At 39.0% G+C, this 72,089-nt stretch overlaps 1 protein-coding gene across 1 annotated transcript; it reads left to right on the top strand.

Annotated features, from left to right (window-relative positions):
* Positions 1-62,769: 62,769 nt before the first annotated feature.
* On the top strand, positions 62,770-71,367 carry LOC139709213 (uncharacterized). Its single transcript, XM_071621163.1, has 3 exons — positions 62,770-62,896; positions 66,471-66,576; positions 70,419-71,367. The coding sequence occupies exons 1-3, from the start codon at positions 62,770-62,772 to the stop codon at positions 71,365-71,367; spliced, it is 1,182 nt and encodes a 393-aa protein (XP_071477264.1).
* The last annotated feature ends 722 nt before the right edge of the window (positions 71,368-72,089 follow it).

The raw sequence follows: 72,089 nt of genomic DNA, 5'->3' as shown, positions 1-72,089 counted from the left end.
GGAACAATGCATATTTACTTTGTGGGCATGCGGAAAATAAATTCGATTATGGAAAATAGTGGTCCACTAAAAAGCAAAGCTTGTGGGACGTGGATCGCTAGATAATTAATGGGTAAACAATATATTATTCAAGATTCTTTATAATTGTTGTATCTAATATAGATTATTTAAGTCATCTGTAGAGATATACATATAGGTATTTTAAGATACGCAGGTCGGGAAAAATACAATAATAATGATAATAATAACAATAAAGTATCAATGCTAATGCCCGGACACTGTTCATTGAACCGCGTGTACCGGGAAAATATGACAAGGACAACACACTCGTACACACATTCAATTACCCACACACATATAAGACGCGAGACAGTACCATTTACTTTCTATCCAAGCTGATAAACTTTAAATATGATTTCATACGATTTTAGATTCAAACCCTGAGAAGCATAATCATCACCGACATGCCTATTCACATTCAGGAATAACTTATACACACAGCTATATCAAGTATGTACTGTAAATATTAATAATAATTCACCTTACATGTATTACATGAAATTCTCCGGCAGTTTAGCTACCTCTTATGACACGCATGTACACCGGTTCTTTATGGCATCGTATAAACATACCGACGGTTTGTCTGTTTGTTTGTTTTATTGTTCCATATTCCACATTTCAACAAATACATAAACCGTAAACATAACAATACAAAAGCATGGATGAATTGTCAAGTACATCTTTTAAGACAATATAACATGTGAAATATGAGTAATCTACATAGAAGCATCGCTTGTAGGGTGTAGATTCCCAGATGCGGATGTGAGATTAATTCTTACTTGCTACACACGGGTAATCCGTGATTTCATTTACACAATCTAAATTGTGTTATCGTATGTTTCTTTTTTTATATGTGCTGCTGAAAACTAAATGAAGTGAAACTAAATTGAATCTTGATCGCGTAGTTGAAAAAAAAATAGAGAAGACGAATGACAAATTTACTAACATACCTTTATAAATTCCATGATGTATTTCTTTAAATACGGTATTATACACAAAGGTTGAATGACACCGTTTTATCCTGGAGGCCGTGATGAAATATAAAATGTCTTAAAGAGTATCCTTACCATGACAACATGAAATACTTCACACGGCTCATGTTGCAAACATGATGCGCTTCGTGCCATTACACAGCTAACCTGGATACGTTAATTAACCGCGATTCGTAGAATTCCTTACATTTTCGTCTAGTTACCCATCAGAAGACATTCAGAAGCATGGAGAAGTAGCCAATTAAAGTCACCCCCGTACACATCGCAGGTAACTGGAGGGAAGGTGTATCAATTCCCCACCCGTGGCCACATCCAGGTATCCATGCTCAGGTGCTGATAAGGCTCTCAATCGAGTAAGTGGTATCCGTGGGTGTCGAGCAAGGGGGCCATGTTTGACCCCGCGGTGATACCCGGCTAAAGTTGGTTTCTCCTCTACCTCCGTGGTTTCGCACTGTGCACATAACTTTCCACGTGTTATGCTCCGAGCGCGCGGTGTCCTCGGCGCGCGCTGCGTCAACGAATCGCCTGAGTGACGAATCTATTTGTGCGCCTTAATGTCGCGGCACTATTAAATGAAAATGGAAACAAAAAGACTTACATTTGGATTCATCAGTGTGTTGACCCTTTGTATGCCGCAGGAAACACTATCATGTTGCCGAAGAGTTATGGGGCAAGAAATGCCGCATTTTCAAATTCGCGTTTATGTTGCCCTTATACTCTTATTTGTTCTTTTGCTGGTATTTCTCTGAACTTATCATCGACGAAAAGATGAGCGACATATTCGTTGTGGTTATGATTCGACGAAAATTGAAGGTTATCAGCATTTATCGCCGTAACTTGTCTTTGGTAGCTGAAGGGCCTGTGGTTTGGAGTAATGGTGCAAGCATTTCGTACATCAGGTTGTTGGCCTCTAAAGCAAAGCCTTTCCTTTTTTTTCTATTCCTTAGTCTTTCCGAATTTAAGTGATGTTTTGTCGCCAGATATCGATTAACACTAGAAGAAGTTATCAGATGTAGATCAGACTGTCTTTACTGAACTGGAAAAAAGAGACATCGTAAAACAACAAGTGATTTTTCCCTGGACCTTTCTTGACATTTTAAAAGGGTTCGAATGGTTAACTGCAATCAATTTTTTTTTTTTTCAGAGTGATGCTGTCATCAAATTAACACATTTGCATAACCAAGATGACGTCCGATTAAGGATGTGTTTGCTTATAAGATTCTTCTGACATTGCCTTGAAATGACGGGAGAAAACTGTACCATTTTTATGCATTCATTTCCAAAGGCTTCAACTGCACTAAAAATCGTCATTATCGTTATGTTTTCATTGTAATTACTGTTGTTCTGGTCGTTATTGTCTCTAATCAAACATGTTTCGGAAAAAAAGTAAATGTCATTGAATCATAAAGTAGAACAGAAGATGTTCTTGATTCTTTTTTACAGTGTTTAAGACTCTTTCGAAATTGGCTTTTAGAGATTAGAGAAAAATCATAATTATTGTAGTGACATTTTCATCATAGAGGTGATGATTTTCATATTGCGGTATGTATTTTTTTTCTTTTTAAACCTAAGGACCTGTGGCAAGAGTACATAAGTTATCGGCCGATTTGGAATCTAAATTTATGCGGTTGACGACCTTTCGTCTTACCGAAATCTTTTCGTTCTGTTTGAGATACCTTTCAATTCTGGTACCCTTTGGGTGAAATTAGTGCGGCATCCGTGTTGCCCTTTTCGCTAGGAGCGGATCAATCTGTCCGTGCTCTCCTCACTCACATTCTACCTTTCAACACTCTTGTTGTCTCGTTGATTAACCTCCTTATTTCTGTTCTTTATTATTTCTTTGTATATTATTCCTCTTTTTTCTTTACATTTGAAAATTGAGAGCTCTGGAAACCCCTCCCCAGTATCTATTACGATCGATATTTAGAAACATTAGGAACGTGATACCCAGTGTATAGGGTGCAGGCCATGCGATGACTTGGAGATATTGTGGTGCCTGTTTGTGACAAGCCCCCTCTTATTCCTCCAAGAAATATCATCAGCGATTGATTTCGTTACGATTATGATATAGCAACAGTACAGATGCAGATACGAAGAAACATATCACTATATATACGCGATTTGTTTACGTACGTGTTCCACGCACATTATGACTTCTACAAATGCCTTCTCCAGAGAGTAACATGAAAAAGGAAAAGTTAATAACAGATCATACAATTATATAATGATGATTAGTGTTAGTATCTGGCTACTCCTTCTCATAACCGTACTATGCTTGTCGACAATCACACAGTGATTGAATCGAATGAATGAATCGATGTGTAGGAAAACGTTGGATGGTTCTTACGTTTTTTTGTTTTTTTGTTTTGGTGGTGTAAGCAACATACCTGTGTTGTTGGCTATATAGGCCTGAATATCATCCATCATTCGAAGATTCAGCGGCCAGTGGTCACTCCGTGAAAAGCTACCGAAGTGGTGTGGAACGGAAGTGACGTGGCATTCCGAGGTTCTTTTATCAGTCGCAGCGAAGCAAAAAAAGATCAACGCTAAATCATAATCCAAGGTTCAACCCTGCCCGCAGGTTGCTTGTTTGCTCCGCAAGGTTTGAATGTCCCTTCCGTCTCGTCTACGTTATTAATACTTTTTTTTTTCATTTTCTTCCATATCTCCAGCTGCTTGCAAACAACTGCGGCCTATTTCTGTGCCAAAACGTAATGGAGAAAACTAGGCCAGCACAAATTATGTGGGCCATAACGGATGCTCTTATGCGAAGACGGAGGGAGAGAACCGCGTTTTCTGAATCTAAGACTCATTCAACATCACCGGATAATGTTAAAGGAAAGATTCAGTAATTCATAACCACAGATGGTAAAATGTGAACATCTTCAGAAGAAAAGTCATTTCATGTGAGACACTAATTAGGTGTGATACAGTCACAACAATGATTGCATTGTTTTCCCTGTTTATCTAATATGTTTCATTCATATTAACTATACCAACACATAGAGTCTGATGTTGGGATGTATGACATTTAGAGTTGCTGTGGTTCTATCTAGCCTGAACGTCTATGTCAGAAGAAATATTGTGCTATAGCCTTTGCAAATCAACAATCTAAAAATGAACAATGACAGGAAAATGCCATCATCAATTTTGTTCAATCAGATAGAAATGTATTTTCCTTTTTCTATTGAAGTGAATGATGTAGACAGCTGGTGGTCTAATTACATCTATTTGTCTCCCTTTTTGAGCCAAACCTCGTCAGAGTTGTAACATGTTCAGATAGTTTTCAGTTTGAAAGCTATAGTAAAAATCGACTAACCTGCGGCTGCTGCGTGTGTGTGTCTTTTTTTCCAACCATTTATCGATCTGTCTTTCTATTCTCCGTGCTGTTGATAGCTACCGTACAGACGTGAAAGAAATTTTGATGTATTAGGAAAACACAAGCGATGAAAAAAAAAATCACAAAAAAAATCATCTTTATATACATTGAAAAAGAAGACCTCAGTGACGCATATATCTTTCATCTCGGTGGTGAATGATGAAAACGGGCATATTTTGCCATTAAGCTGCCGAGACTTGCCAAGCGATATAGCTTCCAGCTTAAATTGGCTCAAACCCGTAGCGGGAAAAGGCGAGCAAGTGTGTTTCCGGTTATCTTTCATCGTCTAGAGCAGTATTAGTTCTGACGATCCCTCCCCACACCCCCCGAAATATTACCAACATCTTGTGCCTTTCCAGCAGAGCCTTGAACAGAGAACATGGGAGGGTGGTGGGTATGAACGATACGAGAAACAGGGTGCCTGCACGAAATGTAATTATGGCAACTACAAGCTGAATCTTTGAGAGGTGAAGAAGATAAAGACGGAAGGGGGGGGGGTACAACAAGAGAAAGAGTAAGAGTGGGAAAGTGTAGGAGATAATCTATTTGACCCTTACTGTGCCATTGAGTTAAAGGGATCGTATAGTTTTGGTTGAGACCTGATTTCAGGTTTCTAACATTTTTCTTTTGTGAGATAATGAGAAACCTCTTATGAAATATATGATAGAGCATGTAATTCTATAAGGAATTAAACGGTTATTTGATGAAAATTCGTTTTGAAATGGCCGAGATACCAAGATGAGTGACTCTAATAAAGTGTGGGACCCAAACTTTATCACGATCGCTTTGTTTTACTTTGTTTTGGGATGTTTCAGTCATTTCAAACCCGATTTTTATCAAATAAACTTTGAATTCCTCCTAAAATGGTATGCTCTGTACTATATCATCAGTGTTTTCTTAAAATCTCGCAAAAAGATTAAAGCCCAATTCTCATCTCCACCAATACTGTACCATCCATTTAAGTGTGCTCAAATTTCACACAAATGCGTATGAATAAATAAATGTGGCACACAGTGGGTCAAAAGCAACAAAAACAACAAGAGCAACAACCAAAACGAAATCAAGGAAGTTATACTATTCGTCAAAATTCACCGGAATCACAAAGAACCATGCATGGTATTTTGTACGATCTCCATTTATTCTGAACCAAATACAAGGGTTATAAAGTATTTCATAAACAGTCCCCCTCCCCCACATACAATTTTCTTAAAAAAATGTTAAGACTGACTGTTGCGTACCAGAACAGTCACTTACAGTGTGAATCATCTGTTTGGCATATCAGTCCAACAAAGTACTTCAAGACATACACGCGGTTGCCAAGTATATTCCCCAGCCAGGTTGAAAGTCATGGGGATAAATATACATTTGTATGATGCAGCAATAGCCAACCATAATTTATCGGCTGTTGACAATGTTCACCAATGTTGTCGAGCTTCCCGCCAAAAGGCCATTGTTGTCAAAGTTAAACCGAGACATTGTTGGGAACTCGTGGGAAGCTGACGAGTATGGAATGCCGATTCATACTTAAAGTGCATCTTAACACAACTTACAAGCTAGTGTATCTAAGCGTGAAAAATACCGAAAACAATAACAAAACAAAACTATCAGTTAAGCTAAGAACATGGTAGAAGTTTCATGAAAAGAAAAGAACCTTAAAGGAAAAACCTAGACCAATTAAATGGTAAGTGTGGAAAAGTGAAAATTTTACCAGCATAACAGTGATAATTTGATTAAACTAAAAATCTATGAATAGGAATGTTACCAAATTGTGAAGATTTGCTAGAATTCTAACAAAAAAATCTTAAACAGTCAATATTGATAAACAAATGATTACGGGTATAATGATGGTGCCCTCGCCTCACAACTTGCTGTAAAACTTGTACATGAAACTTTTGTTTCTTTCCTTTCTATGTTTAAATGCAATGATGCTCCAGTCTAAAATCTTCATACATCTGACTGATCATAATGTTACAGTTATTCAGTAAGGAATAACGTTTTAACAACGGAAGAGTTGATTTACCGTCAATTTTTTTTTTTTACCGCACGATCAATGGAAGATTGGAGGTGATAACGTCATCCTACTCATTTGAACATTCATAGTGAATGTTTGAGAACTGTTTTGTTAAAAAAAAGAAAATATCGAATCTTTACGTTTTGTAACTTAGTTTTTTTGTTATTTTTATCGTTGTGCTCAGAAATTGTTTGTATTTTTTTAGTAAGTAAGTATGTAAGTAAGTAAGTAAGTTATTTCTGGTTCAAATTGAACTTTAATAATGAGAAAGCTATATAATTTCCAAGTAACTTTCTCCCATTTTTAAACTTTTTTTTTTTAAGCCAGAAACAAGCGCACACTCATATTGGTGATGAGGATGACTTTATACCCTCAGTCTTTCTTGACCTGTACATAAACCCCATGTCATTCATTTTTGAAATGATATCATTAGGAATATAACGTTATGACATTCGCATCAAATTATTGCAGTTGTGTAACCTATAAAGACAATTAATCTTAGGGTGTAAAGGGGTGTAGATACTGATTCATACTGTAAAAGTAGAATGTTATTAATAAGCCAATGACAGACGTCTGAGGTGATGGAGTTATCACTGTTTTAGTTTGAGAGAGAGACAAACACAGAGAGAGAGAGAGAGAGAGAGAGAGATGGGGAAGTGAGATGATTTTCTTGATATTTTTTCTCTAATCTATATCATGGCTGATATGTTTAATCAAATGCTGTATCTCTTCTTTATTACATTGTAGTAATGGATAAGTTTATTTTTGAATCATGCGTGTAAAAATCAGATATCTTTTATTTTTGTTTCGAAATTAAAATTACCCTCCCCCCAGGCTATGGGTTTTAATTTGTTTGGAAGGGAAGTTTGAAAGTTTGGAAGGGTAGAGTGAGTCAAAGAGACTTACACAAGTTAAATTATAACTTCTTCTAGTAAACACATAGAAGTATGATATTATGCCACAAGGGTACACATGAAATTGAATTTTCCTGTAGAGGAATGTTGACTTTTTAATTTTTTTCAAATATTTGAAAACGTAACATATTCCAACCGTGATGAATTGTTAATAATATATATATGTTTATTTATGTCTATAGACAATAAACGAAAATAACTTATCTGCCTTCGCGATTTATTGCTTGAAAGGAATATAAGTGCAAGGACGCAAAAAAGTTACTGTTTAATTATCTATAGAAACAAAATAACAGTAAACACTAGGGTTCAAAAGAATAAATGAATGGTGCGAGACAACAATCGCAAAACATTATCTAGACTCTAACCCAGCAGCGTCGTCTAGACTGAACGGTGTGGGTGCCATGCGATTATGTCAGAAAAACCGCTGTATTAGTCAGTTCGAGTCAACTTGCCTCCCCCCCCCCAAAAAAAAAAAAAAAGCCAGAGAGAGGGAAAAATGAAATCTAATAATGAGATGTAGACATGATAGTAGATGAGGATGGGTCAAAATGATGTGATTACGCCGTTGAGTCATAAGCAATTAATGCCCAGGCCTCAGATACATTATACATGTATATATCTTTTGGGGGAAAAAGGGCTGCAGGCGTATCGCTCGACCGTGTCCCACTGTCTTCCCGTACCGACGGGCCTTCCGCCCGTGGTACGCCAAACTCCCCGTTTAATTCCCCCAAGCTCGCGCTGCTCACTTCTATTGACTGATTACTTGCTCACCCCCCCCCCCCCCCCCCCATGTCCGGGTCCATTAATGGTCAATACAAGTTGATAATACAGGTCAGTACATGCTAACTTTACCTGGAGAAAGAGCCCACCCCAAAACAACAACAACAACAACAACGACAAACGCACCAACCAACCAACAAGCAAAATACAAACAAAACACAACAAAACACACATAGATAAACGTCATCTAAGTGAGCAATCAGAATTGTTTCTGAAATTCTCTGCAGCTTTAGCAGTGTGTTGTGTGCAACCAACCGACTCAAATGAATGAAAACACGACCGTATATTTTGTGTTCAAGAGGTAAATGCACTGTAACAACATAAAAACTATAAGAAACTATTACTACTGCTACTACTACTACTACTCCCTTCTGCTACAACAACAACAACAACAACAACAACAACAACAACAACAACAACAACAACTACTACTACTACTACTACTACTACTACTACCACTACTACTACTACCACTACTACTACTACTACTACTACTACTACTACTACCACTACTACTACTACCACTACTACTACTACTACTACTACCATTACCACTACTACTACTACTACTACTACTACTGAGTGTAAAGTAATGGCTGGATTAATTATAGAGCACATTTTCACCACATCGTTGTAATAAAAAGAGTGTCTATAATCATAGACATTATCAATACACCGGGTTACTGGAATGAGGGCGGCACTTCAAATGCACTCGCCTCGATCCCTTGGGAGCATTCCAAACAGACGAGCCCTTTGAAATGCGTACACCTGCTCAATCAAAGTGCAGCAATCTTTGGGCAACTACCTGGTGCCCCTTTCGGGGAGGAGGTAACAGGCGAGTAGTACCCCGAGTAGAAATGAACATTCATCAGAAGTGCAAACCAACCGCACATGGTTTGAGGGCCACTGAGTTTGCGAACCTTGGACCCTCATACTCAAGATCATGCAGTGCGCAAACCACTAGACCTCGGCCCCTGCACGCTCTTTCCAGATCAGCAGCTGACTTGATTTGGCCATAGACCATAGCACATTTGTGGTAGGGTCCATGATTTGGCAACGTTTCTGATTGTCCGTTTCAGCCGCTAACTCCCAAAGATAGGTATTTGACACGTAGGTGTCACGTGATAAACAGACAGCCGTCACCCTCCTTCCCTTACACTCCCCCTTGTTTTTGACAGGCAAGGTACCCGGATGGCGTGCCCCTCCTGGGAGGAGGAGGGGTGAGGGGGGGGGGGGAAGGGGGAAGGGGGAGAATCGTTGACAACATACACAAAGGACGAGAGAAAAGGGTACATGCTCAAGCTTTGTTGTGCCCAGAGATGTAGGGGCCACCGGCGTATGTCTGGGGTGAGGTGAAGGAAACCAGTCATCAAGTCCCTGGGGAAGAGACAAGAGGGCTCATCACTTTAAGAAATAAGACTCCACCTTACCGACTGATCGAGGTAGTCCTAGACGATCTTTTATAGGGGTGGTATAAAATGCAATGATCGCTGGTCGCAGTTGGTCTCATGCATTACTTTCTAGGTTAAGGAGTTGGATTAGGATTACGAATCTGGGTTTTAAAAGTTTAACTCAGACTTAGTGTTGGCGGTAGGGTTATGGTTAATGTTAGAGTTGCGGTAATCAGTGATCTTACAGGCAGACGTACCTTGCAGAAATGGACAGACCTGGGCAATGCTTGGGAAGTTATGTATCGAGTGATAGTAGACTTTCAGGGCAAGTAGGATATACAGGAGATGTGTCACCAAGCCACAGTATCAAGCCACATCCAGAATTTATTACTTTCGTCGTTATATTACATCGTCCCATCAACTTTCATCAGAGATTTGTATGAATACTTCCTCGTTAAACTACTGAATCGAATATCGAACGACACCAGATCAACTTATACTCTTACACAACTCCACATGCTAAGAAATGTGTAAAGATAGTTCTATAATGCATTTTGTCGATTTACAAAGGCGTAAGCCCTTTACACACAATCTTGCAGTTCGCGCCTATTAGAAATCCTCGCCCCATATGATACCATAATTATGTAGGTTAATAATCTTAAAGCTGTCGATAATTGGAATACTCAAGCTGACTGTACCAGTCCTTACATCGTATTCTTGTATAGGACGTCTTACTCCAAGTATACTCTGACGTCATTCTGGCAGAAGCAGTTGCTTCTTATATTTTGTAGGCGTTGTAAACTTAGGTCAAAACACAGCCAGCGCTCCAGCCTTCTCACGTGTTGGGAATAATTGGTGTAGCTCAGAATATTCCGCGGGAAGCAGTTAAAAACGATAAGGAGAAACAGGCCTAGCGCAGTTGTTCACCGCGACATTAAAGCGAATTAAAAATAAAGCCAACCGGACATGGTCGCATGAGGCTGTGTTTACCAGAGAACACTTATTTTTTTTTTGTCTTTACACCCTCTTCTTTTCGAGATTGCGTGTAACATGTGACAGAAAATGCAAAACATTTTCGGCATTTCGTGCAGAGCGACAGTTTCTGTCATAGTCACGTCACTTCTCCTCCCAAAATATTGACCATAAGGGGGCAATTTGACACATTCAATCGGGTGTATTGAGCGTTTTGAAAATAGCGCCAAGTTTTTTTTGCTCTTGTTTTTCCCCCTATTACATTCAACATTTTCGTCACTTCAATATAGGCACGCAAGGGTATACTGACGTATCTCTGTTATGTCCCGCTTTGCCATGCTTATACGTAGGGTTTTATACAAATTACCCAAACATAACATACAGAGTATACATTCTCACTCGTTTTGGGTTCCCATACACACAAAAAGGGCACTTTCAATTCAATTCAATTCAATTCAATTCAATTCAATTCAATTCAATTCAATCATAGTTTATTTCCAATCAACGAAAATCAAAACATAGTACAAAGTATACATGTCATGAAATGATATTGTTCAAACATTTGCAAAAGATTCATGTAGTATACGAGACAAATTATATAACAACACACATATATATATACGATAATTAGGAGGAACAATGCATAATCTTCGTGGGCGTGCGGAAAATAAATTCGATTATGGAAAATAGTGATCTACTAAAGAGCAAAGCTTGTGAGACGTGGATCGCTAGATAAATAATGAGTAAACAATATATTATTCAAGGTTTTTTTTTATAGATAGATAGATGTAGATTGTAATTTATTTGAGAAGTAAGATGCTCCAGACTGAACAAGTGTGAATAAAGTAACTCTTTATCCCACGTTTACAATCAGGCGACAATCGAAGGAGGTCCATCTTAATGGCTGAGCTTCATGTTTTGTTTTCTGCCAAAAGGATGGACCAGGGTGAAAACTGGCTTTTAGATGCACATCATTTATAACTTGGCTATAAATGAGAGGGAAATCTGAAGGTCAACAAAATCGTACTTAAAATATGGAAGCTATTGTATTTCACTTTTGTAAGTTCCAGATGTCTTCACCAAACCGTGAGTAATGTTTGTTTTTAGTTTTGTTGTTTGGTTTATTCAAACGCGGGTTAGAATACTTGCACAAAGCTGTTTGCCTGTTTTTCAGCAAGTACGTATAGCATACAAAACCGATGATGACAATCGACATAAAATAATGCATTATACAATGTAAATTCACAAAGAAAAAAAAAGATGAACAATTATCGATACGAAAACTAATATGAATTGCATATCAATTGTGGCAAAAATAGACACAAAAGCAGCAAATTGCAATACGTTCTTACAAATTTCGGGCTCCGAAAGGAATAAATCAAAGGCAACATCCTTTATAAACTCTTGTTTGCAACTATGTAGATTTGCAAACATGGAGGTGAAGAGGTAATATCATCAACTCACAGCTTTGTCTTTTGTATTGGCAGAGATAACACACACACACACACACACACACACACACACACACACACACACACACATATATATATATATATATATATATATATATATATATATATATATATATATCAAAATCGTACTCATGGCCTATGACATAATTATAACCTTAATAAAACAACAAAATTTACGTTCTGAAATGTGGCGTGATTACAATGGTTCGTTATTCCGAAGGTTCATTTTTTTTTTGTCGAAATTTTGTTATTCCAAATGTTCGTAATTCAATAATAATAAGGTTCACTATTCCGAACGTTTGTTAATCCGAAAGTGAAATGAGTTTCGTAATTCTGAAGATTTTTTCGTACGCACTTTTTTTTTCGGATTAATGAACCTTATTTCATTTTCGGATCATCGAACCTTCAGACAACAAAACCCTTTCATTTCCTGATCAACGAACTCTCGGAATAACAATTCTTCGGGATAGCGAACTTTGTTTCCTTTTTGGGTCAACGTACCATTGATTTGGAAGAGCGAACATCACCAATATGGAAGATAGACTGAACATAAAATCACTTGATATGAACACTGATGAAGATGCGACAGGCAAAAAGAAAGAAAGAAAAATTAATATACAAGGAAAATAGGTGCCAAGCTCAGTGCATTCAGAGGTGCAATTGGTCGAAAAAATATCACAAAAACACCGTCTGTTGTTGTTTTTTTTTTCTGGATTTGTGCAATTTGCCGGTATAAAAACTATGTATATATATATATATATATATATATATATTTTTTTTTTTTTTTTTTTTTTTTTTGGGGGGGGGGGGTTCTCCTCTGGTATTATTCATGACGTCCTGGCTTCGCTTATCGCTGATTGAGAACGTCAGACGGTGGGTTTTTATTATGGTAGTTCGCGATCAATGGCATGGGTGAATTACAGGTAATTGTCGTCCATACATCCCACGCGACTTGGGAGGAAGTGTGCTGGGAGGATTCACGCCCGTCATGAGTTCCTGAAACTTGGGATAAAGCGTAAAATGTCGACAGAGACACGTCATCGAGAAGATGGGGGGGGGGGGGGGGGGAGGGAGGGGAGGGGGTAGTGAAGAGGGATACGGTGGTTGTCATCACTACCAGTGAATCGTGACAAGACAGTGATTAGAGACTAATGCTAGCTTGACATTCACGGGGATTTCGTAGCATTGATGTGGGTTCCGTCGCCAATGCATGTACATTGTGTTGCCAATTTACCCTTTAGAACAGAATGATCATTCCGTCTGTTTTGATCATTCGGTGTCTATTCTCCAAAATAGTACATTAATGTTCGGGAAGAGGTAGATTTTGATTTTGTCTGTGCTTTATGGACCTGGACCTGACATGACTAATGTAAAATGTTAGACCACATTGAAGTATTGAAACTGAAATAATTATTGATAATTATTCGTATATTGCGAGGTCCGCAGACGACGCTAACTTGCAATTTTTATCATCGTTGGAGAGCGCAAGCCATCTACCTCTATAGAACAAATTTAAGGCTGATTTTTCACGACCGCCATGTCACTTTTATCATATTTTCATCAGAAATTACATGCAATTTATTCGAGATGATGTCACTGTATGTGGAGGTGTCTGAAGCCAGATCGACGTCCGAATGCCTTTCAGTTCTCTGCTATTTCTTTTTAAGCGTTTCCACAATAATGCGAAGAGTGAATCCCACATAGGCCTAATGCTCAGGCATGTTGATGTGGGGTGTGTTCCACTTGGGCTGCCGGAAATAATGAGCTGCCGTAGAGTAGGGCCTACTATGTCGAATGGTTATCAATACAAGAAAAAAATGACACTATTGACCCTACAAAGCGACCCAGTAAGCTTGCTGTTTTGCGCTTTTCTCATATGAATCCAGTCATCTTTTAAAGCCAGTTATTGACCAAACGCACCGTTTCCTTTGAAATGTCCGCATTACAATAGTCATGACTTGACGATGCTGATGAATTTTGTCTGAACAAGATGAGTTACTACAGTGACTCTTGAGAGAGAAACCCTGCCTTTATTCATTTTCAGCCGGAAATGATGCTCAAGAGACGTTGATTGCCAAAATGTCCCAACGAGAGTGACAATGACCAAGTAGATGATATAGTAAACATGCTATACATTTTGTGGTTTAAAAAGAAAATAGACGACAAAACCTGTCTGAGACAGGTTTTAGTCTATGCAGGTCTCGATGTCTCATGAGCCGGAACCTACCCCCTTCCCCGCTCATGCTCTTCGCCTTCGCCCCTATGACTCACTCTAGGAAGGACACTACACTAGCCCATCTCGGATCATGCAAGTCCATGTAAGATTTTAAAGGGATGGTATAGTATCTGTTGAGGTAAAGATTCAGCTTTTAAGTTTTTGTGAGGTACTTCATTTCATCTCATTTCATTTTAGACAATATAAAATGACATTTGCATAGTATACAAAAATGAGTACAATGTGACTTTTACTCAGAAACCACTTTATGAAATGTTAAAGAGCATGCAATTGTAAGATGAATTAACAGTTTACTTGATGACAATTTGGTTAGAAATGGCTGAGATATCCAGAAACAAAGTAAAGCAAAACAATCCTGATAAAAGGAAGGTCTCTCTTCCTGTTATTGTTAGGATCGATTTGTTTTGATATCTCAGCCATTTCAAAACTGATTTTTATCAAATAAACTTTGGATTCCTTTTAGAATTTTATGATCTTTCATATTTCATCAGAGGTTTCTCATTATCTAACAAAAAACAAAATCATCATCAAAACATTCTGGAAACCTGAAACCCCATCTCAAACGAAACTGTACCATCCCTTTAAAGCCCAATTCCTCACCATCTTCAGGTGAGGATTTTTTTTGGGGGGGGGGGGGGGGTGGGGGTGGGGGTTGGGGTTGGGGGAGTGAGTTAAGAGAAATCAGAAGAACAGAATGGTAGTAATTCACTAAAATCGCCTTGAAGAATATAGCAACATGTGGAATTTTAAAATTCCCCTTCTTTTCAAATATTAGCAATGTTGCGTTATAGCCGCAGCTACAGAATGTACACTGAGAGACGTGATTTTATCAGAATCTCATCAGTCTCTCATTGAATTGTACTTCATTTTTATTTCTTTTATCAGATGCATAAAATCAGTGAGAAGATGATGCGTCATTCGCATCAAATTCGTGATTTCTTGCAATGACCAAGCAAAAAAAAAGGACTCTTATAGGGAGAAAAGGTGGCAGTTCCTTATTCATTGACCATTGTCGGCTTACATGGGTTGGTTATGTTGGTGCGGTTTTGCAAAGCACTTTGACAAACCGATAACCCGAGGTGACGGTTTGTTATTTCAAAGGTTCGTTATTCCGAAGGTTTGTAAATCTACGAATAAAATAAGGTTCGTTTTTCCGAAGGTTCGTTGATCCGAAAACGAAATAAAGTTTGTTATTCCGAAGGTTCGTTAATACGGTCCTTTTTATTTTTTGCATTAACTAACCTTATTTCATTTTCGGATTAACAAACCTTCGAAATGACGGACCTTGAAAGGCCACAAAATGACCGGATTAACGAACCTCTTTCCATTTTCGGATTGACGAACATCTGTAAAGGGACTGTGCGTGTTTCGAAATAACGAATCTCCTGAATAACGAACCTTATTTCATTTTCGGATTAACGAACCTTTGGAATGGCGAATATCACACACTAATCATCATGATGATAATGATGATGATAGTAACACTGATTATGGCATTTCGGAAAGGTCAAGGGTCACTCAACCTATTCTACAAATTTCAAATCTCGTTCAATGGCGTTTTGATATTCTTAGATTGGACTATTCTGTATGTTCCCTTCCCCGCTATCAATCATCTATTATCGTATTTTGGCAACATTAATGATGAAAGAAAGAATGAGTTGATTGAAAGCTACACAATAATTTCTATCTTTGAGGTACAAAACATTCAAAGTGAGAAAAGAAAACAACAACTTTAACGAAAACCATCAGAGTAAGAGCGAGGGCGCATATGACGATGACGAAACAATGGTGACAATGACTGCCAATCATCTGTAAGGTCACGTGGTTTGAGATGAACTACCAGCTGCCGAGTAATGCCTCGTTCCTACCAGTTCCTCAACAGCAAGTACCTGGTAAACATGTCGGAGCAGTCGACTGGCCCAAGCAAATGTTATGCTGCCACCGACATGTTATACATGGTATTTTGCGGTTTGTACCCTGGATGGGCTTTACGTCATAAGGGGGCCATTCGTGTGTGTGTGCGTGTGTGTGTGTGTGTGTGTAAAAGTCATTCACTATTAAACATGCAAGCGAAAGACATGCAATCTCATCGAGTAATAAAATAAACGGAGGAGAAGCAGAATGATGTAAACGCAGTCCAGACATTCTGCAGATAGTTTAAGAACCTTTGTCCAATTTTGAAAGGCGCCTTAATCGGAATGGTCCTAATTTGAGCGGTAATTATTATCATGGTGTGAATGAAGCAAGCTCATCGCAGACATATTCACGTCCCTCATACCCGCTCAATAATGATTCTTTAAATTCTATTTCGTCATCCTGCAGTCATTAATGTCTGTCAGTGAAATTAATCACTCACTTTATGGGAACTGAGTCATTCAGATTAAGATACGGTGAATCTCTTGATACTACGATATATTATGAATATTAAAGGCATTTGAAAGTAGGAGTTCACACGTGCAACACGCCAAGCCCAGCGGAGGATGACATTACAGAAATCATGAAAACCATCAGGGTTTCCTCACAACTCCCTATGGGGCTTGCGCAGCGGCTTGCGCTTCAGCATCTACATGCTGCTTGTCACTTCCCGATGAAAGCACATTGTTAGCCGTGACTTCGCAATAAAAATGGTCGAAGGAAAGATAATGTTGTACGTAATATAGAAGTATACATTCTGCCGCAAGTGGTATCACTTAGATGTGCGCATCCATCCTCTTAAGCCGACGTATTGTCTCATTTGGGAGAAGGTGGGGGGAGGGGGTGGCTGGGAAGGAGGGGAAAGGGCGGATTTGTGCTTTTGGGAGGGTGGCCAGGAAAATGTATGTGAGAACACCAAATGAGCACCATGTTGGAACGCATCGCGAGAGAGCCTTCTGACAATTTCTTTGCGGAAAAGGGATGGGATGACATAAAATGGAATTTCCACTTAATTTCATGCGTGTGTCGTAATTAGGATCAGAAGAGGATGAGTCAAATCCGATATAACTTCAATTGTCTTCCTATTTTGTATCTTCCTACAATATTTCAATCGACTGGGCACGGTGACGCGAACTGTGAGTGAGTGATGAAAGTGCTCATTTCAAGTTCTGAATTGTTCTATCTTCCGATAGAAATGGATTTCTTCTATTAATGATGATAGTAGGAGCATCGTTGAGTATTATGTAATGACTAGCAGACATACACATTTTATTCCTTGCTACCTGTGTATCATTCCTTATAATGCATGCCAAATTTACGTATTTTTTGTACATTCTGTTGAAAAAAAAAGTGAAAATAAAGTTTGAATTAAATTGAATGGAATTTAACTGAATTAGTAGTGGACAAGACCCCGAGCCTTCTGCAAACTGCGTTCTTGGGTTCAAATTCTGCAACCCAAATTCTGCAACCATTATTACCCGGTAGCTTCCTGATTATAGAATTCATTTATCAAATGATATTCATATCTATTTATTAGTAAATGAATCGATTTTCTAAGAATCTATTGATTGAATATCTCTCCTTAAACAGCTGAATATTTGCTAATTTATTCCGTCATGTATCTAACTCCTTATGAATTTATCCATTTTTTATAACATTTTCTTTCTTTTTCTGTAAATGCTCCTCTGATGTGTAAAACAGACACCTGAGAGTGTTTCGGGCTGATAATGACGATGGGGCTTTTGGACTAATCAGTACTTATTAGTGTAAGATGAAAAGGTTGCGCATGATAAATCATACTCTGCATATCATATCACAGCGGTTCAGAACCGAAAGGTCGTTAACTACCATTTCATACTGTTCAATGGAGTTACACTGGTGTGCTCCTCAATTGACCGTGATCTCCATCTATTTTTTAAGGACTACTAAGTTATAGGGCATCTTGGAGTGCTTGTAAATAATATAGACGGAGTCTTGATGTGTCTTCCTTTGTGTTTCATTTGTTGGTGTTGGTTTTTTTTAACGAGAATATATTCATGAAGTTTATTCATATCTATTCTCTGTTAATGGCGCAATGATTTCAAGTGGACTCATCATCTGCATTTTTTTTTTGGTTTTGTTTAAAGGAGCGTAGAGTGGAGATGATTTTCAACGAGGCATAATTTATGCAAATAACCTCTCTTGACCATCGTCGTAAATGTATGTTGATATTATACAATCACAATAACAATACAACCCATCGAGACTAAAAGAATTTATGCTTTTAAACAAACACACAGACCGCGCATACTACTAATATAAAACATTTATATAAAAAAGAAAGAAGGAGATACGCTTTAGCTACATTGGAGCTAACGGAGCAGGATCCTCGTTGTAAAAGGGGCATGCTACACAAATAATAATATATACGTGGATTGAGTGAATCCAGCAACATAAAGATTTAGTGAGAATTATTTTCATAAAAAACCCCAACTTGTTTTCTTTTTTTTTAGCATAAAGAAAGAGCACTTGCTCCACCTCATTCAGCAAGCGAGGGAATTATTACCTTGAACTTTATGTCAGTATGTGTACTTTTTCATTACAAAAAATGAAATGTTTTAGAATTCTCTTTCATTGTTTCCACATCGTTGTCCTGCAGTGACGTCACCGAAACTTTAACAATTCATAACTTTTGGACGGACAGTCCGATTTTCCTAAGACTTCACGAATGTGTTCTACTATAAAAATTATTGTCATGTATTGAATATCACCTCACTTTGATAATCTAGATAGAAATCCAAAAATAGGAGAGTTCAAGGAGATGTTAAATCTCAGCTATGCAGCTAACATTTATCATTTATGCTCTCAGCTTGCATGTTTATACTCCTCTTTGATATTACGCTTGAATAACTTTTCTCAGTACAAAAATCTTCATCGGGTTTATGCCCATCGAACTTCATCTTCATCATCAAATGCAATCAGAGGGGATCGGATGTGGGAAGCTTCTCGTTCAAATCCAGGGTTACAATGGTCATTCACTCCCCCCCCCCCCCCATACCCCTTTCCCATCCCCATCCACCGATCCTGCTGTATCCCCTTTCTCCCCCGTCATGATCTAATACTTATCCAGGAACATGCGGTTGATTTCCCCTCTCGTGACCTCTTCACCCTTTTTTTCTCTCCCCCTCCCCCACACACCTCCTAATAACTATCAATATGCGTAGACATGGATATCTTTCCCCTTCTTTATGATCCATCAGTTTTAAAACAGTTTGACACGAATTGCACGATGCGTAAGATGCGTTCCGTTCATTATCTGCCCCAAATAAACGTTTCGACGCCAGACCAGCCATGTTACGTGGTTTTGAACGAGAATGACGAGACGCCGCGTGCGAGCGCATGTTGCCCAACTCTGTTATGGTTTCTCAACTGTTGAACATTGGGAAGAAGAATGGTGTCTAATCGCTAGAATAGTATGAAGAGTTTTTCCCCGAAAAAAAAAATAAAGTACTAATAACTCCATTCTGGTCAATATGAGATATTTGCGATAGATTCTGCTAATGAACAAAGAAACTTTTAATGACTATGTTTTTTGTTTTTTTAAAGTCATATCAAAATATTCCCAGTTATGCAACAAGTGTGGTATCATTATGAGAGATTTCATTTTTACTTTCTGATGATGGATTTATGAATGCTTTTAGATATTCGAAAAATGGCGCTTAAGATGTTTTGCGATCAAAATTTTCGTAATACAGCTTTGCATGGTTAAATTCATTGAGTTAAATGGAATATATACACATAGAATGTCCGCATCAAGTATCTTAACCAGCTATGATGTCCCAGAAATGTTGTGAGACAAAAGATTTAAGGAAATTAGGCACGAATGTTTGGCATACTTTTGCTGACGTTAACGGAGTTGTTGACAAGGACTTACAAGCAAACCATGAGTTTTCCTATTTCCATGATTACCATCATTATCTTGTATATGAGAATTGGTAAACACACTTTTTATTGATAAAAGCGAATTACAAACATTTGGGAACAGAAGATACGGAGTCATCCCACTAGACCGACAACCAGGAGTCATACAGGCCACGAGTTCGACACTAGGTAAATCAGCCCACGAGTTCGACAGATACAACACGGGGTTTAATGTGTCGGTCTCGAGGGCCTTATTAGCCTTGTGTCAAACTAATGGGTTGTATGACTCGTGAGGTGTATAACACGTGAGCTGTATTACTCGTGGGCTGTATGATTCGTGGGTGTCTTTCTCGTGGCGTGCACCCCAAGATACAACCTAAGGGCGGGGTTGCCTTGCTCATCATCTCCAACAACAGCAACAACAACAACAACAGCAACAACAGCAACAACAGCAACAACAGCAACAACAACAACAACATCGAGGAGGACGACGACGACAGCAACAACAACAACAACAACAACCAACAGCAAAACCAACAACTACTTATTGCGAAAACTGTTTCATTTTGAATAAGAATGACAACTTTATTACCATTTTGGAGTTCCTTGTGCAATCACCTTTAACGCACCGTGTCTATTAGATATGCTAAATAAAGCACATGACTGCGTGTCACCTGACTTTATGCTACATACGCTGACCTGGTATTCAGGTTTTACCTCTTTAGTACCTTGGCCTTTACCGGGGACCTTCCCTAGGGACATGACTCATATCTTAGGTAACAAAATTGTTCTTTAACATTGCAGCACAATGGTACTCCGAATCATTTTCTTATATTGTATATGTGTAAGCGAATGAAATCACATATTTCATCATAAAACAAACAAACAAACAAAGAGGCCACAAACGTTTATTTACTCACACGTGATAATCACTTCTGTCTTTAAAAGGCAAACATTGGCGCCTAGATTCTTTTTTAATCTAATGAATAGAAATAGAAAAGGTAAAGAAAATTATAGATATGAAAAGTACATTGTTTAAAAATCAAATTTGCAGACGAACTTTTGGAACCTACACATGCCCCGTGATCGAGAAGTTTCAAGTGTGCCATGGACGATTTCTAGACTTTAATTCACTCTCAGTCCCCTATATTATAGTTTTTGCAAGTAGAGGTGGCATTTGGAGATTATAGAACGACAGTGATGAGATCTTTCGCGCCAATATGATCGCCTGTCCTGCTTTACCTCCAAAAGCGCCAGCACTGTTATTGTAGTTATATGGGGCGCCACCTCCCTCCTTAAAAAAGGATCGTGGGGGATTCATTCGCTGCCCACCGGGTACATTCCACAGAACCTAGAGTTCTGTGGTACATTCGGAAACCGCGAATAACACCGTCAAGATTGTGCATCGAAGCGTATGCTCATCGGGAACGGTCGGCTCCCATCGAGATTCTTCGGCTTTGTGTGTAGGCCTAGTTTACTGCAGAGATATTAGTGCTAGAGCTGTACACAATTCGCTACGGGGATTCTCGAATATTTCCGAACCGGGCCAGCCTGCCCACTCCATGGTATCTCCAGCGTCTTTAAAGTAAATTAGCTCTCCGTAAAGTCTCACACTACGTTGACTGGGATGAGACGAGAACTATGAAATTATTTTCAGATCCAGAGTACAAGCTTAAGTAAAATCGAACATAAAAGATAAAACAACTGGTTACTGGGTTTTTAAATATTAGATATTTTTACGTCAAACCGTGATTTCTGCGTATGCAAACTACGTGAGGTAATAATTTCATCACCTCACATGTGTTAAATTTCCATATGATTCTTTTTAAACTTTTGTGGAATTTAACACCTATTCGTGGTTGCTTTTACCCTGATGAGTGACGTCCTGGGTTGAGGCTAGGGTGTCCTTCTCTCGTTTACTTTTGTTACATAAGCAACTTACGGAGAGAGAGAGAGAGAGAGAGAGAGAGAGAGAGGGAAAAGACACATGGAGAAAATGAAGCTAGTAACGGGACATGATTGCCGTAATCGTCACGGTTTCCCAGCTCATTTTTCATTTCAGGTTGCTCGAAAGGCACGAGGCAAACAAAGGCAGAAGTAGAGAAGGAAGAAGAAGAAGAAGACGACGACGAAGGACTTAGAGGAGCTCTAGGAGAAGGATCAGCAAATTAGAAAATTTCAGGCAGTGTATAAGTTAGGTAGGAGAAGAATCGGAGAGAGTTAGGATTAGAAGAAAAAGAGCAAAATCTAAAAATCTGCAAAATAAGTGAACTGCAACAAGGAGTGACAAAATAAGTAGAAGAAGCAGTCGGAGATGGTAAAGAAAGAGAGAGTGTTCTAAGAGAAAGGAAAACAGAATAGTGATAAGAAGAAAGTGAAGAAAAAAAATATTATTAGCCAAAGGAAGGAAGGGGAGAAGAAGAATGACAGAAAACAAAACAACCAGAATAAAAAACAAGAAGGACTTTAGTTTTCATTCATAGTTTGACCACAACGTACTTCAATTTGAACACGTCTCTCAGTTGCAGAAAATAATGTAATGCTGTTCATCACTCATCCTATTTTGTGCTCGCTTTGTGGTTATAAAAATCATGACGACTGAAATAGCCAAACCACAATATGCATGTTACCATGTTAATTTATCACTGCTTGAAGTAGGGGGGGGGGGGGAGTTGTATAATTTATGTTTCATCCTCTTTCCATACACTTTCTCTCTGTTTTCCTTGCTCGAGTCGTTGTATATAACGCCTGTAAAGCATGCTTGTCTAATTCGACGGATAGAATTATATTAACTTGTCGTCACTAAGAGTGATTTATACCTTTAAAGCACATATCTTATTAATCTATGTTATGTCTCTAAAATGTCTCTATATGTCACATGCAATTTGCATTAAAACATTATCGAACATTCTATCTTTCTGAAATTGTTGTTTTACGTTGATACCTTTCAAACAATATTTCAGTAATGCATTTTCAAAATTGATTAGGTCCTGTTCGCAAATTTTTATAGGTCTGAATAATAATAATAGTAATTATGATGATGATGATGATGTTGATAATAATAATGATAATAATAATAACAATATTAATAATAACAACAACACTGACAACAATAACAAATCAAAAACAATACAGACACGTACGAATATTTGAAAAACCTAATAATGATAACTGAAGGGTCGGGCCCTCCGTCGTGTTGCGGATGTAACTCAAAGCGTGGCAGCTGCTTTGACCCCCGGAGGACACAGCGCGAACTCCGCCAGGCGTTAAGAGGGGACCTCTCCCAGGGGGCCAGCTGTGGAGGGGAGGGGAGGGGGTTCGTTTCCGTCGCTGTCACGGTCATGGACTCGGATATCCCTGGGATTAGACTACAGGGGCGAAACTTCACAAAATCCAGAACAAGAACACTCGTTTGACTTTTCCTATAACAATCGTAGAATCTTTCACACAAGACTTGAATTGATGGTAAAAGCAAAACAATTGTGTAAATGACCAGAATGACGGGGTCTTTCTCGCGGCATCGACTGTCAAGATTGTTTCGAATAGTTCTTCTTCAATATTGTATCAGCTTGTAAGCTCTATATTTTCGAACATCATGAGCTTGTCACTTTTATCAGTGGATAACGAACCGAAGATCCTTCGATTGCTGCCAGTATATATTATTGTTATTGACTGCTTTCAAAGTAATAGAGGGAAAAAAGAAGAAGAAGATATAGTGTAACGGTGACAGAAAGAAAAGATGGCCTCAGGGCCTTTAAGAATTTGGAATTAATGGAATCCATATGTTACTACAAATGATACTTTAATAAAGAGTGCTAATCAAATTACATACAGTGTCGAGCAATAGAGCAGTAACGACCCAAACAAACGTCAACAGAAGTGTACAAACCGACATAGACTATTAGCACGGTTAAACGACAAAAAAATATCACGATTTTGTGGTTTTGGGATATAGATAAAATAATGTAGTATGATATTATGTTCTATTCCTTTATTCGGCATTATACTCCCTGAATTTATTAAAGGGTTCAAGTACATCACGCAACTATGCTTTTCCTTTTATTTCCGTTGACATTCAGTCAACGCACAGGCAGAGCTATTAGTGAGGGTGGGCAGTGGGGTGGGGACTGATTTGCATGTTTGTATTAAACAGACAACAATGTTACCTCCCACCCCTCCCCTATAAACTTAAACCATAGTTGTCGATGAACGGCTGTTGTCACCAGCTTACTAGCTACCTTTCAAGATGGATGTTTTAGCCTTCGACGCTACCGATTGAACTTGCGTGGACTATTCTCAGCCGGGGGAAAATTGAAGACTTCTGCCCAGAGTCAACTGATACCCCAGATCAGCCGGGGAGATATACGACGAGGGGCTTATCAATGGTGTCCATGTCAGTTCATCGGCATCCCCGCCCACTCGCCGGCAATGAGACTGCGTTTAAACCCGTGAACGAGGTGTCACCGGGAGCTATCATCGTCGCCATCCTGATCACTACCATCATCGTCATCATCATCAACTTCAACATCATAATCATCAACATCGACAACATCATCGCTTTCATCTTCGTCTTTATGCTTCATCTTCGCCGTGATCATCCTGATGAGCTCAACCTGTCGAGGACAGGTTGAGTATAGCGTATAAAAAAGACATGCATTCTTTTTAAATACCTCATTTTCCGGTTTGTTGTAATGCTTTATAACTCGGAGATTGGTATAAATATTGTGACGTCACAGCCATCTACTTCGTTATCATGAACAGTATTCTTTCCTGTTGTTTTAAACATCACTGTGATTAGAGAGCATTAAAGTCTAATGGACAATGATCTGGACTTTAAAACAGTTACGTCCCGAGTTCGAAGACTGACTGCTGCTTACATACACGCCTTGGATAAGATTGATATGCTATTAAAGAATTGATACTATAGTACCTCCTTTTGTCCATTTCATTTATTCACTTTTATTTTCATTTCCAAGCATATAACGCTGGCGATGAAAGTAATAGTGCATTTCATTAGAAATACATTTTGTTCCCTAGGAGACTAAAAATGAAAACGGTTGTTATAAATGCGAACTTCTGTGATGCACCCCCTCAACTGCAGTACATTGATACATAATTATACAAGACATAATAGGCAATACAGAATAGGGCCTATACTTAACATCATATCACTGGCATACAACTTGTATAACTATAACTTTTCACTGGGTTGTACCTACTCGGTTCATCTTCTCCAAGGTGTTGGAATGGGTACCTGGCAAAGTTGAGGTGATTATAATGTCAGGGCCCTCTGAAAGACCAGGGCTAAAACACCCGAAGAGGGCTACCCTGGGCAAATGCAAATCGCAGACTTCTCACATTCAAATAAAACTGATCGGCATCGTCTCTATCCCACTCGTCTTTCAGCGTGGATTATGGCCGTTACGCATGGAACACGGAAATCGTGCACGTGCCCAAGATTAAATGTTTCAGCCGTAAAGCTCTAACATTAAAGCACGAACCTGCTGATCATTTCGTCACCGTAAATTTAAAGTCGAAATTCACACCATGCTCGGGATGGCTATCATAAAAGTAGAGTGAAAGCAGCCGAACAGAATTGTAACAGTTGCCTCAAAATCGCACCTCGAACAAAACTTTCGATACTTAAAGGACAAGTTCACCTTCATGTACATGTGGATTAAGTGAATGCAACAATGTTAGTAGAAACCATCAGTGAAAGTTTGAGGAAAATCCGACAATCCGTTCAAAAGTTATGAATTTTTAAGTATCTGCGCATTAACTGCTGGATGAGAAGACTACTACAGTGTGTGATGTCACATGCGTACAACGATATGATGAAAATAAAAAGAGAATTTCACAAAATTTTACTTTTTGAACAAAGAGCACATTTCTTGGACTTGTTACTGATGCATGTTAAGGACAATGATATTTTCCTTGCCTTCTGAAAGAGAGAAGTCGAGTGTTCTTTTGTTATGCAAGAAAAGTGAAAATAAGGTGAATTTTCTTTATACTTTCTTTATACCGTTGTACTCATGTGACATCACAAGCCATAGAAATCTTCTCATCCAGCCATGACTGAGCAGAAACTTTAAAAATTCATAACTTTTGAACGGATTGTCGGATTTTCCTCAAACTCTCACTGATGTGTTCTACTAATAATGCTGCATTCACTCAACCCTCATGTCTATGAAGGTGAACATGTCCTTTAAGTTTCGCTGGCTTTCACCGTATGAGGATACTAATAGTAACCACAGGTATGCAGGTTAGAAGAGATGGTCATGACTATGTCACATTATTCTCCTTATAATTCTGTGATTGGTATGCACATACAATATCACGGTATTCTAATAAAGGTAGATACAACCCTAAACATGTACGACGACACTGGTTAGAAAGACCAACTGAAGAGCAGTCACTGGCTGAAGCAGGTTCCATGTTTAAATGAACATAACTGAAACTGAAACTAAGGATTTTTATTTGTCATTTCCTTGTTTGATTTCAAGTCTAGCGAAAAGAATGAATTTAGTGAAGATACAGTGTGTACATTATCAAAGTTTGTGTATTGTGTGGCTGCAAATGATAACAACTGTTTTTAAATGTGTGAAATCTTACCAATTCAAAACTGTCTCAATGCATTGATTGACTTAGAGCATGCTTTTATGAATCCTCTCACACGTTGCGTATTTGAATCTTCTCTAATATACTACTGCCATTTTGAACAGGACGTGCTTGTACACTTGTACAAGTTACAAACCTCGTAACACTGGCTCTACCGATGATATACACGGTATGCATCATACATCCCTTTGGCGTCACATTGCGGTGAGGACACTCTTTAAACTATGTAAAGACAAACTCGTATATTTTTTGCAAAATCTTTTCATCTTTGAGGTTCATCTGTTGCATTCGTTGCCCTGCGTCTTTTCATGATATCATTCTTGATATTCCACTTGTTTGTTCTGCGGCAGGTTGCTGCTGCAAGTGATGGTGATGATAGTGGCGATGATGATGATGATGATGACGATGATGATGATGATGATGATGAAGAAGCTGCACTTATATAACGCCATTTATCTGTGGAAATGTTCACGTATATGCCACACATCATTCACAAAGTTGCTGGACTCAATCGGTCTTCAGTTCAGATTTGAAGGTATTGAGGTTGTCATCTGGTAGAGAGTTCCTTAGACGTTGCGCAACAGACGAGACGGCACTATCATCATACATTTTAAGGCGGGTGTTGGGCACATGCTGAAATTATTATTATGATTATGTCATCTCGAATTCCATTTTTCGCATTTGTAATAAAAAAAAGATGTTTATTTCAGTAGCTTTTAGTCAATTGTTTGAACCCTTTACAGCTGTTTTTTTTAAGATATTTTTTCTTGATTTCTGTTTGGATGTCTAGTGTTAAGAGCATAATACCCTCGTCTATCAAGACGCCACTGCTGTCAAAACTAGCTTACCCCAGTGGAAATGAAACTACTGGAATAAACCGGGCTTATTTGAGTACTTTCCCTCTTAGTGACTATTTTAAAGCGTCGCCTCCATTACAGAATGTGTCTATAAATATCCTATCTGCACCGCAGGGTTGGAGCATCAAACTTTTCTCATTTCTGATTTCAATTTCCAGGATGAATTTTTTTTTTCGAATAATAAAATCCCTGCCCCCAGGGGCTAGACAGCTCGGCTGACGTCACAGCGAGAGGGTTTAGTAGCCACCTTTCCTGAAGATGGCAAAAAAGAAAGGGAGAAAGAAACAGAGAGAGAGGGAGAGAGGGAGAGAGAGGAGAGACTTGGGAGTCAAGTTTTTGTCTCTTTCATTTTTATGATTATGATTTTAATTGTTCCGCAGAGATTTCGCGCTTGACGTATTTCCAGCTCCGCTGTTCAAGGGACACGCGTCTCGCCACGATGTGACCACCCTCGGAGTCTCGGAACTAGCCGGCCCATCAGGGGCCTGCCGTCCATCGCTTGTCCCCTGATCGACTGGAAGATTCCACCGAAATTTAAGTTTAGATTATGATAGAATAAAGGAATCAAAATATTCCATTGATCGACTGCACAAACGGGCGACGCCGTTTTTTCAGATTTACCGTGCGATAACTCTCCTCGCGTTTGCAACGGATATTCATATCGTTCAAGGTTGGTCGTGTTCGTAACTCGTTATTGTAGATGGTGTCGATTTCCTCGTATCAAGGCACGTCGAATCAACAGATGCAATCTTTCAGACCAAGGCATCTACATTCCTCGGCCATATCATCATGAAACTGTTCGTATTCGGGCTTGAGGTTACAAAGGGCATGGACATAGAGGTTGATCGAATAACAATATTAACAATAATAAGCAGAATATTGATAAGAAGAAAAAACATAAACACAGAGGAGCGGGGTTAAAGGGCTCCCAGAAATCAATTTCTTATTGTTGATTTCATTTCTCTTTGATTAATGGGTGTAAAGAATAACAAACGTTAAGAGCAGGAGGTGTATTCATGTTTGCTGATGAGTCATGGTTCTCCAAAGCAAAATGTTTTTGTCGTTGTCTAAGTGTTGGGATTGTGGAATATGTCGGTGGCTAATAAAGCGGAACCTGGAATACGTTCTCTCTGCAACAGATTTTTTCAAACAGACAAATCAATTTACTCATGAAAGATTATCATAATCATCATGACGTTATATTATAATGCTATTTCTTAATCGCATGATAATTAACTAACTTATTTTTTTCATTTATTTACTTATCTATCTATTTACCTATTTATGTATTCATATTCACTCATTCAATCATTTATTAATTTAATCGGTCATTCAGTCATTCATTTATAGATTTTATTTCAGATGTTTGCTACTCATTTCGGAATTTTGAGGAAGACCTTTAAAGACACGCCGAGGGCACAACTGTCATTAATGTCAAAAGAATTAAATACGCTTGATGATAAAGCCTAAAAATAAGATATCAACTTATAAATTCAAATTCATGGTGAGTGAAACGAAGTTATTTCCTCTGTTTGACCCTGCTATTTTCTGTTTATCGGTGTGGCTCTCTTCGGGAGGGGAAAGGGCTATTCTGTGGCCAAGGAAGAGGGGAAAACCAAAAGCCAATAAAACAACGCTCGAATGAATTCTCATATTCAGATTGTTAAAGAAGGAGAAAAATTGGACGCACTGCTATCAAGTGGAAAATTCTCTCCGTGGACGGGAAATCAAGGTTAGCTTGTGGTAGATTAACGTCAGGATATCTGAAATTAAACACCAATAAAGGATTTTAAAAAGCGACATGATATGCAGAGCTAAGAAATCTGATGATACGAGAAGAATGAAAAGAGGTTTTATTAGAGAAGGGGAGACAAAAAAAGAGGGGGTAGGGGAGAGGCTATGTGTCAACGACTCAAGAAACAGGTTTTTATTGCTCGTTTTTTATGTGTTAATTGCTCTAACCACCTCAATCGTACAACGTGGTACTGGACATTAATATTCAAAATTATACTGTATTCTTTTTGCTGTTTCGGCGACAGGCTGTATAACGTGCTATCGCGGTTATCTACATCGTTAAAGAAAGCATATAAGAAGACGCAAGATCATGTGAGTTTTCTGAACAGCTGAAATCTAGGAGCGATATATTGTATTAACTTACTAATCTTTGTATACATTACACACGGCGGCTTGTAATGTTTCATGTACCCAGGAAGAAGCAGTCGTTTAAAGGTGTGATTTATTAAATTCCTAATTCCCCAGTACACATTTACAAAATGATAGAAACAGGCTTTTTTCGAAACATATCAAAAAAGAGGCATCATTTAAATCATTGTAATTATCATATCATTAGAGTTATTGACCTGTTTATGAATGCATCACTGAAAATGTATATTTCAAAATAAAAAAAAGTTAGGAGACAGTTGCAAAACAGTTACATTATTTCCTACCGCTGTAGAATTACGTTATTGTTTTGTTTGATTTTTGTAAGTTTTACCCCGATTTACGTCATGAATCATGCATGGACTCTTCTAGAGTGTAAAGAAATCGAAACCATGACTTACAGGAATAATAATTTGGCGGAATACATTAACATGCGGGAGCATGATTATTCATTTTAACATCGAAATAAATGGGGCTTTTAAAAATAGTCTTGTCATCACATTTGTAGGCAAAATGTATGACTAAAATAATGACTAAAACATGCAATCGGAGGCATGACTGAAGCCAGGGCCAACATTTGTGCTGTTAAGCATTTCTTTAAAACGTTTAAAGCGTTGTAAATCACTTCTTAGCAGAGATTTACGTAATCATCTCCAGCTGGTTTTCCCATCCCACCTGCCAAACTATCTGTTTCTGTCGTGCCAAAGCACAGTTAAACACACACGTACTACGATTAAAAACAATCATCGCCATGTACATGACGTAAATGCCAATAAAGATATTTGGATAATTACCAAGGATTCTAATGTTTACAATGAAAATTAGTAGGCATGTCGTGCTCAGTACAATGGAGGCACCTGCAGAAGATACAAGGGTATTGCTGATTATGTCTTGTAATCATTATTATCTGCTTTGTTAATAGTATCGGGGCTGCATTTCATTTGTTGCTAGGGCTTATTATACCTTGCACGTCAGAACAAACGCAGTGATAGGCCTATGCTTGTGTTTTCTGCAACAATGAATGCAACGTTGAGGTGAAAAATCAGGCAAGGAAATTCCCAGGCAAGAGGCAGAAACCTCGACAAAGGGAATGCTCCCTGCGGATCGATAGAGATCGCAGATACCTCCGTTGTTGTCAAGCCGAGTATCCTAAAAAGGTTCCTAGACTTTTATCAAGAGTGTGTTTGTTAGCATGAATATTGTGCTGTTGTGTGTGAGCGTCACCATTCGTATAGGCTTGTCAATAAACATTGAATATCTCTGCACTAACCAACCAGCTTGTTTTCCTTTCTCTCTTTTTTTTTTCTCTGAAGTTGACACTAACCATAAAAATCTCGTGATATCCATGACATAATGTCTTAACATCTCTACTACTATTCAGAAATAAAACATGAACTATTTGGTCAGGGTCAATCCCTTGTTTTTATTATTGTTTTCCTTTGTACCAACAAGAGTGTCAGCCAACAGATTTTCCTTAGACGAATGGATGAATGAATAGCTGACAGCATTGTACACTCGAAGATGCAAGAACATACCCGTAGTTTTTTTTTCTCTCTCAACGTACACGCAAATAAAATCTGGGACTTAAAAGTGAGCAAGTGACGACGGGTTTAACATGTTTAAGAAAGAAAGCTTTGCCTCCTGTGGATCCTGGTGAAGTCTAGCAGAGCCCCAGAAAAGATTGACGCGTCTTTCTTACTTTGCCAGAAGTCTGCACGCGTGGATGAAAGTGGTTTGTTGCAGAAGCAGGTATTACCGAATTAAGATGCGGCGATTTCGGGGAAGCCCCGCTAAATCGAGGGTATCTGTGTTGTCTCACACTGGGCAATGGCAGGAAGATGAGTGCAGATGAAGAGATAAAGCCAGACATGACTGATTATTATAAGGGATAGGTGGTCTATTTCTGTGGCTGACGTCCGCAAGATAGTTGCATCCTATCGACCTGAAGAAGAAGAAGTTAAACAAGAAGGAGTAGGAGATAAAGGAGAAGAAGAAGAAGAAAAGGGAAAACTAGAAAGTAATAGTAATAGTAATAGTAATAGTAATAGTAATAGTAATAGTAATAGTAATAGAAATAGTAATAGTAATAGTAATAGGAATAGGAATAGTAACAGGAATAGTAATAGTATTAGTAATAGTAATAGTAATAGTAATAGTAGTAGTAATAGTAATAGTAATAGTAATAGTAACAGTAATAGGAATAGGAATAGGAATAGTAATAGTAATAATAATAGTAATAGTAATAGTAATAATAATAGTAATAGTAATACTAATATTAATATTAATATTAATAGTAATAGTGATAGTAATAGTAGTAGTAGATTAGTAGTGGTAGAAGATGGAATACACTCTAAGAAAAATGGGCTCAACTTTGCATCTTTCATCACCCTTGGAGCACCTTTAGGGGTGCAATTTTGCACCCTTCAGACCAGAAAGGTGCAAAATTGCACCTAGGGACGGCTCCCACTGTGACACTGGTAAAGGTACAAAGTTGAACCTATCCTTCTTAGAGTGTAGTTACGTAGTAGTAGTAATAGTAGTAGTAGTAGTAGTAGTAGTAGTAGTAGTAGCAGTAGTAGAAGTTGTTGTTGTAGAAGTTTAAAAAATGAAGGAGATTAAAGACCTCGTGTTAAAGAGTGTATCCCCCCAAAATGCAAAATGATATCGTCCTTAATCAAAATAGTATTGTCTTTCCACGTCTCCACATGTTATTCCACCGTAAGTATTCATTTTTTTTTTATTGCGAATGCTATAGTATAGAATGTAAATACTCCGTTTGATGTAAACATTGACTAATAAAATTGACGTTGGATGAGGTTATCATCACTTTCATCACAGCTCAGAGAAGAATTATGGTGTTATTCGCACCCAGAAACAAGCACGCGGACTGGATTTCTACTAAATTGGACCTAGAAATCCTAAACTCACATTTAATAGCATGAACTGAAACTTGTAAAACAGTAACAAGAAATAGGTCTATGGATGACAAGCAATCCTTCCGTATAATACAGATGTATTTAAGGAAAGCGAGATGGCGTCTAGACTCACCAAGGCGCTAAAAATACGTAAGGAGTAGGAAACGACTACGAGAGAAGACTGCACTTTTAACATGATAATATACAGACAAACCCAAACGCTAGAAGGAGGAACCATCGCCCCCCCCCCCAAAAAAAAAAAAAAAATGTTGTTATTATTGTGGGAAATTTTATTTCCAGCTTTCTTGTTCCTAACATTAACCTAGTTATTATTGTGTGAAAAAAAAAATAACTGCGCTATCGATGGTCCTCATCTGCTTCGTATCACATAGGTATTATACTTCTGTTACCCTACTATTAGTATTTGTATTCGCTTCATGACATTTCAACTTCTTGTACAAATCGTAAATGCTACTTTTCAATATTTTTTTTTTGTTATTTGGATATGGAAATTACACGAATTTCGGAATGATGAATTTGGTGACCATTTCAAGCTAAATTTTAGGCTCATGGCTGTTGTAATTAGACGGCGAGGGCATTGGATGTATGGTATATGTAAAAATCCCGTTCACGTGCTATCACAAAAGTGTAAGACAAGATAAATATTCTCGGACTTCCGTCATAAAATCTGGAATGTTCCATTAATCAAACCGGTTGAAAACAAAATGTTGGAGTGCATGTCCAGCATCGGAAAGAATAGTTCAAGAAATAGATCGCGTGTATGCGATCGAGCTGGATGGGCTTAGCAAAAAAGTAGGCCAAGGCTATGATGCTGAATCTGTGCCAGGCGCGCTATATGACTGCAAGATTTCAAAAAAATTGAAAATAACGAGAAGGACCAATCGGTATAATTGATTATGAAAACATTTATGGCTTCTTCACACAACTCAATGAATATAAAGGAAACAAAAACAGCAAAAGTAAAAGTAGAGTTCATAATGCTTATAAAATACTGCACGCATACACCTGGTATAATAGTACATCATTAGGATACGATGAAGTGACAAATATCTGTGAGAAACAGCAACAACTCCCCCCCCCCCCCAAATAAAAAGCAGCAAAATGTACTGCTTATTAAAAAAAACAAACATTATGTGTCAAGTACGAAAAAATGATTCTTTTAAGAACATCGACAATATAACTATTTTTTTCCCGCCAGATCCCAATAGGAGAGCCAACTGAAGTTTTCCATGTTGTCATCCGTAAAGGAATTTCTCTTTCTTACAGGACTTTGGAAGACTTAGACTGATAAAAAACAAAACAAAACAGGTAAGATAGACACAATTAAGCCCATTCGAATTTCATATACTACATGTTTCATTGTTCACCTATTTGACATGTTATTCCATATACATTGTATATACAAGGTAGAGAAATCTCCGGTAGAGACCCGCGCGCGGGCCGTCGATCACAGGCGGGCCGCCATCGATCGCCGGTCGGTTGCCGAACGATTTCGTAGAAAAAAAATATCGGCCTGTGGGCGGTGGGAGACTGTCCAGTTGCCGGTGGGGCATCACTCGGTGACTGCTCAGACTCAGTTGCGAAGAGAAGTTCCCCATATTTTGCAAAAACTTTATCTAAAATCGACAGTGACCGACGGGAAATCGATAGAGCATCACTTGGGCATCGCTAAGGTTTTACAGCCTGCTGGACATCTTCAAAAATTACTGGGCGGTGCCAAATTTTCAACGGCGACCGGGCAGGCTACCAATTATTGGTCGGTCGCCGCTCTAGGTTGTGACCTTTAATAGCCTGAAGTCTCAAGCTCCGTTTTAACAGAGCCTTTCAAATCAGAGTTACCTGAGTTTTCGATGTGTGTCTGTTAAAACGGTACTCCTCACTCTCTCCTGCGGTTTTATAGCCCGAGGCGAGAACATTTTGTTCTCCGGACGATGTCCCGACATTGTCGGGGTAAGGTCTCTTAAAACACTGTTTCGGCCTCCGACTGACTTGGCATCGAGGAAAAAGTGCCTTGCCAAAGGGCACTACTGCCGGGCTGGGACTCGAACCTCACAGGGAAGACTGCGGTGTCTTGCGTGCACACGCACGGTCTTAACCGCTGAACCATGACAGCTCGTGTGTCATAAGAGCACTTAGGACTGCAAGTCTTGCGCTCTTGATCGTTGTACGTCTCCTTTCCCGATCAGCCATTGCATTACGGCGAATATTCAACAGGAATGAATCTATGTTCAGGGATTACTGCCTAACCAAAAGCCAGGATACGTGGAAAGTAGATGTTTTGAGTTGCAAGTAGTTTCAACATCACCTGACATTTGAACGGATGCGCATATCTCTGCTCACAGCTGAAGATATCAGATATGGAAATCTTGAATGACATCATTTCACCTTTCCCGAGGGGATGGTGACACTGAATCTTTTCTCTCTCTCTTTCTTTCTTTCTTTCTTTCTTACTTTCTTTCTGTCTGTCTGTCTGTCTGTCTTTTTTTTCTTTCTTTCTTTTGCTTTCTTTCTACAAAGATCTATGCGATACATCATGCCAGTAATTCTGCAAACCTTTATTCAGCTCGCATTTGACATTTTGACGGCAAAACGGTCATCACCGGTGTAACCATCGCAACGTTCCCAAGGACATCCTCCCAGAGGCATGGAGAAGCACTACTCTTCCACACACTGTCGCACCTTCTGGAACGCAGCCAATCGATGCGAGGGAAATGACAATGAAACTGAGTATTACAAAATTAATAACTACTTCTCAGAAGTCCTCGGAATCCTAAGGTCAGGTATTTCCACGAATTGTCAAGACAGTTGGCAAGCAGCCAAATCACAACGCTAGAAATGACGTTTTTAAGTCGACTCATTATGTAAACATCCGCCACCAGATCGACCGTATACCTCTTCAAAATTACGATCAGGGGACCTGCCAAATTTCACCGGCACACGAGCAACCCAATCTTATCAGCTTGGATCATTAAGTGCTCGAAAATAAACCGTGTCGATTATCACGATGATATCATACGGCGCGAGAAAGGTATCAGTTTAAAGAGTAAAAACATTATAAAACCAGAACGGAAAATCGGGGGTTTACGTACAGAGAATGATACTGAATCACCGTTAGCCTTCGAACAAGGCTTCGTCAATGAGCTTTTATTGTTTTTTTCCACAACACGCAAGGAGTTTAATCGAGACTTAATGGTGATTCAGTGTATCAGGGAACATTAGGGCAAGGAGGTATTAGTATCGCCAAGTACCTCCTTGGGTAGGGGAGATGCCAGTAAGTTGAAGCCTCTCTCTCATGCGAAAATGATCGAACCCTTAGCTATGCGGTCTTGTCAAAAGGCTAATTCAGGGTTGTCCGCGGATGGGTGCGAGGTAGAAACACCTCCTCGTGATGATTAACACCATATCTAGATCTTTTACAAATCATATGACGCAAAGATTATTCCAGCTGGAGGTAGATTACCAGAAAAGATTTGTGTACCTGGAGATCGCTATCACGTGACCAGTGTTCTGTTGTTGTTTGTGGGTTTTTTTTTTCTTATTGGTTGTTTGCAATTAGGTTTACCCACGACAGAAGTGTACAGTGACAGTACAAGTGAAGTTACTACTCCTACTGTGATTTAATACCAGGTCAATAACCTCAGATATGACCGTTTAACACATTCACAAAATAGCATGAATTATAGCGAAAAGTGTCCGAGCGTAGTTTACTTGCCCCCCCCCTTTTTTGTTTGGTAATAAGGTATTTGTTTCAGGAATGGAAAGTTGATTGTGAGCAGTTAATATTTACTTTTACTTTCTGTACTATTTTCGGAACCTTCTTGTACGGATGCATTCGTTTCTCTGAAGCTTGCAATGATGAAATCGTCATAAAGAGCTGTTACCCTTGCTTCCATGACTGTTTTGGTGAGAAAACGGACACAATATCGTTAGTGGAGGAAAACTAAAACGGCGATTGGAACAGCGAAAAGTCGCAGAAATTTTGGTAAAATGGGAAAAAAAAAACCATATATATGTTTGTAAAATAAAGGGTTGCTCTTCCACAGTTCTTCCTTAAAAACAACTTTCTCGAACTAATTTTTACAACGTCCCATAATGCATGCAATACATTTGCGCAATCGATCATATCTAGGCTGCTTAAGATATTGTCCAATAAATATTTATGGACTGTTGCCCGTATTACAACGTTATAAACAAAGAGTTTCTCTTACTCACCAAATTTTTAATTTTCTTTGTCGATTATCAAAATTTTGGCAAATGGAATGGGGTTGAAAAAGTTCATCACGCGCTAAAGGAAGTAATTAATTGCCAATTTCATTCACCGATTGCACTTGCCCTTGACGTGTTAACATTTTATTTCAATATCCTCCGAGTCCACCCCAGCCAGGTGGACATACTTAGGGTTTCCCGTCTAGAGGGTGAAATATTTGGTGGGCGTCACGGAACACCCAGCGCCTTTATGATTATACAGTTTATTAATGCCATACCTTTACCCTATCTCAATGCGCACGGTGATGACTTTATCATGGCTGCCATGGGACATGAGGTTGGTGCACTTTTGACGCCTTCTGGTTTAAACTCAGTCACGAAATGTCTCGGCACTCCAAACTGATTACCGTGACGACTCTATTAATTCGGCGCTGAATGATTATGCAAATATGTAGCCATGCTCTGCCCAATATATACCGTCTACATTTATGGCAGTGGCGCTAACATAATTGCTAACAAAGTGTCGTCAACCACGCGACAGGAAGCAAGTTACGCGAACGGAATTGCAGTTGAGCTAGCCTGAACGTGTTAATGAACGTGTGATATCACATTGAAACATAGCATACAACAATACAATCATATAGCTTTATATTAGGCCCCCCCCCCAAAAAAAAAAAAAAAAAAAGAAGAAGAAGAAAAGTAGAAGAAGGAGGATGAGGAGGAGGAATAGGAGGAGGAGAAGAAATTAAAAGAAGAAGAGAAGAAGAAGAAGAAAAAGAAGAATGAGGCAAACTCATTACTGTAAACTTAATAAGATACCTCCAATCTGCTTTCTGCTTTCTGCTTTCTTTCAGAGTGGAGCTGAAGGGGGAATTTACCCGAATATACATGTGACTTAAGTGAATGCAGCATTATTAGTAAAACACATAATTGAAGTTTGACGAAAATCGGACAATTCTTTGAAAACACTTAAATATTCAAAGTTCGTGACGTCACGTATGTACGACGATATAAATTACATAAAAAGACAATTCCACGGAGTTTCACTTTCTTATGAAAGGCACACGTTCCCTGGCCGTTTTACAGTACTGACATAAAAAAAGTATGTTAAGAGTAATATCTTTTCCCCTGCTTTCTCAAAGAGGTGAGTCAAGTGCTCTTTCATTATGCTAGAAAAGTGAAAATTGGTTGAATTTTTTTAAAAATCATTTTTATGTCATTGTCCGTAAAGTGGAGTAGTCTTCTCGTCCAGCGATGGCTGCACCAAAATTTTGAAGAGATTATCCGATTTTCCTGAAACTTCAATGATGCGTTGTACTAATATTGCTGCATTCCGTCAGTTTACTTTCAGAATTTTGTCTTATTCTCTTTTAAAAGTTTACCGCTGTAAAATCGACATACACACAATTGCGATCGTTGTAAGTGTTTCACCGGAAGGGATGGGGGTAGGATCCCAGAAGCTAACAGGTCAAACACCTGTAATGTCCGTATCAGTCTTTCGGACCATGACGTATTAATTTTGGCTAATGACGCCCAGGTTAGATTTGGCGCCAGTAAGCAGATTATTTCCAGGCCCTACACCTAGGCGCGTCGTCTGCCAGACTATGTTTGAACCGAAGAATTTGGCGGGACTTCATGCGTCATTCCTCATACCATGCCACTGATTATGGCCAGCACATAGTACGGTCTATGCATGCATTTACTAGGGGTCGCACATCATATGATATACTGCCTATAAATGGAACAACTTACATCCATAATTTCAATCCAAAGAAAGGTCAACTCAATCAACTTGGTTGGTAAGAAATCTTGAGTGCCCTTTGATGTTTTTGTTTGTTTCCTTGCTTGTTTTTGCTTTCTTTTTTATTTTCTGTACTATTTTCGAACCTGTTACAATGGATGCATTCGTTTCTCTGAAGTTTTTCACTGGGTGATTATTCCACATCTTGGTAGGATGAGTACCGTGACAATCCTTTTTGTGCAACAATTCAATTCTCAACGTTCAATTTTTTTTTTCATATTTCCATTAGCAAAACTATATATTTTCATGTAATAATTTCTCCTAACAATCTCTACTATGTCTTCATTATTAAGAATGTAACCGTATGTCTTATATATCCCCAGTTTATACTCGGTTCTGTTTTGTAAATATTTCCTATGCAAATATGTTTCTTTTTACACATTCTCTTTAATTCCCTTATAAACCATGGTTTATTCTTATAAACATTAAATGTTTACATTCAATTATCTTTTTATGAAAACATGTTGTTAGTTTGTTTCATTTCCATCTGAGAAGATAGCTGGATAGCCCATTTTCAGCTGCAATAGCCGATCTTTCATGGGGTCCATTAGGTGAATGTTAGGCGGGACCACTTCATCGGTTTTGGGGATTATTGATTCATATTGTATAAACCTTTTCACAAATGTTTCCTTGTATTTTTATGGATTTCTTCTGCCTCGCGCATGTTGTGTTAGTGGTGCTATTTGACACATCTTCTGTGCAGATTATGTTTTGCTGTGTTAGCATGATTAGATTCCATTTTCAGTCTGCATCCTTTTTAGTTTCATGTTTTTATTGTTTTACAAGTTCCTTAATTGTTGCTGCTGCCGTTGCATAACAGCAAAACATGCAGCTAAAAACAAATAATGTTTCAAACAATAGAATACACTATATCGACTGGTCTTTTCACATCGTTTCATATTACATGCGTAAAAAAATGCATCCGATTCGAACACTAATGGAGGCCCAGGGAAAATCGAAGTGTGCATGGTAAAGTGATGTTGACGGTGGGCATTGTTCTAAGATCTTGCTAATTCATCATGTCGTGATTAACTCATTCCCTGCCAGCTCTTGAAATGTTCTTATTTTACTGGATTGGCCAGGTTCCGGGGCACAGTGGGCTGTGCCCCGGAAGCTCATTCCCTCCCTATCTAGTTTACATAATGTCTGTTGACTTTATCTGGGAAACTCATTAACCTTTACATGCATGTGATTGACAACTAAGATGTCGCTGTTACACAGCTGTCAACCGTTTGTTGCAACAGGGAAACTGATCCAACTGTTCGACTTCAATGCTATTTGATACATTTTCATGTTCGAGCAAGACCCTCACGGGGAGGTACAGAAAAGATTGAAATCTTTTGACGAAGGTCACTAAGAGGTTACAAAGCATCTGTTTTCATGTAAGAAGGGCGCCAGCGTTCACGGTAAAGGGCGTAGCAGCATTCTCAAAATGTCAATGAATATTGCTAGAGAGAGAGGGATCGAGGGGGAGATGGTGTCGTGAACCATTGTCATATCAACTTTATAATTCTAAATTGAAGCTGTATGGCTTACTAACGGCAAGATTTACTTCTAAACTAAGGAACAGCCATTTTGATTATTTCAGACCCTTTTGAAAGGCGTAAATAGCCCTGCAAAATGTTCTAAGTCAATGAACTGTATATTTCCGATACCCTCTTTATATCTAAAATTGGTTTGGGCTATAATTTGATCCATTTTGTTATATATATATTTCAATTGAAATATCGTGTCATCACGTCTAGTAAGCATAAAAAAAGTTCGTGAAAATGAGGGAACTATCTTTAAAGCCAGACCTTTTAGTTGGGATCTTTTGAAAAGAGCACACACACGCAGCTCCCAGGGACTTTGTCAAAAACCGCGCTGACCTAGATCGAGGCCTAGCACTGGATAAGATGGGGGAGGGGCGTCACCACACCTGAAGGACTAATGGGGAAACGTCGCCAGCAACGTTGGTATCGTGTAACGATAGCATCGAGACGTGAAGTTTCATCTTCTGTCTCCATCGTTTGTACGTGTGTGATTCACTGTACAATTGTCTGGTGCCCCATCACTGGCTCTATTAATGTGTGCGTGACAGAACTCGCTTGATCACGTGCTGTAGTTTATCCACGGTACAGCTGCCCACCTGTTTTTAGCTTTCGACAAATCTGTTTCAGTTTTAATTATTAACCATTAATTTTCCTTTTCAAATTGTTGTGTTTCCCTCTCTGTTGAGATCTGATCTCCAGCAAATTCGAGGAGAGGTGTTATACATTATACTTTCATGTACATTTACATAAACACACACACGCAAACAAATGACAAGAGCTGTACGTACATGTTTATACATAAATGTGTATGTATAGGCCCATCTTATACAGTTATCCATAAAATTTTATAAAGATATAAAGGTTTGTTTGTTTGTTTGTTTGATTTATTTTTCTTCCAACACAATTTCATACATAAATCAAGATTATTTTCAGTTATATCACATGGAATATCAGTAAGCAGATTACAAGTACGTGATTCAAAACAGGAAAATCGATGTGTAAATCAATTTCATTACCAAAATATGACTCGTATTACCAAATTTCCAAGGTCTATAGACAAACAGAGAGAAATATATATAGTCAGAAAGAAAGAGATTTTAGTAGGACCAGCGAATATATTCTTTGATGGAAGTGACTCCTAAAGAATCTATAGCAAAATTGACGATTGATATTGAGATAAAAACCGTGATGACAATACACTGTCATCTGTGACTAATATTCTCTCGCAATAATATGATTATTAACATTATAGAGGCAAAGTAACGGTTGAATGCACTTATGACCTTTTCTGTTCCAACGAGTCAAATATGCACAAATTCCGCACAAAAAAAAATCACTGTAGCATGCAGAGGAACATCATGTAAAAACGTCCTAACGACATTTGTTGCTAAATATACGTGGCATCGGAAAAGACCTCACATAGCGCACACTGACCACTCTTGCGACCATTGCGGTCATTTCTGAATTCGAAGTCACATTCTATTTTCAGGTCACCAAAGTGAAGAAACGTAACCTCCCTTCCACAGAGACAGATGTCGCCTGTTGTTCAGACATCTATCAGATAGAAATCAATGTTCCAAGGGTGCTTTACATCCGTAAAATGCTCATCTCGACAAATGTGCTCGATTACACCCGTTTCTGTGAGTCCATCTGCTTACTCCGTCCAGACAATAATCTCGTTGTCTGCATTTCTCAACCACAAACCAATCGCTTCTCGTCACCTGTTATCCTGTCCATTCATTCCGCAGTCGTGGCAACAAACTCTGTCATACATCAATGATTGCAATAAAGCATGCCACAATCGCTGCAGCCTTTCAACAAGGCCTCAGCGATGAGTGTGTTTTGTCAGAACGGCTGGGAACAGAGACCATGTCAGCTGAGGGGCTTTTCCAGTCATTTATTTAAAATAAGCCTGAACAAAAGACTTAAAACCTTGTGAAAAGGCTACACTCAAAGCAGCATAGACCTATCCGTAATTCATTTACGTTGTTTCAGCAACCAGTAGCCGACACACACACACACACACACACACACAAACACACACACACACACACACACACACACACACACACACACACACACACACACGCACGCACACACACACTCACACACAAAAACAATAATAATAACAATACAGTTGCATAATTTATGATTGCAGTATTTTTCTATATTTGCCACACTTAAAGCTTCCAAATGATTTTAAACAATGTACAAGCAGAGACGAGAATGATTTTTTTTGGCTTGTTTGTAAGTGTATGTGTGGGTATGTGTGTGCTCATGGGAGGATGGGAAGTCGTGTACATATTGAAATGAGAAAAAACAAGGAGAACATGACACTGTATCTGGTTTCAAATGTTTGTCATGTGACATACTATTATTGTATAATATGTTACACGTATATTTTTTTTTTCTGCAGCAGCGTCATGTAGATTAAGCCTAACGGATGGAGGAGAGACATGCAGAGGATGGAAAGGGAGAAGAGAGTCGTAAGTAACAAAGTCAAATCTAAAGGGAAAAAAAAAACAGAGGAGTGATGGGTACGTAGGGGGAATACATTCAGCAAACTATGAGAGAAATGCAACATCATCCAGTTGAAGTGCACCGTGAAACCAACTAAAGAGATTCTAGCTAAGATTGCCCCCTACGTACAAGGAAGTTGATAACTTGTCCCTTTCAACGTTGAGCTCTCTCATTAGTCCATCAGCACTCCCATGTGGTTAGTACTCCCACTTTAACGTGACCATAGATTGAAATGGAAGAGAAGTAGAAGATAACCAGCGCCTGACCCAACACTGCCCCCGATTTCCTTGTATTTGAAAAGCAGATAAAAACACAGCAAGGATAACAACTGCAAAAGGTAACACAATCATAATAAATAAAAACAACTACAATATTAAAGACCAAACCGAATAAAAGACAAACAAACAGAAGTGACGTTCTCTAATCCCTAGATGAGTGAAATGTAATCTTAAAGTTCTTGAGGGATCTACCACTAGGACTCATTCATTTGGAAACAAAACAAGAGCGGGGCCATATAATCGATCATGAAGATTACCAATCGGGTCCTTGACCTTTCTGACGTAATAATTATGACACTGTGTATCAACATTTGGTTTTAAGGATCAGTAGTGGCTGAAAAGATAACATGAATGGTGGCTTTGTGGCTTGTTACAAGCCTTCTGCCAGACTTGACAATCAGAACCAATGAAATGTCTCTGCGTTAACAATAACGAAGGACAAACAACATCAACAAAAGCAACAAAACAAAACAAAACAAAACAAAACAAAACAAAACAGAACAAAACAAAAATATTAAAAAATATATTTGGGGATCTAAATGAGATATTATCGTGTGTTCCTTGATGCACTCGTTGTTCTGGCAACTTAGTGTCGTTCGTATGTCGCGTATGTTCAAGGTTTTGCGTATGTCCTGGGTTCTGTTTTTATTGTTATATACCCTCTCGTCGGCACGTGGTTAGCAACCATGTTGTTACTGTGTTTTGTTTGTCAACATGGTTGCGTGCAACCTAAAATAAAACCAGCCATTTAAAAAATGCACAGTCTCGTCCCGATCAAACTCATAATATGGAAATCCTCAGCAGATTTGCCAAAGCAAAGCTCCGTATAGGTGAAGAGAGAAAGATATTGAACAGAAATAGGTCCCTAGTATCTAAAAATGATTGTACCTATTCATGAGGAAATGCCATCGAACTATTTGAGAACTTATTTCAAGCATGACATTCACTCGTGTCTGATAGCATATCTTTTTTTTTAATGTATGTCTAAAAACGGAAGAGACGAACACATGAAGAGAGAGAGGAGATGGAGATAGATAGATAGATAGATAGATAGACAAATAGATAGACAGATAGATAGACAGACAGATAGATAGATAGATAGATAGATAGACAGATAGATAGACAGATAGATAGACAGATAGATGGACAGATAGATAGACAGAGAGAGAGATACATAGATAGATAGATAGAAAGAGAGAGAGAGAGAGAGAGAGAGAGAGGGAAGAAAGAGGTGAGGTGGAGGATGGAAGTTTCTGTTGCACCATGACCGCATTCCATTGAAAAAAGAACAGTTTGTATGAAACTTTGCGATATCGGGTCATTTGTTGTTGTTGTTGTTCTGAAATTCCCATATTTCTCATCATATCGACAGGCGGTAACAATATCTTACAATATGATCTCACTCTCACAGACTCCTCGCACATGTCACCCGTGATTTCCACACACGAGCTGCGACGGAAATTCCTATAGTCTCCAAGATAAAGATGACTACAAAATTCCTATCTACAGGCAGCGAGCATCTTCACAATTTTGAAGTAATTTGGAGCAATTTCCTCACCCGAAGCCGAAATGCCAAACATTTCACTTAAGAAAAAGAGAGAGATAGTTCATGACACGTCTGCGATTTCCGCCTTCTTACAATTGCTTTTTCAAAAGTTGTCGCCAGCCAACCGTGTTAACATGTCGTGGTGATTTTGATGATGTGTGTTGAAACCGAAACTGAGGTTAAGAGCCGATCTATGGCCGGACATTTTCTCGGTCAACGTATCCAAATATATTCCGACGTCATACAAAAAGAGAACAACACCAATAAAAAAAGAAAGAAAAGATGCTAAATCCGCGCCATGGTCACTTAGCAACCCATGGTCCTCAGCGTCGCATAACAAGTGCGCATCACATGAGTAAGGTCATTCTCTTTCATAAGATTTATGATAGAAAAACTTCAGTTCTTATGGTTAGCAATTCAGTTCTTACATTCGTTCCATGATTTTTGCTTCAGGTATATGCTAAGGGCTTACATGTGTTTTTGCTTTATGGAGTACTTGCTGATCCAAAACCAGGAAGGCAAAGTTGTCAAATTTAGAATTAAGTCTAATTTGAAAGATTAGGTGATGACGTTCGGGAAAGGAAAAATTCGGGTATACCAGGCCAGAAGCAGTTGATGGTTGCCGATTTGCCAAGACCAGGTTGAAAATGTCTTTGAAACGAGCTTAAGTGCTTTTGAACTACGCCGCAAAATTTGCGATCATTCGTCAAGATTTTGATTTGGTGGTCGTAACGTATTGCTGCCATGACGTAAGAACGGAAAAAAAAAATATGACTAGCTGTTCTCTTAGTTTTTGGTTGTCGATGATACATAATTAATGATTACTTTTTGAATTCTGAATGCTTCCACGGTAAGAGAACAAGACAGTAACTGTTGCTTAGTCCTGTTTTTAAAGTACCTATTGGATTATTAGGATATCGAATACTTTAAAGACAAAATTTGAAAAAAAAAAGGAACAGAGATGACGTAAAAATACCTACACTTCGGATGAGCAAAGAACAAGTCTTCACAATCACGTCAGATTGCCAAGGAGAGGTAGGTGATATGGGGACAATATTTGCCGCTCCATTTCACCCATTCTATCTGAAATAATCATAGCAATTTGTACGTAGATTTAAATACAAGAAGCACCCTGCTCTTGTTAACGGCGGCTTAAATGGGGTATGTAATAATCATACTTATCATAAAGTCTATCAACACGCACTGGTTATACAATCACGTAGGATCATTTAAACATCGATGTCCGGAACTAGATAGTCACTACTGAGTTGATTTTGTTTTCTCAGCTCAGCAGTACATCAAAATAAAAACAGAAAATGCGAAACTGGCAAATCTCTGAGGCATAACAGCGAACATGACACACTTGTTCCAGACTAGTTGTTACAGGTGTTTGCTCATACGATCTCATTTCGTTCAGACGTAAAAAGAATTGATTTGAACCGGTGATGTTTGATCTAGTGAAATGATTCTGGTTGTCAGTTTGTGGGATTTTATCCGAATCTATCATGACTTCTTGATGTTTCATTTTCATCGGCTGTAAGGAAGAAGTAGTCTACGTCCTTGTACGATGTTCTTTACCGAACATGCTTTACTTTTACCAGGAAGCATATATATCTCTACCATTTATTCTTTTCACAGTCGAAATGTATATGCTTATGACATAATTCCTGATTTATTCCGTGTTATGATTTGTTGAAAACATGACAATAAATGGATTGAATTGACATGAATTGAAGTATGTTAACAGCCGCTGCCCATGCACGCAGCGGGATAGACATCGATTTCTAATAATTTGCACTGAATAACAGTTGCATCCACCCCCACACATAAAAAGAAAAAAAAAAACAGTAATACGAAGAATGGATCATTTGGTCACCATAGTAACCGTGGTCACCATAGTAACCGTGGTCACCTTGTGATCACCAGTTTTACAGATCTTTGTAAGTATTCCAGGACATAACTTGTAAAATGTATATATCTAGATTCAATGGAGAATCTATGACAATGCATGATTTCTGCTTGTCATTTTATGATCATTCTAGTAGGGCAACTTTCGAAAATAGAGATACAAAACAAAGCTAAGCAAAAATAGCAAACACGCAAGAACCACGAAGGAAACTGAATTAAATGTGCTAAAATACATACATACATACATTCTGGTATGTCCTTTTCGGTCTGTCCCTTGATTCTTTGGCTATGACTATTCCAGACCTATCACAACCAACTGCTTATCGTGCGTCACCGTAGTAGTCAAAGGCATTTGGTGGAATTCTATTGTCTGATTCTATTCTTAAGGGCACGGTAGAACCTCGTTATAAAAAGGTTGTATAATCCATAACAAACCCCTCTTCTTGCAATGTGATTCTGCAGGTCCCAAGTTTTTACATTAAATCTTCTTTGTTTTTGTACACTGATAAAGTGAAAAAAGTCTAATAAAACGACGTATAGATTATTCTCATGGTTCTTAGGTCCTCGTAAACGGGGGTTACCAGGTCCTTGTATTCACTCTGATTCGAGCAATGCCTCAGTTTAATAACCTTCATGGTGTTTCTTTTTTTTCACATTTTGTTCAACACTCCCTCAGCATTATCATTGTCATTAATTGTATATAAAAGAAACCAATGATAAAAAAGGAATGACCTAAAGAATAAACAAACATACAAACAAACAAACAAACAAACAAACAAATAGACATTAAGTGAAAAATTATTCATATATACGAGCTTCGGCTTAAACCAGGATTGATATTGGAACACTTGTAACGTAACATTTCCAAGTCCAGTCTCTGGTTTTTGTTGTGATGGACGTTACAAAAAGATATTGCTAAGTTCTTGGTTTTTCTTTTATCGTTTAAATGTCCATGCTAAAAAGAGAATGAAGTATTGGGTCCTTGTGATGACGTGTTTAGGGAATCCTGTCATAGATCCCATTACAGAGAGCACAAATCAACTTCCTCTCCCAAATACATTTTTTTTTGGGTGTCCTCTCCTTGCTCGAAGTTCAATGCACTGCCCCCTAGAATAAACACTTGAAGTTGGTTATCAGGGAAAACAAACGTTAACCCTGGGGCTCTCCCGAAAGTGACACTTATTTCTCCGAGCGATTTTCTTTCCTTTTGGTTTCTATCTGTTTTATGACTCTTCTCCCCTTCTTGACAAGTCTACTTCGCTTCCTCTCAAATCTTTATTGCATTTCTAGAGAGAGACAGACAGAGAGGGAGGGAGATACAGGTCTGAAGGCGCGATCAAATCGAATCTTTTAGTTTCATGTGACACCTAGCCCCCGAGGGAAAGTCGACATACGATGCTCTCGCCCTGCTTTTTTATTTCATCATCAATTATGCGAATATTTGCGCAAGGCTCCGCCTGCCAATTGACAAGTTCATAAAAGTTGCAACATGGAATATTGACTGTTGAATGTTGCCTGTTCGTTGCCCTCTCTCTAAGAGGTCGACATATTATTATTGTCTGGGTATAAATGATGATGATGCTGATGCTACTGCTATATGAAGTAAATGTCCTCGGAACGCCTTCCGTTTGCCCAGTTATCATTGACAGACGCGGGCAAGTGATCTGGGTATTATCATATCACATTATTTTCCATCCGCTACAAATAAAACAAAATGGTTACAAGTAAAAAAAGTAAAGCATATTTATGCTACAAGTTTTTATCGAATGCATGGAGATAGATGTATGCGAATACAATGATAGCGAAAACTCTATGAGAATGACAAAAGTAAGCCAGCGATATTCAGAGTAATCACTGTCATTAACAAGTTTTTCGAAATTTGTCATGCGTATATTATGTTTTCATAATTCTGATGTTGCGCTAATGTCACTCATAAAAACAAATGGCTTCATTCGTGAGCTTGATGATCCGAAGTGCTGAAACTTAACAAACAAACAAACAAACAAACAAACAAACAAACAAACAAACAAACAAACAATCAATCAATCAATCAATCAATCAATCAATCAATCAATCAATCAATCAATCAATCAATCAATCAATCAATCAATCAATCAATCAATCAATCAATCAATCCATCCATCTGCCTGCCTACATTTCTATCTGAATATATCTATATGTACTACGTTTGTCTTTATCATTCTTTTTATACAAATACATACTGCATGTAAGGCGTCTGTATGTTGATGTATAGATAAATGCACGCATAACATGTTGGTGAATCTAGTAAGAATCAGGAAAGCAATACATTCTCAAGATTTTATATTCAAACATTTTGTTCTTATTCAACCAAATTGCAATATGGATCACGGCTAGCTTTCCAAATTTGATCCGGATCTTCCGCGCCTCGTGTATACACTATGTAGACCATGTACTAAATTAGCCACATCCATGCCCCAGTGGAGAAAGACCTCGAATCGAAACGGGGGAAGGGGGGGGGGGTGGGGTTGGAAGAAAAACCGACAACAAAAGTCACAAACAAAAGAAAAAAATAACAATAAATTCAGTATGCTGTGTATGTTGTCCTCAAGTGACCCCGAGGATGTGGATTGCCGTTTTAATGCGTTAATGCCAAGGGAGACGTTAAGGCTTAAACTCGTACCGGAAGCAAGTGCATACTTTGCACCAAGAGAGGATGTTGCCTAAAATTAGACCTATGATATAATTTGACAATGAGCTTAAAGGGATGGGAGGATGGGTGAAGGGCGGGAAAGGGGGGGGGGTGGGATTGAGGGGATGGATTGAAGATCTATAGGGGGAAGGGAAACAGACTTAGGTTAGAGCATAGATGTAAACATGAGCCGGACAAAAAGCAGGGTAAGGAAATATGCTAAATGGTGTGGTTTGGAAAGGAAGTAAACCTTCGAAGAACATAGCTCTTTTTAGATCCCCCTTCCCTTTTTGTTTTGTTTGGGGGGGGGGGTAGGGAGGGCTACGTGAGGGGACAAGAACTAATATCAGGCAGCAATGCCTCATCAGCGGAAGAGGAAAGACAGACAAAGCAAGATGATTAAAAAAAACTCTAAATCATTTCTACAATGATCGCCTGAGCTATACATCTATTTTGGAATGTTGTTACATTAGTGGGACACTGTGGCACAGTTAATAGGATTCTTGACTTTCAATCGGAGATCCCGAGTGCGGATCCCGTTTAGTGCCTAAGTCCTTGGACAAGATATTTTTACAAACCATAGTCCTAAGCCTCTCAACCCATGTGTATAATACATAATACCTGGCAACTCTAGGATGATGGTAACAGTAATGGCATTAGGGACTTCCGACAGAGCAGTATAGCAACACTGAAGACGCTACTCCAGATAAAGAAGCCGATTTTTATTGTTATTATTATCATTATCATTATTTGCAACTGATTGACAAAGTGCCCTTCATCGCCGTAAATGAGCACCGATTATTCAGTGATTAGGTGTTTTAAATACTGAATAATCGGTACCCATTTATGTCGATGATGGGCAATTTTCCTATCATTTGCAATAAAAACAAATGGACGCAAGAACTCAATGATTCGCATTATCGTTATTGGGTATAGACCGAAAAAAGACTTTTGAACCCTTTCATAACTGAAGACAGGCGTAGCATATTATGAATTGATATTGCCCAATATTATGTTAATCCCTCCCAAAATTACACTATCTTTTAGACAAAGGATTATTTACAGTAGTTCAAATGATAAATCACGTAATCTTACTGATGTAAAGGTGGAATAAAGCAGCAAATTAAGTATTAAGTTGAAATTCGATTGATGTTAGTGTTCAGTCACATATTTTATGATCGTTGGGACATGGGAAGGGGGGTGGCTAGGGGTAAATGAACTGGCGACTATAAACATTCTGGACGAGAAAGGATCTATCTTTGGACATCTTATCATGCACATGAGATGCGACATCATGGCATATTCCTAGCTAAACCGATCGAGACGTACCACTTTGGTTGCTCGCGGCTGTCCCCCGACTTCTCGGCTATACTTAGAAACAGATGAAAGGAGGACAAAATAACCGCCGTCGAAGAAGTATGAGCGTGATCCGTCACATGATTCATGTATTGTGCATCGCAATAAGAGTACACTTCAAAAAGACCGGTGTTAAATATGAAACACCGAGCTGGTGTTAAATTTTCGGTGCTCATTCATGGTGTTAGATTAACACCTCCGGGTGTCATTTCAAAAGATAAAATTGTTTTTTTGAATACTAGTAGTTTCTTAGGGACTGAATTTCTTGTTAATTCTGAACAAGACGATGAAGAATTTTCCGATAAAGTACTTGATTTTTGAAAAAAAAGTGTAAACACATTTACACCACAGTAACACCAGTTGGTGTGGTCTCCTATTGAAGCTGGACGGGTGTTATACCATTGATATTAACACCACCAATATCAAATCAACACCATGCGGTGTCATTAATGAATTAACTCTAGCGCAGTGTCAAAATATCACCAGCCACAGTGTCAAATTAACACCACGAAGTGCCAGGTGAACACTTTTTAACACCGTCACAATGCATTTTCTACACCTGTGGGTGTGGTCCTTTATTGAAGCTTGATCGGTGTTAGATTTAACACCCATGGTGTTAAATCTAACACCGATGTTTTTACAGTGTATGTTGGCAGTGTAATGTCTGACATTAGCTTTAGATGACAACCCCCCCCCCCAAAAAAAAAAAATCCCCCAAACCCCCAACACCCAACACACATAGATTAATCTGTCTGTCTGTCTGTTTCTGTCTCTGCCATAATGGATCTTCCCTGTGAAGGTGTTCCAATTTGTTTTCACACAGTGTTATGAAACGACTCTCTATTCATAAAATTCAAACCACGTACCAAGTTTACACACTGTCCTTTAATCATCTCAATCTGCACGTGGAGAATAATGACGAGAGTTCAACTATAGATATGGCAGGATTGCTATGTAGAAGTTGATCATCTGCATACGTGTTATTTCAAATGTGCAGTTATGCAAATTAATGTTGTTTTTTTTTGTTCAATGAAGGTAGATGAGGCAATCTGTTACTCAGTTGCAGTGAGCAGTTTTCTTTAATGTTTCATACGAATACGTATCGCATCAAGTACTCATTCCATGTTTCAATCATTCTTACACAAGTTTATAAGCAAATTGAATTGAAATTCCAAATTTTAAAGTACACTCTGCTTACTTTGTAATATGTGTCTCGCCTTTCATTGGATGGACATAAAAAAAGCATAATTGAATTGAATTGAATTGAATTGAATTGAATTGAATTGAATTGAATTGAATTGAATTGAATTGAATTGAATTGAATTGAATTGAACTGAATTGAATGTAGATTTAAATTCTCGGTGGAGATGCTAGACCTGGCCAGCGATTTATCCAACATTCTGAAAGCATTAAACAATATTTTCAAAAGCTGAATTTCAGTCCCTCACTCAGAACAATTTCATGCACGCTTGTTTTCTTTTTAGCTGAACATTGATGAACACATGTATAGCAAATACATTTGAAAGGAATACAGATCCAACATCATTTAGATTCAAGCATCTATCCTTTCTCTCTGCATTGTAACAAGTTTTCATATCTGATTGTTGCAAATGGGATCTTTGGAGTTGTCCAGAGAACTCACGGTTTTGGCCTTAACGTTTGAAGTTAAGTCATATGAACTCCTTATTTTGTTCCAATCGTTGCTGAACGAAAGCAATGCAGCTACATAAGTAATTCTGATAAGATTTATCACACTTAGAATAAGACCCCCCAACACACACACACACGCACACACACACACACACACACACACACACACACACACACACACACACACACACACGCTAAACTATGTGATGCCATAAAGTCTTATTTTTACCGGCAGACCTAGCTCTGCACACACCACACGTAGTCATGTGCAGCGCGGGGACCCAGGTTTAGCCCAGTATGACGTCAAGACCTCAAGTGGAGAAGAATCTCTGGAGGAGGGGTGATGACAAGTCGCCGCTTTATCAGCAACAGACCCTTTCGTGTCTTCTACTCTATACTTTTTAACTCTTCTCCAGTTTGTTTAGCCATCCCCTCTCTCTTTCTCCTCTATCTCTTACTATCTAGTCCACCTGTTTGTTCCTTGCTCCTCGTATCAGTCTCTTTCGCATCTCTTTGTAACATCTTTTTCTCTGTTCCCCATCTCTTCCTCTCCCCCTTTTGCAGCATTCCTGATGTTCCAGCTTCACGTCCCTTCTTTCTCCACCTCCCGCGCATACTTCCAATCTCCAGTCTGTTTTTAGGGGCAGTCGCGAGAAGAGAGAGAACAAGAAAGAAAGAAAGAAAAAATGTCAGAAATCGGAGGAGATTAATTAGGAATATCTTTCGACGCATCCGCAGACAGCGGGGGTTGAGTACGACTTTCGTTAATAGTCGGTGATGTCATAAAATTATCCAAACATTTCCCTCAAAATTTGAGACGTCGGCCTTGCCATACATATCCATGGTAGGTTCATGCCCTTACCTTCCACCAAATTTCGGGGTGTACAGCAGTGGAAGGTACACTTTGAGATTCTGTTGTACACAGTAGATTTTTCAAATTGCAGAAAGTACACTGTATGCTCGAGACTCTAAGCCTTGCAATGTTGCATTATTTTCCCCACTTTATTTACAAAAAAAAAAAATCTATTCCACATCATGTTAGAAGGCCATCCGGCAGGCAGATAAACACATTTAGGAGAATATGGGTATATGCAGTAAACAGTAACATTCAAAACAACGGACAGACGGGAAAAGTTTCGAGACTCAGTCACGCCCAGATTTGAAGTTTTTACAGATGGTATAGTTAACTACCCATCTTTCTGCACAGTTTAATTTTTCTAGTTTATTTTGGCCAAATCATCTCCTATGGTACAATGTATTTCTTTATGATTCTGGAGTTATCAGTGTGATGTGTTAATTGGTCACAAAAATGCAATCCTGATGTCTTTTAACGATTGCCTAAATAACACGTTTAGACAGGTTGATAAACTACTTAAATTCAAGATGGGTAGCTGTTCCTTAATAATAGGATTGCTTATGTCATTTATTTGATTATTTGTTTGTTTGTTTGTTTGCTTTAGGTGTGTCCGCTCGTTAAAGTGGTTTAAACAACACTGTAGATATTCTAAGTTCTTTATAAATCTACGTGGCCGTGCAGTAATGACGAGCTAAATTGAAAACAAAATAGGCTGATCTCCTCCGTTATTATGAGGAAAAAAAAGTTCAATTAACGCAAAGGTAACACAAGGGAAATCTAATGAGTTAAGGTAATTGCGTTGATTGAGGTAACGAGACTCGTACCGACTTCTGAGTATGGCCACACCCCGAACGACAGGGTGCGCATTAGCGCTTAATTATCAAGAATCCTTTTCCTACTCGAGTTCCAAGTTCGGACTTTCGCCGAAGTTCGATCACCTCAAAAGTTGTTGCCTGGCGCATGCGTAATGATATAGCAGTAGCCCTTTAGTTGGTTATTTTTTGCATTTTCGAAATCGCCATTGAGGGGAACTTCCATCTTTATATCATGTTGTAGTATATGAAAACAGAAAAGAATAAGAGAAGTAGAACAGTGGAAATACAAAACAAAACAAATAAAAACTTTAAAAATGTTAGGAGCTGTAAAAGTCTACTGAGTAAGATGCATTGGCAACTTTGTGTGATGTAGCTGTCGAGTACCTCTCTATTCAGTTTTTACATTAAAGAGAGAAAAAAACACTCGGGTTTGTGAACACTTAGCATAAAGGAAGTATCAAAGGAGATTTTGTTTTGCATGAAGTATTTTTCTGTATACCATTAAATATTTCTTTGTCGAAAATGAATTAAGTTTGTCATTTGTATTGTTTTGCAAATCGAAAATTTATATGCACAAAAACATAATTATAATTATTATACATTGCATTGCGTCCTCACAGAATAAGGTAATCAATGATTACCCCTAATATGAATATGACGTGAATTGTATGGAAACGATTGGTTATTACCTTATTATTTGTTTTTTGTTTACCTTAATCAAACAGGTTTCAGAAAAACGAAACCCCAAACCCCACTCTATTTGGTTACTTCATGTCACTTTCAAAATCATATTTGGTAAACGCATACTTGCTCCTTGGGTTTTTTCTCTCTCTTTCTCCGTTTTTTTTTTCTCACATTCTCTCTCTGGATCCTTGAGTAGAAAAGTCATTTGCGTTAATTATGATTGAGGCAATTACTCTCACCACGAAACACACGGAGAAGCGCATAGAATATCCGCGAATGGGAGAAGAAATGGAAGTGGTCAATATAACACATCCCCATCATTCACGGTTGCGGAATATCTGCACAGGCAACTTATTCTAAGGACAACAACCTACGTAAGATTGGACAGGAAGAGCAATACACGAGCAATACAAGCGTAATGAGGTTTATAGGTGGTAAGCCTTGTTGGCATGACCGCACCTGTAATTAAACTTCCATAATCGTTGCGTGCAGTTATACATGTTATTAACCTCAGAGGCATGTTTACAAAACATAGGCTGCAGTCATTAGTTTATCACAATGTTGTCTCATCTCCTCTTCCATCTTACGTGTTGGCGGTTGTTTGGCGGTTTTCAAGCAGAGTGCGCGCGTTGCCACTTTATTATCTGAAGCGTATAAAGCCTTTCGAACTTCTGAAAAGTAGAATCATTAAGGGATGGTGACACCCTGTAATTCAAGTCATTGCCGGGTGTTTAAACTGCAATGAATATACTTTGTCAATTAGCAGGGTGTACACCGCTTAGCGGATATCGTTGTTGCGTTCCTTGTTTAACAGGTAATTAACTCCTGATTTGCTTGTTCATGCGAACCACAACCCGTCCGTCACAACAAACTAAAACTCTGTACCTGTGATCCCGGATCGAGGAAGAAGATTTGTGCTTTCCTTATACAAAGCACTGGGACGCTATTTCTTGCATCCCTTTTATTCTTTACATGTGCTTGATACAGCGATTATCTGTGTTTGGACAAAGAAAACAAAACACTACAAACAAAACACTACAAACATTCTAATCTTTGTATTATGTATAATTATGTATATAACTTAGAAAGGAAATTCTGTTGTTACTCGTGACCACTTGTACGTTTTCTTTGAAATTGTTACAAATATGTTCTGTAAATGTATTGTATATAATTTTCCCTGTTTGTTCAAATTGAAATTGAAATTGAAAAGGAAATCATCTTGATTTGCTGCTTATGCAAATTACGCACAAGCAGAAACAATATGAGTATACCTTCTAAGACCAGTTCAGTGATAAATGCGATTATACGTTATGCATATCATTCTATGAGCAGCGCTGTTCTTGGATATTCATAACGTTGTAAGTGAATTCATAAGAATTACCTGATACGTGTATGACGAATTTATTTCCAGCAAATCCACAGTCACAAAAATTGTACGAGGTGTATACCAATGCTATAGGTGATGCACATTAGCAATATATACAAGGCGAAATTGAAAGTTGTTACGATTGTATGCATGCGCTGGTCATGAAAACGGATAGATCTTTTCACCTATTTGGTACAAGTCTAACAGGTAATTTGCTATATAAAGTAAACATAAACTAGTTAAAATATCCACAACACCATCCCTCCCACTACTATATACACCATTCCCTTAATAAACCTGCATGCATTTATTACATTTTATTTTACCTAAAAAAACATTAAACTAAGTTTCTTCTTTTGTAACGACATAGTTGACAAGAATATGCGCGAGAAATTCTGTTCTTCATTGCAGAATAAATCAACATGACAATGAAAAATGTATTTCGTTATTTCTATTTTCTTTCCCCCTTTTTGTGTTTAAAATACAAAAAGAATAAAACTCAAGAGATTTTGCGGCGATTTATAGACGAAACTCGACACTTGTAGATCCTGCCTGGTTTTCCGCTACTAACAACGTGGTTGACAAGAAAGCCACTTTTCCTGCTGACAAGGGGTGACAACTTAGCACTGTAACCCATACGTTGTCTATATCAATTACTGAATAAATTGGTTCAGTGAAAGTGCAGTAATGGATATCCTACCTTCTGGGGGTGAATGCATTAATTCATGATAGTAAACACTTTGAACCCCCCCCCCCCCTCATAAAAAGCAAAGCTAAGCGAAAAAAAAGAATATTTCATTTCATCTATTATTTCAATTCGAATACTGTATTATTTGATTCATTTTCCAACTGAAAACGAATTTTAGCACACTGCTTCTGTTTCAAATCATGATGTTGTACCATACTGAACTCCGTTATACGATATTGTCATTAATTTGTCATTCTATAATTCAAAATGGCAAGATGTGACTCTATTGCAAGCATTAGTTAGTGCACTCATAATGGTGCATAGACTATCACCATTGATGATATCATCATCATAACCGCCGTAATGGTTGATTTGTCAAAAAAATGCTTTTGTTGATAATCACAAAAGTGACTTAAGAAGAAAGAGAAGAGGAAGAAGAAGGAGGAGAAAGAAGAAGAGGAAGAGGAGGAGGAGGAGGAGGTGGCAAGCCAGCCTGTTGTCCGGAGCTGACGGCACGCCAACGGACAAAGAGCCGTTGACCCGCGTCAACAGTGAAGGACAGCTAATCTGAGGGGCAATGTCCAGGGTAGGGCAGGAAATGACGTTATCTGGCGATCGGTTCATTCTCGCCCGCAGATCCATCCTCGTCCGTGGATTGGAGGTGGCTGTGCACAATGTCCGGGGACTGTTTCTCATCGCGCTGTTGTGCTTCGTGCCAGTTCTCCCGCGGGGAGATTTCCTTTGGACAAATCTTTGTCCGATCCACCCCCTAACGCCCTTGAATCCCCTTTTATACAACCGGTGACAACATATTGCGATAGTGAACGTGACACGCATAATTTCCTTGATATTTCAGTCCGCGAATAACCGTGCCCGTATCAAGGCTAGCACCATGCAAAATATACATCTACGGTCTGTTACACGTGAGTGTAATAAGTGCTGGGTTAATCCGATCATTGTTTTGAAACAACGGCTTCTTCTCGCTGGTCGTGTTGATGACACTAAGTCAACGGATCTTCGTAATACTTAACTAGGCAGAATACATGTCATATCCGAAAAAAAAACACCCTCTCATCTACGTAAAGACATGTCTCCCACGGGTTAGGGCTTGAATTTGTATGTTATCATTGTGTCAAGGGCATAAACAGTGCAACGCAAATTACTCATTGAACAAACACACAAGACAAACACTTCGAAAACTTGACCATCGCTATCAAGGCAAAAACAATGGTGTTGGATAGTTGAAAACTCTAGAAAGCTTCACTAAGATCCTTAACCCCCGCCCCTGTTACTTTAATCTGTAGTGAAAAAAGAAAGAAGGAAAGACAGAAAGTACCATCCTGGATGCCTCCATCAGCAAACCTATACCTGCAGTGTATCTGTAGTTTGCCGCAAAATGACATATCCCTATAGTTTCAATTGAGCTGCTGACCACAGACCAAGGAAGCCCAATGGGCGGTGCCTCCGTTCTCTATAACGTGTCTCCTTCCAACCAATTTCGCTTCATCCTACCAATGAAACAAGCACAAGGACTGAAGGTGTTCTAGACCTGGCAAGTTAGCTTCTTATACATCCTGAAGACATTTACAAAACAAAACAACATATGGATTAAGAAAACGCAACGAAAGCTCCATGGCGGAAATATCAAATCAAGCCGGGGGAGGGGGAATCTCCCTCGCACCTCCCGATGAAAAAGCAAGAACAGGCAACGGATATACGCAAAGGCAAAAATTGTCTTTATTGATGTGATCATTTTGTATTCACTCGTTAAGGCCTCAGCATTGTTGACATTGGCAATCCCGAGGTTTCCGCATCAATTACGTCGTCGGATGCCTAGAGGTTGTGATCATTAGGCCAAGGAAGACCTCTTCAGAAAGTCACGTCGTCCCGAGATTTATTGGCACCCGGGCAGGGCCAGAGAGGCTGTTGTGGCCAAGGAAATAAGACCATGGGCACTCGGTCCTGAGGTTCATGGTTCAAATCCACTGTCTACAGCTGTTGTGCCATTAGGTTGCCCAGTCCTTCAGAGGGAACCTGAAACCGTCTGTTGCATGGTTGCCTATTTACGAATTTCCGTTACTTCCACTGCCGAAACGTATACTATACATTAATGTCAATTAATTCCTCTTAATAGTTCTCAAGTTTTCTTCTTCACACTATGTTCTCACCTATGTGCCATCTTAGGAATATCAAGACTTTCTTGTCTAACCATATCTCTCTTCTCTCTGCTAGTAAATGACGAATCCCGATGTTTACGACACTCAAATTGACCTCCAGGATTGAATCGCTGTCCATCAAAACAACGATGGAATAACATCGTGACAGTGAGAATTTCAAGGATCAGGTTCTAGTTGGGGCTTTGGACTCAGTTTTGAACAGGATGTTGTTTGGTTTGTACCTGTATCACGCCGTGTCTTTTCCAAACAGTTCTTGATCCTAGACTTAACAGGACAACGAAATCGCCGTTCGAAGAGATCATCCGGTTGTGCCTTGGCAAGGTCAATCGTTTTATTGGACTCAATCTCTCACGCAAAACCAGTCCACGTTGTACTCTCAGGTAAGCTACAGCGCATGACGGACGTTTTTTTTTTTTCTGTTTTGTTCTTTACTGCTCCCGGCTCTACAGTGGTCCGTGTAGATACACAGAGGATATTACATTACAACATGATACATAAAAGAGTATGCAGCGGAATTTACCAGAAAGATAAAGACCCTTAATGGCTCATAAGATACGAAAATATGGATATGATCACTATCATAGCCATGATGATAACTGCCGCAATTATACTAATTTATGATAATGATAATTATTATTATTACTTTGGTCATGTTTCTCCTGAGTAACCTCTGCAGTGTTAAAACCGCTCTCCAAGAAGGCCCTGATATTACAATTTCCCCTGCAATACCAGATGACTATTGACATCCATGGATCAAGAAGGACTTTGCCAGCAAAACATGTTATACAAGACTGAACCCGACGGGTGCGGGGTTCGTATCCCCTCACAATATGTCTTGTTCTCAGGTTCCATCTTGGCATGAAAAGTAAAAAAATCGAAAAAAAAAAATGACTGTTTCCTGAGTAGGACTACTTAAGTTTTACTAGAAACCATGTAAACTTTTTATTCCATCAAACGCGTTGTTGCGTGATGGCCTATTCCTAAAGGATAGTAGCCGGTAGTGTCTTATTCTCTTCTTGACCAAGAAGTGTAGCGTCATAAAATGGCACCTGGTAATGGTTTCATTGCCCATGTCGTACAGATTAGTATGATTTATATAAGACTTTACAGCGTCTTCCGGGCTGAGTCGAGCTATGAGGAGTGACAATGCTCTGAACACAACAGCAGAATACTTCACTAATCTCTCCAATACATTTGTCTGTCTCGCCGGGGACATCGACATTAACTTCCAGAGGTGTTGGCTGGGTGAAATGAACGCTCCACACACCATTTACAAATTAAAGACCATCCTGACTCAGAGTTAGTTCTCCCCGTCGAAAGGAAAGAGCCGAATTAGGGCAAATTTGTTCCAGCGCACTGGGAAATAAATTCAGATGAACTCCATAAACAGATCCCAGCACAGCATCCGCTCGATGTGAACAACTCTTTTCCCCTTTTCCTCGCCATGTTGTCGGAATGCACGCTGTCGATTCAAATATCTCTTTGCTGAACATGTCTGATGAAGCAAAAGCATGAAGAAGCAGTTTATTATGGTCCAGCGAACTACACACCTTGCGTACAGTTGCTGTTGTCACTGACAATCACCAGTCTATTGGCAAATTATACGTCCATTTTATAAAGATATTACTGCATCCCATAGAGACACAACTGTATCATCTTCGTATCATTTCTGTATCTGCATGCGTCCATTTAGTTCATCTACATGGATTTCAGTACTGGTTCCAGTACTAGTTACTGTGTATTAGTTTTTTCTGTGTCCTGAGCGTAGTCTTTGGTCAAGCTTTCTGCTGTCATAAACAATCATTCGTACATATTCATGCGTGTAGTGTTTTTAGTAAATTTGTATGTTCCCTTGATTGTTAGTGTTGTAGGACCTACTTGTCTTCTTTGCAACGGCAAATTTTTATAATTATCACAGCCAACACTATCAAGGTGCCGATTCTCATTATGATTGTCCTTTCATCGTGAGTAATATTTATCTATCACTGCAGAGAAACAGCAACAACAACGTCGTTAGGAAACACAGGGTCATATCATGAATAGGACACCTGATGCTCATACGATTGTCTCGTATTCGATCAAACCAGAGATGATCAGTGTCACGTTGAGCCGTCGTAGGCAGGTTGTCAAAATGTCGTCTCGGCAGCTGACAGCGTCGATCTCGTGCGGTTTCGTTCAAGAACACGCAATGTTATCAAATCCACTGACAATGCCTCGCATCGTCTTTTACTCATCGCCTCAAGGATCAGCAGCAGGGACTGCTTAGGAAGCCAGAGACTGACAAAAAAGGGGGAGGGGCACAGTCTTTATTTTCTTTTCTGTGTATGTGGACCGATGGTTCTGGCATATTTCTCTGTTTTCCTCTTTTTAGCCAACAACGTTTTAATGCACACGTTGGTTTAGCTTTCGACTTTAAATTACGATCTACAAGATCATGAACAGACAGTTCGTGACTTGACAACAGAGAATTGCTGCATAGAAATCAAAATGGTTCTCCTAAAATATTTGCCATCAACTAATTGCTGAAACATAGTTACAAAGCTGAAATTCATCGACAACGAGTGACAGGGCTCAGGGAAGTATTTCTAATAATCATTACACGTAGAGCTGAAGAGATAGATATTATTACTATTTTTCTTTTTTTTTTTGGGGGGGGGGGGGGTTATCGGACTTATTTTCTATGTGTTTGTGTGTGTGTGGGGGGCGGTCGTGACATTACCTAATATCATGATTTCATATCAACATAATTATCAAAGTAACTCAAAGTACATCAAACTCAAAACCATATAGTTTATGTGTGCGTGTTATTGGATGTGTGCATATTCACATAAAGAGGCGCAAACACACTCCATGCCTATGCAATGTTCTTGACATCTTATGATACTCAAGTGAAGTTTGTATTCATTTATGAAAGATAGTTTACCTAATAGATCTAGCTGCTTACCTGTCATTTCTCACCACTGTCAACGACTGCTTATTAAACATGCAAAAAAAAATAAATTGTATAATAACTATGCTTTTGTATCATAACGTTTCTTATTACACTAACTCCAAGAGGATCATTCCAAACGCAAACTAACATTAAAATATCAGATCAAGGGCAGTAGATGATGATGTGATAACTCCAAACTGTATTTTCATTTGAATTTTTTTTTGTAGTCGCATAGAACGAGGTTTCACTAGAGGGGGTTGAGGTTGGTGCATAATCGAGGGACGTAAACGCGACAAGGAAAGCGAAAAAAAAAATCGTTTAATATACCTGTACTTTATATCTCTTCTCACAAAGAAGGAAATGTGTGTGCAGGACGCGGCTGACAAGGGAGAACGGGGGGGGGGGGGGGGTGGTTGGAAGAAAAAGGGTTCTCTGGTTTGCCAGCTCACAACGTAACTTCTGAGAACGGCTTGCATTTTAGGAGACATGCACCAGAATTCACAGCCGCGCATGCGTAGTGGGGAACATCACGAGTGTGTCAGACGACCGAGCGCACCAATAGTGCTGATGGCGTGCTGAGCGCATCTAGCTGTGTAGATTGACTCATATCTGGGGAGCGGATAGCCCCCCTGCATTGGCGGGTACCTGCTGAACTTTCGCACAAAACTTGCCAGCCGAACCCCGGCAGCTTCATATCATACTCTGACAGACCTCTGGAGAAGATAGACGGAGGATATAACGATCCCAAGAGTGCATAATTGGGGAAAACTAGCTCGGTGGAGTGCATCGACTACCATTATCTTGTCACCCTGTGCTAATGGAGAGACCGGTACAGATTATTTCGAATTTCTAGACGTCCATCTCCTTTTCCCTAGGATCAACGATAGACGTTCTTCTCATGAATTTCTGAGTGAAAATCAACGCTGGCTTCAAAACGACATTGAATGCTCACAGTAACTGGGATACAACGAGGATTTATGGTAAAGCCACTTGTGTTCCGCACACTACAGACGACCCAGGACAGTAATATTCTGCACTGCATTGTGGACTCGCATTGGATAGCAAGAAACGTGTAGTGAACTCTTCTTGGTATTAAACAAAAAATCGTTAGTGTGCTATTCGATTAAGTCCATCGTTATTCATGGAGTGATTATGAGTACTTTGTTACCGATTTCTACAACTGCTACAACCATGGCTTCATCTAACGTGCTCTCAACGGTGCTCAACGGGGCACGAGCCCGTCACAACCCCATCAGCGGAAGAGTTCACGACGGCAACTCAGAGGCGTCCCTTCAGGGCAGTGTTCCAAAAGACGCAGGTACGAATTCCGGCAATTCGGCGTCCTCATTGCGCACAGCATGTCATAGCAGTGCTTTAGCATTCGTGATGATATGTAGGCTCCTTGCAAAATATGCCGAGTACATTCTTGTAACTATCAAAACGATGATAACCATGTCTTCTTTGCAGAAGAGTGAGCCTCTTTTACTGTTTCCCGTCATGCCTCGTGTGATAGTACTGATCTTCAAGAAGTCGATGTAACAGTGATTATGTTCGAAGGGATAGAATAATTAAAGTGATGTTTTGAGTTTAACTTTTGAAATATCAACTATATTTCCTATTTGGTGCGATCTATAAAACATGACGATTGATTAAAATTGCACAAGGAGGTAGAAGGATCGGTGTTTAGATAATCACACTTGTTTGTCTGTTTGTGTGTATGTAAGCTTAGTGTATTATATAAAGAGTTTGTTCTCAAAAACCGATAAGTCCATATTTGCCAATTGGAGATATTTGCGATTAAAGGTCAAGAAAAATAAAGAGAATAATAAGAAAATTTTTGCTTCTTTTGACCATAACTTAAAAAATGTAACTTTATATGTAGTGACCAACATGTCATTTAAAAGGTATTATTTTGTACTTTATGACAGAGACGGTACTTCGAAATCTTCAAAAATGGACTTATCGGTTTTTACGAACAAACTCTTAATATCTTGCATTTGTATGGTTATTGTGATCATTCATTTAGAAACCGATGCATCGCGATGGAATAAGCTAAATAAAGCTTTGATGACACACTTGAATTTACAGTTTCAAACAAACTCATTTCAACTCAACTCGATTAAAGTTATTTCTACTTCTCTTCCAAAGAACACAAAATAAAGAAATTACAAATTATCTTTGGTATACGTTGGTTGACCGCATAAAGATGAAGATTAGTCACTGTGGTAATTAATATTCGTCTGCTATCCAGTCAAAACGTAATTCCGCTCATTGAATCAGTTTGATTTTCTCTCATGGTGGCTGTATTCACAACCAAAACTTTTAAAACTTATACCACTTAATTATGAGGATACTTACTAATTACGGTGATTGTTATGGACAGATTGTGCAAGGTTAGTATTACATTATACCTGGAGATACGGCTACGTTTTCTTATTGCTGTGGTACATGTTTTACAAACTTACAAAATGAACGCCAGTCTTTTCAATTGTTGTTCAAGGTGCTAACCATTATCGAAGATGTTTAGGCTTTCCACGGGCTTTCAGTCACGCATAGCTATTAAAAATATCCGAGAATTCATCCTGTACTCGAACCAATGTTGGTTATATAAGGCAAGTCCACAGTACGTATCCTGTGCTTGCTAGTTATATATAAAGCGTCAGCCTTGGGTAGAAAGATGAACGGGGAAGTTTGAATCAGCGATCTTCCTGTCTACGTCTAAAGCATCTCCAACTCTCAGCGCTCCCAATTCGTGTATCTAATCTCTTTCACACAAACAGATTAACAGCGCCACGCTCGTCACAATATGGCGACAGCTCGTAAGAAAAACGGCGAGATTAACTTCTTACGTGCGAGCGTTAAATAACGGAGTGATTGAACGGAGGGTGTGGCACATTCCAGTGATGTCCCTGTTCATCTTAAAGTGTCACTGGTAATGACAGCGAAAAAAAGAGACCCTCAATCCAAGAGATATCAGCACATGATTCATGAGGAAAGTGCCTGTATCCCTGTATCCTAAAAATGAATGTCGTGTTTATTCTTATTGCACTATACATAAACTTGGGATAAAGAGCAAATATAGCAACAACACAAAGGACACGCACATAGTGTTTGTAGAGAAATGTTACATTAGAAGGAAGTATGATTTATCATGATATAACAGGAGACAGAGAAAAAGGGGGGGGGGGATCGATCTTTGATTTGATGGATTAACATTACAAAGTGAGGAACGGGGTTGCTCTTATGTGCTTCAGTAGAGACGGGCGTAGGTCAACAACGCCCCCCTGTGTTAGTTGCTTCAAGTTATTTCAGAAGACTGTCTTTCATTACCTCGTAAATTGTTTCCCAATATCACAAATGACGATTATAAGCTACAAATCATTACGGCATTCAACAGGGCTAGACCTACAATTCCACTTGCTCAATTACAGCGAATGGAAAGTTATTCATTTCCCCTTTTCGAAACTTGTAGGATAATTGTCTGGAATTGAACATCTCCGGGATTGCGAGTGTAGGATTTTGACGTGTATCGATGGAGACAGATCTTAATGCATGCTCATTACGCAGATATTACTGACCAAGTATTTTGCCTCTATCACTTACACACGTGCAGCCAAACAGTTCACCGTAAGCTAAGAATAAACCTAAACGGGATATAGCAGTGACTCGGAGTTCTTAGAATTCCCGCTGCTTACTTCTTAGTCCGGGATACTATAAATCGCGCAGGTGGGTTGTCCGCTGGTTTTTAATTACGTAACGAGCTTGATGGGCCCCCACCCATTATGGGTGTACCGAAGTCCCGAGCAAAACGATATGGTTAGGCCTTACATCACAAGAATGAAAACATAAACAGACAGTGCATCAACCCCTCGATTTCTAAAGATCCAAGTTCACCTTAGACGGGAAACGGCATTGGCCACTTGTGGGTAATGATTAATTACGACAATTGAGAAACGAATTGTTGGCCTACCTCAAAAGCCCATCTCTCTTCGGCAAGTGGCTTGTATGCATCAACGTTTATATCCGCCCATCCCTGACGTGATAAAGCAAGGTTCTGTTTTAGCTGAAAAAAAAAAAAACAAGGGATGATCCTACGTCTTATCCTTAGGGTAGATTACGATTGCACGGGCAGGATTCATGTGCTGGCCTTCAACAAAAGAAAAAAAAAATGTCACGGCCTATTATCTGAGATTATGTGAAGGATCGTGTAGGCACTGTCATTGTCATGCGTGAGTGCAATTCTCCCGTCAGAAAAGTAACATGAAAAGTCTCGACAAGTTTGTCCTTTGTGCATCTGTTCAACATCACTCTGCGACCTTTTTAATCCTTGCATGATTTCCTCATATTTCAATAAGCTGAACAAGGCACGAAGATTTACTAGAAATGATTCAGAACAATAAAAAAAAATACAGCTCAAATCAAATCAACAGAAACACGGGGATAAAGAACTAAGGAGTCAACAATTATTGCAGACTGATTTCAATTGTACTGTGGTATCACAGGCATACCTTGGTGATTATTTGGTATTCTTTTACAAGTAAAATAAACGTCGGATTTGAAATTGATTTAAGGAATCGTGTCTTTGAGACACTCTACTGCCTCTACATTGCCTGTTACACTTTTCACTTCAATGTCATGTCAACCTTTTGTTATTCGCACTTGAGAGAAATAATTATTGTAGGTCTTCCGCTCCACTATTATAAAGGTATGACCATAGATTTGTTTACATCATGGATGGCATGACAGGGAATAAGGTGAAACGCTGTCATCGTGCAAATACAATGTGTACTTTGTCTTTCAAAGAGAAGTTAAGAAATACTCGACAATACTCTTCTTTTACGTGCCACACAATTTCTAATGATTGTTATCGTCTTTTAATCTGTGTTATGCAGGGCGCCCTCACAATGCGGCTATCATCCAGACCAGTCTTTACGTGATGGTTGTTATGGTGATCTTGGTGTGCGCTCTGATTCACCTTTTCATCTATCGTCGACGCAGGTAGGCGGTTTATTTTGGGTTAGAGTCTGAAGGGTTCCTTCTGCACTTCCCGCGACCCACCACGATTACCTTCGGAATACATTAACCCTTTTTTAGCCAGACAAACTGACGGATTGTAGTGTTTCCGTATTGGACCAATGCTAGGCGTCACATTTTGGCTACGAAAGACGTATCTAAAGATTCATGTAGCGAGGAAGGATTTCTTTTCCTGTAGTCCCACGCGATGACAATGACAGCTTAAAGATGGCTTGGCCGTTTGAGACATAGATTATAACATCAATCTACGCCTTTTCCTTTTTTTTGTTTTTCTTATAAACTGTTGACTTTTACCTGAAGCAATTAGCTGACGTTAAACTTTGGAACTTTTTCTGCATGTCAACGCAATATAAGCCTTACCTTCGTAGGATTTATACAAGCATCCCACTACAGTATCCAATAAGTATGCCATTATGCCTTTCTCTGTAGCAGAATCAAGGAAAACATGATTTTAGATTTTTGGTAGGAAAACAACAACAAACCATGATGATATACAATCCTACACTGCAAAAAGTTCGGTGTTAAATAGTGAACACCGAGCTGGTGTTAGATTTTAGGTGCTCATTTATGGTCTTAAATTAACACCTACGGGTGTCATTTCCAAATTTTAAACTGTTTTTTGAAGAGTTTCTTAGTAACTGCACTTCTTGTTGATTTTTAATTCAAACAAGACGATCAAGAATTTTACATTAAAATACTAGATTTTTGAAAAAAATGTGAAAATAAATTTACACTAAAGTAACACCAGCTGGTGTGGTCCCTTATTGAAGCTGGACGTGTGTTAAACCATTGATATCAACACCAGCAAATATCAAATCAACACCATGTGGTGTCATTTTTTAATTAACACCAGTACAGTGTCAAAATAACACCAGGTACAGTGTCAAATTAACACCATGAAGTGTCAGGTGAACACTTTTCAACACCATCACAGTGCATTTTTAACATCTGTGGGTGTGGTCCTTTATTGAAGTTTGATCGGTGTTAGATTTAACATCCGTGGTGTTAAATCTAACACCGATGTTTTTACAGTGTACTAGCACAAACATGACAACAGATGAATAAACAAGTGAATAGATATTGTGCTTTGGAAAGTGATCTCAGTGTGTCAGTAGACCGTTAGCATATTTAGATTCAACGATTTACAGTCCTGAACTTGCCAATGCGAGACGGGTACAAAATCAACAGGGGTTTCAAATCTAGTTTGTAAAGGGTTAAGTGACATGTACAAGGCATTAAACTCTTGGAGCTCAATTTAGAGAAGTCGGTAAACTCCCTCAAAGAGATGGTTATATAGACGAGAATATCTCGGGTTTCCAGACGTGAAATCACCGATAAAGACGCCTGCATACTTTCTCAAAATACTCGTCCGTGGGACAGATCACAAGCTGTCGAGATAACCTCGGTTACGAATAGCTCCCTTCTACCTTCAACATGCTGAGAGGGGGCGTGCTTTATACGCGACGACAGCAAGAAACATATCTTTGTAGGTGTAACGTATATAGGTATAGTATAGGGTACCTCGTCTAACGCACTCTCATGTCAGTGCCCGTGTAGCCAAATCAAAACTGTGTATCTAATTGCAGATCACCAATCTCATATAGGGATCAGCAGTGATAAAATAATGGAAGAAAAAATGAAAAAAAAAGAAAGCACACCAAAACGACAACTCGAACTGCACAATAGTGTAATTGATTTACAACGAAACGTCAACAACAACACAGCGAGATCATGATTATTCATGGACAAGAGCACTTAACTATATCAGTGGCTACAATGTTCATCATTGCATTTTTTTTTCTCGAGAAACCCCACGAATGAGCAATGAAAAAAACAAAACAATAACGACAAAGTTTTCGCTCTATATTGTAAGGTACATGTAATTCCCGTGAATTTGGAACCTATCGTACTGCTGGTTTTGTGAACCAGAAGTTAGTATCTATTCAAACGAATGACACACAAACACGAAGTCTTCAAAAGTTAGGAATAAATGATGATTATGTTTACGTACCAATCTGCACATAAAATGAAAACATGCTGTGTAAGCATACATGCGAATAGAGATTGAATTGAATTGAATTTATTTCCTCTTCATGGGGTGGAACACCCTGATCAGCAGAGCTGGTTTCCATAGGGGTCCACAGATAACAGTTGATATTAGGAGAACAGATGGATATTCAGGGAAAAGATGGTGTTAATGTCCATGAAGAAAATATAAGTGAAGATTGCATCTTGTTCTTTATAAAGAAACCCTCAAGCACAATCATGACGATAACAAATGTATAAAAAGCCAAACGTGATAGCAACATCCCTCCTCTATATAATCCTTGCGAATAAGCAATGTGACCACTATCTCTTTAACAAGAACAAGGTCAAGGTAGCATTATTCACCGATGTTCAACAAGGCCCATGTCATTGTTTGATGACTGCTTCACAAGTGTACTGCTCATTGCGCTCAAAATAATGTGGCTTACTGAAGATCTTGGCGCAACCGTTCTAATTTCCGTGCCGGCAGGACCGCGGGACTGCTCTTAATTCCCTGCCGTCAAGACTCGCAGGCACGCTACAGCCTTCTACACTTTTTTTTACCCTCTCTTCTCTCTCTCTTTTCTGATGATGGAAGAAAGCAAGAGAGAGAGAAAAAAAAAAATCTGTCTTTCGAGAGATTGGAGATATTGAGCCTTCAACCCGAGTTTCCGCTTGGCGATTTATTTGACATTTATAGAAATTGGAATTAAAGTTTTTGGCACCGATCTGAGGAGAGGAGAACTTCAGAAAGAGACAGAAAGAAGGAGGGAGGAGGGAGAGAGCAAGAAAGAGAGAGAGAGAGAGAGAGAGAGAGAGAGAGGGAGGAAGAGGAGGAGGAGGATATAAATGTATGGATCGAGAAGACGACCGAAATAGATTGGGAGCGAGGAATCGGAGACGAAGATGCAGATGGAGAAAAGATCGTCTGCCAAGAAAGAGATCTCGTGGAAGATATGTGCCAATGAAAGTGACGTCCGTAATTGAGGCCGAAACTGGCTGTGCTAAATTCGTTAGAAAGTAATGCGGAACAAGGTTTTCCTCTTTTGTATATGTCACTCTGAAGAGACTGTGTGTACGCGGGATTGCAAGACGAAGGAAATATCAAATATTTTCAATCACAAGACAGAATGATGTTTCTTTTTTCCTCTCCGTACTTGTAGTGCTCTAGCGTTGGGTTTAAACATTGTCCAAAGTCGCGTCATTATCGCAGAGTGTAAGATATCCGTTCTTACATCCTTTGTCCACTTAAAACTTTTTTCGGTTACCCTATTATCGCTATGACGAACTTTAGCTGCGCGCAAAGGGTTGTACTAATCAATTATAAAACAAAAACACAAACATGATACCACCAGAATGAACACTGACATCCAATAAATTCAATCTTAGAACAGTAGAATGATATCAGATTTATTCATAGTTAAAACACAAAACAAAGAGAAAAAGATGGCATGCACCTGCTTTGAGACACTGCACATAGCATTTCATGGAAACTATAGACTTGGGAAAGGGGTTTTGATTTACTGTATGTAACATGAAGACACATCTTTTACCCAATAATTTCATTCAAAAGTCAAAATAGAAATAGAGGTGAAGTGGAGGGTCAATTTTTATGCCTGTATAAATATCGGGAAATTGATTCATAAGAAATAAATATACATGATTTAATGTGGGGAGAACAAGTATTCGTTATAATTCAGCCATTTTATTTTTTGATGATATGACAAACAGCAATGCACATATCAATCATATATCCTCGTTTTTATTTTTCTCATCTACAGAAAAGCAAAGAAGAAGAAGCACACATACGAGAACACCAAGCCAACCAAGAGCGGTCGCATTTTTCACGTGGAGCCGAAAGTCTTCGAGAAGAAGTCGAAAACCCTGCCCAAGGTCATCGAACCCGAGATGCCGATCTACTCGCAGCCTGGCAAGGCCCTCTGCTACAGCATCGTCGACATCACCGACGCCGTGTCTTCGTGGGACCACATCGGCGACGTCGGCAAGTCGGAGCCGGACCTCCGCCGGTCGTGCAACTATTACGAGAGCATCCAGATTTGTCCGCTCGAGGACGAGAAGAAGAGTTATGCAACCAGCGCGAAGAGCAAGGCCTGCGAGGCGACCACCAAGCTGAAGAAGTTCGGCGCGAACAAGAAGACCATGCTGCAGAGAACATTCCAGTCGTTGACTAACTTGTGCGTGACGAACTTGGACAGTTGCGAGGACCTGACCAAGAGAAAGGACTCGACCAAGTGCAACTACAGCCGGCTCATGTCGCCCAGTTCGAAGATCGGGCGATCCGTCGGAAACATTTACGACACCCTGAGCAGGCAAAACCCGTGGAAGTTGGCGGAAAGGGGACCCGGGAAGTACGAAGAAATTGAAGTCCATTTAGGCGGCGACGAAAAGCTGTGGACGGCAGAGGAGAGGCAGAGATATCAGTCCATTTCGATGCCAAAAGTTTGTCCTGCGAGTGGCTGCTATAGCGAAGCACGGTTTCCGCTAGCTGGTTTGGCGGGTTATAAAACTCCCCAATGGTCACTAAACAAATTTTCTCGCAAACTTAAGCAGTCGGAATACGAACATGTGCAGCTTAGACGGCCTGTATTAAAAGCGGCAAAGAGCGAACAAAAACCTGCAGTTGCACCAAAGAATATCTCACCCGTCTACTTCACTCTTGACCCTGCCATGAAACATTCTTCAAATAGAACCGCCATCTACCACATCTGAATCGTGATCCACAAAGCATTGCCTTCATAAGTCGAGGTGCGACGGATGCTGCTGACTGCCAGAAAAATACAACAAAAACCAACAATAGTGAAACTCGTTGTTTGTGTTTTAGACTCTTGGCTACTAACTTCAGTGTGTATAATGAAGATCGCCTGACTTAAAGGCAAAGACTGCAGAGTCTCTAATCTGTTGACACTCAGTGAATCCTAAATGACTCGTTGCTGAGAAGCGATCGGATGAAAACAATGAACATTACAACTATTGCATATTCCAGAACTTATCCGGGTCGACTTGTTATGTCAGACACTCCATCAAGTCACTGTTCAAGCACAGGGTGCTATTCATTGTGTATATTCGCCATCGATCCAGGCGAAGGAGATCTAGCGTGTCTTAATTAGAAAATTGTGATTAATACCAGCTGTACTTGACACCTTTCCTATTTTCACTTCACATCTTTTATACTAGACCTTACAATAGGGGCTGCAAAGTTACTATTGGATCTGTGATTCAACCACCCCCCCCTCCCCCGCCGTAAGATAGCAGTCAGTTTTGTCTATGTTTGCATTATGACGGTCACAGATAAGGCACAGTAAACGTATCTGTCTAGAGAAGAAATTACGGAACCGTCTGATTACAAGATTATTCTCCATTTATACCCATAAATCATACTTTTTTTTCGAAGAGTAGTATACTGGTAACTTTAGTCAATAGAACACTCTTAC

The sequence above is a fragment of the Diadema antillarum genome, unplaced genomic scaffold (genome assembly GCF_040938485.1).
Source record: "Diadema antillarum isolate AM-2024a unplaced genomic scaffold, OU_Dant_1.0 seq00001413_RagTag, whole genome shotgun sequence".
NCBI lineage: Eukaryota > Metazoa > Echinodermata > Echinoidea > Diadematoida > Diadematidae > Diadema > Diadema antillarum.
The sequence above is the reverse complement of the archived record's forward strand: the minus strand, read 5'-3'. Positions and strand labels throughout refer to the sequence as shown.

Bases quoted from the DNA above. Each gene is read 5' to 3' on its own strand.
- LOC139709213 (XM_071621163.1), top strand. From the start codon at position 62,770: ATGGCTTCATCTAACGTGCTCTCAACGGTGCTCAACGGGGCACGAGCC. The intron at 62,897-66,470 runs GTACGAATTCCG...TGTGTTATGCAG, and splicing joins CAGTGTTCCAAAAGACGCAG to GGCGCCCTCACAATGCGGCT. The intron at 66,577-70,418 runs GTAGGCGGTTTA...TCTCATCTACAG, and splicing joins TTCATCTATCGTCGACGCAG to AAAAGCAAAGAAGAAGAAGC.